The sequence below is a fragment of the Barbus barbus genome (genome assembly GCF_936440315.1).
Source record: "Barbus barbus genome assembly, chromosome: 15".
In the NCBI taxonomy this organism is placed as follows: domain Eukaryota; kingdom Metazoa; phylum Chordata; class Actinopteri; order Cypriniformes; family Cyprinidae; genus Barbus; species Barbus barbus.
Genome location: NC_136743.1, coordinates 15,246,261 through 15,318,349, shown reverse-complemented (window position 1 = coordinate 15,318,349; position 72,089 = coordinate 15,246,261). Strand labels below are relative to the sequence as shown.

Here is a 72,089-nt window from a genome sequence, read left to right as displayed (position 1 = left end):
TCTTTCAGGACTGAGCATGCATTGAATTGTCTCATGTATGGCTGCTGTTTAAACACAATAACATGCTCGAGTCTGAAGTGTAATGGAAGAGAAGGGCACGCCACTGAACTCAAAATAACAACGTTCAACGCAGAGATGTTATTTGAGTTTCAGATTACATTATATATAATGCACGGCTCTCTAGAACGCATAATCGTGATTGGTCATGACATTGAGTATATTTGTAAAATACAATCAAAAATGTACATTTGACATTGGTAATATTTTTTGACTCAAAAGTAAAAATGTCCTTGTAGGATAACAGTATTACATTTAAAATATAAGATGACCATAAAAACTGTTTCTACAGATTTTTTGTTTTGTTTTGTTTGTGGGCAATGTAGAACATAACATAACTGGTTGCAATATTAATTTAAGTAATATTATGAAATATTATAGATACAATAATTCAACTACCATTCAAATATTTGTTTATTTGTTCGTTGGTTCTTTTGAATGCAATGAATACTTTTATTCAGCAAGGATGCATTAAATTAATCAAAAGTGATAGAAAAGTTAACAAAAAAACGTCTTAAGTTACGTATGTAACCCCAGTTCCTCGAAGGAACGAGATGCTGCATCAGGAGACGCTTTGGGGAACGCCTACAGCATAACCGGCTCTGAATACCAATGAAATCTGTCCAACGGATGGGAGGGACGTCACGGGCGAGGTGACGTAATGACCAGCTGGTATAAAAGCACGTGCGGTGAAACCGGCGTCAGCTTCTAGAATGAAGCAAGCGCTGGCAGGGATGCCGGAAGTGTGGCCTTGTGACGCAGCGTCTCGTTCCTTCGAGGAACTGGGGTTACATACGTAACCTAAGACGTTCCTCTTCAGGAACACGAGCTGCGTCAGGAGACGCTTCGGGGAACGAGATACCCACGGCACCAGACTTCCAAATCCCTGCTCTGTGTGTATCCATACGGAGCACAGCTAGGGCAAGAGAACGGAAGAACCTGGAGTGGCTTGCATGTCCAGGCCATAAAATCTGACAAAGGTCAGAGGTGTGGACCAACCCGCAGCGTTGCAGATATCCTGCATAGGGACACCTGCGAGAAAGGCCTTGGAGGCCGCCACACTCCTAGTGGAATGAGCCCTGACTCCCAAGGGTGAGGGGAGATCAGAGGACTCATAGGCCAACTGAATGGTATCCACAGTCCACCAACTGAGGGTCTGCTTGGATGCAGGAAAAAGTCTCAGGTTACGTATGTAACCATGGTTCCCTGAAGGGAACGAGACGCTGCGTCAAAATGCATTTGGGAACGCCTTCAGCGTGACCAGGCTCTGAATATGATGTGTAATCAGTCAAACAAGGGCGAGGCGTCACGGGCGGGGTGACATCACGACCAGGAAGTATAAAAGCACGTGCGGCGGAGCCGGCGTCAGCTTCAAGTCATGAAGCAAGCGCTGGCAGGGATGCCGGAAGTGTGGCTACGCCACGCAGCGTCTCGTTCCCTTCAGGGAACCATGGTTACATACGTAACCTGGGACGTTCCCTTCCAGGAACTTCAAGCTGCGTCGAAACGCATATGGGAACGAGATACCAACGCCGCCAGACTGACAAGTCCCTGCCTGGTGTCAGGATGAAAGGACAGAGGAGCCGGGAGTGGCTCGGATGTCGAGGTCATAGAACCTAACGAAAGTCAGGGGCGTGGACCACCCAGCTGCGTTGCAGATGTCCTGCATGGAACACCTGCCCAGAAGGCCTTGGAGGCCGCCACACCTCGGGTTGAGTGCACTCTGACTCCCACCGGCGGGGGGAGCTCAGAGGCCTCGTATGCCAAAGCCATGGCACCCACAATCCACCTACTAAGAGAGGGCTTCGTAGCAGGAAGACCCCTCCTAGGCGGACCATAGCACACGGGTAGATGGTCCGACTTTCTCCACAGGGAGGACCTGTGGATGTATGCGCACTGGACACATACGGTTGTGCTTCTCCTGGTTTGGCTCCCCGAAGGGAGGAGGACAGAAGGCCTGCAGTACGACCGGCTGTGGAACGACCGATGGGAACTTCGGAACATACCCGACGTGGGGGTAGAGGAATACTTCCGCCGAACCGGGCGCAAAGTGAATAGAGGCCTGAATGTCACCCACCCTCCTCAGAGAGGTGATAGCCAATAAGAAAACGGTCTTGATAGTGAGGAGTCTTTCAGTTATCTCCTGAATGGGCTCGAAAGGTGCAATGCACAGAGCCTCCAGAACCACAGCCAGGTCCCATGTAGGGACGCGAGATCGTACCGGAGGCCTCAGCCTCAGCGCACCGCGGAGGAAACGTGTAACTAGGGGGTGTCTACCCACTGACTGGCCACCAATAAGGGCGTGGTATGACGAAATAGCTGCCACGTAGACCTTAACAGTGGAATGGGTTACCCCTGCGGAGAAACGGGCCTGCAGGAACTCCAGTACTGCACCAACGGGGCAGTTGACTGGGTCGAGCATGGCGGCCCCCGCACCAAGAAGTGAAGAGCCTCCACTTCAAGGCGTACAGTTTCCTCGTTGAGGGAGCTCTGGATTGGAGGTTGGTCTCGAGGCGGACGAGAACTGAACTCTGGATTCTGTAGCCTCTTTCTACAGTGCGCAGGACCCATCGAGACACATTTGGCAGTAGTTCCACGCTGCGAAGTAGTCTACTAAGAGAACCAGTCTCTCGAGACTGGCCTCTGGTGTAATCAGAGCGGCTAGTTTGGTGCCCTGAAGCGGCGCACAGGCAGGGAGCGACCGAACCAGCTGCTCTAGAGACCCCCGAAGGGGTGGCGAGCATCTCAGCTCCGCTACGATACCGGGCGGAAGAGACTGCGTCCTGAAGCACCGTAGGTGGCAGGGTTGGCAGAACGATCTCCTGAGGGCGCTGGGGGCGACGACCGCTGTGTGATGCAGCGATCGTCGCTCTACCCCAGCGGGGGCTACCCTCATAAGCCCTGGTCCACCACCAGGTCGGGGAAAAACGGCAGGCTCCGATGTGGAGGTGAGGTCTGAAACCGCAGGAAACGCTCATCCAGTTTGCCTTTCCGCGGTTCCACCGAACACTCGGCCGGCCAGTCGAGTCTCAACTTGGCAACAGCACGAGTGATCACCTCCACAAGCTCCTCATACTGGGGTGAAAGAGGGGGTGCGACGTGTTCGGCGCTTCCCATGTCAACCTCCTCAGAGGAAGACAAGAGAAGCACCGCGGCCGCTGCCCGAGGGGAAGTAACCGCCAGGCGTGCTTCCGGACTCGGGGAGCGGTCGCGGGATCCAGCAGGTGAGGATGGATATAGAGACTCGCTCGTCTCCGATCCCTCTGCCAGATCCCGTTGCAAACCCCACGAGCGCCGTCTCCGCTCCGACTCAACGACAGCGGGACCCGCGCCGCGCGGAACGCCAATGAAAGAACCCTCTCCTGAAAAGAGAGCCTTTCGGGAGCGAAGCACAAGCAGAGGAAAACCCTCACAGTGCGGACAGTCAGCCCCTTTGAGGGTTGGCTCCGCGTGCCTCGCTCCCAAGCAAAGCACACACAAGCTGTGTGCATCCTCCACACACAAATAACGTTTGCATGGAGGCACACACAGCCTGTATTGCGCCTCACTCCTCCCAAACCTTGTTTTACAAAGTCTCTTAGACATTTGCAAAACGGACAGACAACAGTAAATAGGACTTACAAGACACAGAGCGCTTAGCTGAATGACAGAAAGCTGACGCCGGTTTTACCGCACATGCTTTTATACCAGCTGGTCATTACGTCACCTCGCCCGTGACGTTCCTCCCATCCGTTGGACAGATTTCATTGGTATTCAGAGCCGGTTACGCTGTAGGCGTTCCCCAAAGCGTCTCCTGACGCAGCTCGAGTTCCTGAAGAGGAACCCCATTTCCACAAATATATTAAGCAGCACAACTAACATTGATCATGTGAGACTGAAGACTGGAGAACTAGCTGCTGAAAATTCAGCTTTATCACAGAATCAAATAAATTAAATTTTAAAATCTATAAAATTGAAAATGTATTTTAAATTATAATAATATTTAAGAATATTGCTTATTAATATTTTTTGTTTGTTTTTTATCATATTGTTGATCAAATAAATGCAGCATTGGTGAGAATTGTGAATAATTTTCTGGTAGAAAATTACTAGACCATTTTTTAATCATAAAAAACTACACAATCCAATGTGTAATGTGAAAAATTGGTAAAATTACTGTAATAATAATAATAACATGGAAAATTAAGCTTAACACAGTACATTGAGCTGTATTTTTACTTTACTTTTATTTTCTTTTTTTTATTTTCTTTATAAAAAAGATATAAAAAATATTTATCCTCATATCTTTCTTTCTTTAAAGTCAGCTGCTGATTATTTCAAAATAAACCCCTTCAGAATGACACAAGAGCCCACAAATTTGCATCAGGGTCATGGCCACTCCTTCAAACTTTATTTTGAAATGATGGCCAGCTGGCTATACATTACCACTTGCATATTAATGTATACATATATTTTCAAGATCATCTTAATTTTTCTCTGTCTGCAACTGAAACTCAAATCTGAAAGCAGCTGTATCTGTCCTAAACACATAGTGTCATTTTCCTATCCCACTATAAAAAATAACATTAATTCATCCATAGCTTCCTGTTGGGATTAACAGTTAAATATGTAAGTCCACTAGATCAGACTGAGCAAGATAAAGTTTAGAGCATAGCAGTAGACCACCCCTTCACTTTGATCAAGAGTATTACCCTTGGAAAACAAGCAAGCTGTACAGAAATAAAGTCCTCCTTCGATCCCTGTCAGTGCAGCTGACATTAGAATCCATCACTGTCCGCAAAATGAGTGTCTGCATCAACACTATCCAAGGTTTAAGCTCAAAATAAACAGGATATTTCAGTATTTTGAGATAATACGCAGGCCGAAGCCACATTTCCTTTTAAACTCTGAATATGCTGCCACTTTGATGATTCTAAATATTTTATTTAAAAGGGATATTTCACCCACAAATGAACAATCTCTCATCATGTTGTTACAAACTTGTGATTTTCTGTTTTGAAACAGAGATGCTCAGGATGTTGTTGACATTGCTCTTTACTATACAATTAAAGTGAATAGTTATCAGAGACAGTCAAGCTTCAAAAAAGTAACAAAAGACCCATAAAATTAGCCCGTATGACTCATGTCCAATATATTCCCTGAATCTCAAAGCATATGGAATATTTTTTTATATAAAAATGTCCTACATTTCTAAATTACCTAAAATGTCCAGATTTTGGCTTTGTTTTCCTATTATTTTCATACTTACTGAAGGCAATGACTGAGAAGTAGTTTGACTAATAGTGTAGAGAACAGTCAAAGCAATGAAAATATGTGTGCATGTAATGTATGAGGACTGTAGAGAACACGTCAATAAGAAAATAAAAGCCAAAACCTGCAAGGACATGTCTGAAAAAAATGACCTATGGTTACCCTAGTGGGTGCTATTTTTTCTTTTTATATCAAGCTCCAAAAATGACAAAAGCGCCATAAAAATAGTTCATTGTAATAAATAACAGCATCCGCACCTGACTGAGCTTTTATGTTTCACAGGAAAAAGAGAAATCATACAGGTTGAGAACAATTTAATTATCAAATTATTACATTTTTAGGTGAAATACCAGCAAAATTCCAGCTGGCAAAATAACTAACAAAAGATGTGGAGATGTTAATGCTAGACAGATCTACAATTAAAAAAAGTAGTGGGTACTGAATGAAGTTAGCTGCTATATAGTTGTTGTAGTACAATTCTTTGTGCTTTCACAGCATTAAAATATGTGAAGTGGTGTCTTTTAGTAAGGCATTGTGCAATGAGACTATCTCACATTTCTGTGTTTAGCGTCTTTGGTTCTGCCTTGTGTAACTCCAAATACAACATGTTTCTTTAAAACCATGAATGTCAGGATGCTTTTACCGAAGATGCAGGATATCAGTGGTCCTGAAGATTAAAAGCGTTCTTCCCCCCCGAGACCAATTTGATGAACAAAAGACATCAACATTTAAATATAATTTAGGAACAGCTTGTTTCTGTACTTGTAGTAGTCACTGTGTTTTGGTTTAATAGACCTGCTGGTGTGTGCGTGAGTGTACTGCGTCATACCACAGAGAATGTTTATTAGCGCAGTAACCGCTCGCAACATTGCGAAGGGCATTCCCTGAGTTCATTTCCAAAGGAGGATGGCTAATAAAGGATAAAGTAGCTTATGTAGGATAAGACTTGTCACGGCTGCTAACAGAACACACAGCATCAAATACAATCTCCCTTTGTGTTGAATGTGAATGTAAACGGCAACCAGTAATACTTCAGCAGAGGCTGAGTCACTTTCCTCCAAGCACAGGTCCAAACTCTGATGTATTTGTCTCTCTGGAAGGGATTTCAGTGCTCACTGGTTCTGAATTATCTCATCAACTGTTGGAATTAATGAATGGATTTCTTGAATGAATGGCTTAGGTTTAGGAATACTGTACCTTACAGTTCTGTTGTACTAGCTTGACTATATATTACATTACTAGTTCCTAACAGTGAAAATGCTTTTTAGAGTCATGCCCTTTTGTTAGTAATTCACTGGTATATTAGGACTCAACACTTCTGCTTCCTATATCTTTAAATTTAAAATTTCAAAAAAAATATGTACCTGTCTTTTATGTTCGTTTTTTGAATGGACTTCGATTCTGACCTTGTAACTCAAATGGCCATCAGAGTGACAGTGTCCAGATTAATGCTTCCTCTTTAGTGATCTCGTCTCTCAGAGCCATTGCCCTGGCCATGAAAATAAATTACAAGTTGCCGCATCCATCCATCATGTTTAACTAATGCCAAAGTGTAGAATTTCAATGTGACACTTATCCCCAAATTCAAAAGATATGAGATGTGCGGTCGCCCATCTCATTATAAAACCTCAGGAGAACAGCGGCCATAAACACATGACGGCATTTTCTTTCAACATTGACATTCAATCAATGTCTGAGGGTGTACTTAGGGAAAAAAAAGACGATTAAAAATAAACACAAGCATGAGCTGCCAAGCAAATTAAAAAGATGAGCTGTCAACTACGTCATTCATTCACACATTATTTAATTTATTTTATGTATAATAACGTTATAACGATTATGTGATAAAGATATTTAATATATATATATATATATATATATATATATACTGTGTGTGTGTGTGTATACATACATTGTGTGTGCATATGCATAGTGTGTGTACATATATATATATATATATATATATATATATATATATATATATATATATACACATATATATTAAAGATCACTCCAGACATGTCGATGATGTGGGGGTGCAATTTTAGGTTTAGACTGAACATTTTCTGAATAAGTGAAGAAAAATCAAAAAGTTTTATAATTATACATTCTCTCCCCAGCTGTCTTAATTAGTGAATACAGCAGCTATTCTGTTATTTAACTATTCATTTTACATGCATTAAAAATGTAAAATGGGCTACATCCTTTTCTCCCTGTAACAACAAACACATCACCTTTGCCAGCTACCTGAATTATAGCTTATATATTTATATCCTCCTGAAATGTATCCGTGATTTTTCTCCATATGCCAAATGCTTGATGATGCTATTCAGTTTCTCTCAAAGAGGCAAATGAAACAGGATTTTCCCTTGCTTAACTGCAGACAGATTCTCATTCTTATCTTCTGGGTATGGAACGGTGTTCATTTATTGGAGTCGAGCCAAAATGACAGTAAATGTGGTGAGAAAGAATCCAAGTAACAGAATGAGGCATTACAAGGTAGAAGATAATCTGCCAGGGCACATACATGGCCGGGGCTGAAATGAAAGCTCCATATCAGGTTAAAAATGTTTATTTGTTTGTGAACATGCCATGATAAAAATCGTGTCTTTTCCCGCTCATATATTCACACTGATGTGCTACACACTGATGTGCTACACACTGATGCACATATACAAGATGGGCATCAGCAGGAAATGAAAGGCTATCATGTTCTCCACTGCTAGGCTTTTCTCCATTTCACTGAGGTGTAACACACACTGTTGTGATTGTCTCAGCAGAGCTTGTGTTTTGTCACAGCAGTATAGAAGCCCGCCAGTATGTCGTAGCACCGCATGCACCCCTGAATGTCAATAAGCTAGTGGCCTCTGACTAGCCCACTGTCTAACGGACCATTACCCGCTGTGATGAATTCTGTGTCTATGTCAACACTTTGACCCCGCGCACTTGCTGTTGCTTTTCACACTGTGTGGACTTTATCACGGTTAGCGAGGATAAGAGTATAGCTATCATGTCTAGAATTCTCAAATGAGAGCATATTTACAGTTTAGCAATAGCCTATTACACAAGCTGTAAGTGTCTTTGTTCTGAATATCTTCAGTGCTTAGCATGGAATATAATGCCAGCAACAATTCAATAGAATTTAATGAGTAACTTGAGTTTAATGAGAAACTTACAGTTTTGCTCTGTCAAGCAAAATGGTTCCAAACAAAGCCGAAGCAGAACTGCTGTGTTTCTCTGAGCAACGCAGTAGTGCCATTTTGTTCTTGAACGAATCAGTGTTTTTAAAGGAATTGGTTGGAAGAATGATTCAATGACTTGCTTATTTTGTTCCTGAGTGAACTTTGTTTTTAAGAATCAGTTGGGTAATGTAATGACTCACTCTCTCACACAGACAACTTGTAGCTTTGCTGAATAAATCAGTGTTTTTGAAGGAATCAGTTGGAAGAAAGCTTCAGTGTTTTGTTTCCTGAATGAATCAGTATTTTTAACAAATCGGTTGATTCAATTACACAATTGTTTATTTAGTTCCTGAATGAATCAATGTTTTTAAGAATTGGTTGAGTAAATAACTTAATTTAAAAACACAGTCACTTGTTGCCACCTACTGACATAATATAACTTGTGTAACAATATAACAGTTGAGATTTTGTTTTCTCACATTTCACATTTTTCACATTGAAAAACAATGCTACCACGAAGGTTCCACTTGTTCACAAAAACATTTACTAATACTGTATTTAAAAAATCAAAAGCTTTAGGTTATCTGTTAATATTATTCAATGGACAAGGTTAATTAACACGGACAGCTGTAATTTCATTAACATGAGCAAAGATTAATAAATACTACAGCAAATGTATTGCTCACTATTTGTTTATGCATTTAACTAATGTTTACTAATAGGACCTAAGTGTTAACCAAAATTTCCACCCATAATTCAAGAACTGTAATCACTATAGCAATTACAATTTTCTTATAAGAAAAGTCCTGCCAATTATTTTGTACTGGATGAAAACAAGTTTAATTTTTTGATTTGCTTCAGGGATAAATGCTCTCTGACACTGTGTAACATATATGCCAGATTAAGAGATTGGATAATAGGCCCCTGTCAAATCTGCTCATTTTAAATCATTGCTGTGGCTGGAGGGTCTGGTTTAACTTCGCTCTGAAAGTATTGGGATGTCAGATCCCTTTATATTAAGCCTAAAACATACATTTGGCTGCATGATCAGAGTATTTATCATCACAGGCCACGGACTGCTGACATTGTCAGTTATGATGTAATTCCAAACACATGCATTATATTTGTTAGGAAGTATTTGGTAGAATCCTAAATGTTCAGATTTGATTGTGCAGTGAAGGCCTGTGATTAGTCACACGTGAGTTTTCTTGTGTGCAGAACCATTACCAATACAGTAAATTGTTTAGTGTCTGTGGGGGATAGCTTAGATCAGGGGTGTCAAACTTAGTTCCTGGAGGGCCGGAGCCCTCCAGAGTTAAGATGCAACCCTAATTAAACACACCTGATCCAGCTAATTAAGTCATTCAGGCTTATTTGAAAACTAGATGGTTTGGGTGTTGGAGCAGGGTTGAAACAAAACTCTGCAGGGCTGAGGCCCTCCAGGAATTGAGTTTGAAACCCCTGGCTTAGATTATGCACTGAAAGGTCTAACCTCAGAGACTAATGAAGTGATTTATGGGCTGTTGGTGGCACTCTCACACACTAGCTCTTTAATGGGAAATATATATTAATTAGAGGCCAGACAACTCTGGTGAAAATTCATTCACAATAGACAGAGATTGAACTTGAATCTGATCACTACAAAGATGAGGCTGTGCAAAATGGAAGTGATGTCCATTTACAGAATTCTTTCTGTGGTTCTCATTCAAGATTTGAAACTTTTGGTTATCAGCCTGAAAACTCAATACATTAGGTGCAGAAAGACAGAATGATAATAATAACCAGTGTATTTATTATTATTATTATTATTATGTATTGACAAAGAGACAAAAAAAAAATCACATCAAGTAAACTATTCATCCATAAAGTATGAATGAACTGACTAAGTGCTTAATCTGCTATGGAGCTAATGGGTTCTCACTTCTGTCTTGACAGCATGGGTCATTAACCAGGTACCAGTTAATGGATTTAATGTATGTAACACATACTTTGACAAGTCCATCCATTTGTTTGCTTTTTTATGCTTTTTCTCTTTTTATTTGTTATAAATTGCATAGATGAAAGTTTTGTTGACATTACCAAATAAGGGCAAAAGTGTCCGCTTTGAGTAAATGTCAGAGGTAGGAAGGAGTCAAATGCTGTTACAGCTTTCAAACAGAGTTCATTCCCACTTGAGAACTCAAAAATAAATTGTCTTCAGTGCTCTTTAAATCAGCTCCTAGAATAGTATCAGGTCACTGGACTTACCAATAATGCATTTACCTTTACTGTCATTATCACTCTGACACAGTTATTACTCATAGTTGGTCACCCCAATATAATGCATCCTGTTGTGTGTCTGGATGTTTGAATAGATAAAAAGGAACAAAGGATGTAATTGAAATCTTGATGGTCTTTTTCATTAAGTCTAATCTCAGGATGAATGAATAAACCCAGTCTAGAGACCAAAGATAATTTTCTCAAGAATAATGAAAAAAGAGGCAGTCCATCAGTCTTGAAAATGAGGAGCCACCCGAACCTTCATGACAAAATTAATATATACCTTTGTTAGCAGTAAGTTGTTTTCATGTTGTATGTCATATTCATTGAAAAGCAACTCTTTTTCTCTCTCTCTCGCTCTGGTTGTTGGCATTGAAACTGGAATAATCTTATCCGTTTTTAGAGAAGGACAGTAGGGCAGTGTGCAATGTGGTCTTTTGTTTTGCCCCGAGCAGCTCTGGTTGGGTTATACAGGCTTAAAGTGATATGAAAGCATGTGAGGACGGGCCTCAGAACAAATCCTCCACCCCAACCCAATTAAATATGCATCTGAATGGAGCCCTGAATGGAGAGAAGGCATTTTAGATATTGGATTGAGATGTTTATATCATATTATGTAAGCAGAAGCGTAAAATCAGAGCCTTTCTCATTGGAATGTAGCCTGCGTTTGGTGCCATTTGCACAGTGAATTCAGATGCTATTTTATGAAGATCATAATCCTGGCATCTTTGCTCTCAAATCCAGTCAACAGGTATCTCAGTTGTGAAGATTCAGTCCTTTACTTTTTCACTAGGCCTATTTTTCTAAACCATAGGGTTCACTGCAAGTTTAAGTTTATTTTTTGGTTCAAGGATACTTTCAGCCTAAAATGTTGTCTTTTTGAAAAATATACTGTATTGGTCTTTTCTTTCTTACCCCAAAAAGAATTTCAGGAAAAATATATTCTACAGAAATTATTTAAATGAGATTTATTAATATATAGTTAATTAGATTAATTCATGCCAATTAAAATGTGATTTCTTTGCCTTTTACTAAACTGCGTAATTTAAAACGTATGAATTGTGTTTAATTAGTTTTAAAACTTCACATTTACTTAGATTTTTTGCTGTCTGCATTATTTAGCTAAAGTTTACTCAAATGGGAATTCAGCTTTGTTGTACAATTGAAATTTGTAAATATTAAATATTTTTTTATGAATTACATCTCAACATTTGGTTTCTGTGAATATCAATTTGTATTCACTTCAATCCAGTTCGTGTTAATTTGTATATGACTTTTCACAATACATATTTTCTCAAATCAGCTTTAGAGGAGATGCATGTTTCTACATTGCAATTAAAAATTATTTTTCAGAAGTGATTGTTAAAGTAATGTCCATATGGGAGAAATACAAATCATCAGTTAGTTAATAACATGTACTCAAGCATAAATAATTGAACACGATTAAGGCAAAGATTACATGGTGTGATCATAATGATAGCAATGTAAGGAATTTACTATATATTCTTTACATTATTGCAGAAATAAATAAATATATGAAAAAAGGAAAGGAATCTATTTCAAATCTTTGAGTGAATGTGGTCATTTATCACCAAAATTGACACTCACTCATGCTTAAACTCCACCTAAGAATTTGACATAAGATTCATCCAAGTGAATAATCATTTTTTTCCCACAATTTGCTGAGCAATGATCTGGTCTATTCAATATCCAAGTTCTCGTTTGCTGTCTTATGCATGTCTTCACAAACACCATCAGTAATGTTTCTAATAGCTAGTCAGCTGTTGAACTGTCAAATTGATATGCTTTGTTTCATTATTACTTCATAACACTTACGAAAGTCAATAGACTTAGTCTAACAGTGTTGTGTTTCCTAAGCAACAAGCCATTAAATTTCAGCACTTTTTTTTTTCAAAATTATGTTGAAAATCTGTGTTCATCATAGTATAAACTTGACACCTGGTCATTAATTGTTTTATCATTCTGATACAGCTTTAGCTATGTCATGCTTAGCTGGTGATATAATAGTTCTGTTTTAGCACAAAAAAAAAGTATTTGACAACCAGACTGCAAAGCTGCTCATATAAAGGATTATATTATATTATATTATATTATATTATATTATATTATATATAATTTGTGGACTTATATATATTATATTGTATAATTTAAAATTGGAATCAAAATATGTGAATATTTTCAGGACAGCACTCAACATCATAATCTTAGTGCAGTATCATTTTACATAAGTCATTCTCAAGCCCACCTGCAAGGACACCAGCGGTGCCGAGAAAGGGGTGGAGGGAATGTAAATAAATAAATGGAGTCGAAAAGATAAATCATCAACCTGAGCTGAGGCTGAAAGGAAAGGGGGAGACCCGGAGGTAAATGATGGATGGCCTCCGAGAGCAAGCTGAGAGTTTGATGACTCGAAGTTGCGGTACATAAAGCTCCTTCTTTTCCCTCAAGGCCTTTGTTTTATCACATGTTCATTTTACCTTTCCACGGAGCTACCGCCCTGTTGCTGATGCCCACTGTTATGTTACGATCTGACAGGGTAGCCTTCCTTCTGGTAAAAAAGAAAAAAAAAAAGAAAAATGGCCTTCAGTCTTGAGGGCCTCTGCATACACAGGCTTCACATCCTTCTTGCTTCCCCCACGCTCCCTCTATATTATTAATTAGGTTTCCTTCTGGAGCTACATTATTGCCTTAAACCAAACACTGCCTGCACTGCTCACCGAACATGTGTGCTTCTCCTGGCTGCAGATGGAGGGGGAGAGAGAAAGAGACTAAAAGATAAAGTGAGCGAGGTAGAGTCAGATATGTAAAGCGAGAGAAAGAAAGCGAGCGAGCGAACGAACGGATAGGAAATGTGAGAGGGAAAAAAGCAGAGCTGACTTTCTCTGTGTCTGTAGGGATATGACAGTGTGTGTAGCTGGCCAATCAGAGCGCGTCTCCTGAGCTGCAGCAGGCTGACAGATTTGGGAGCTCTAGCGGTTCTGTTCTGGACTGGATTGAGCTGCTGCACACACTCTCTGTGTGACTTAAAAAATGTGGAGGAACGTTGGGAGCGTTCCATTGTATTCCAAAGCCTTGTCATCTTTTAAGGAAAGACTGAGAAGGTAAGAGGCACTCTGTGTGTTTTGTTTTGTTTGCTCTTTACTCATCTGCTGATTGAAGCTTGAGTGCTGCCTCTGTTTGTCTGGCTTGTGGTGAGGTGGCATTCAGAGAAAGTCTGAGAGTTGGTCTAGTGTACATGTGGGATGAGGGAAGGAAGCCAGTGTCTGTCCATTGATCTGTGCCTCATTCATTACTCCAGCACTTTATTGTGGCCGCATGCAAATCTTCAAAGGTCTGTCTCACTTTTCCAATGAACAAACAGCACAGCAAGTACAGCTGTTGAAAGCCCTTGTGGCTGATTGTTTAGTGCTTCTTGATTGCCTTGAGAAAAATGGACTGCAAGCTTTCTTTCTTCTTCTTTTAACTTATATTATTTACAAATATTTTAGTTTTTTTTTTTAGTTTTTTTTTTTTAATTCAGATGACAAAGAAGAAATGGTTACAGGGGACTTAAACTCCACATTGTTATTTATAAAATAATATATACACTATATGTATGTATATGTATGTATGTATCCTTCATCGTTCTTAGGAAAGCATTCAAGCATTCAGAGTATATTGAGAATGCCTAACAATCAGAGACTGAGGGCTGTCTGGCAATGATTAAGTGATTAGATCAGCCTGTATTTAATGCATGGGGGAAGTAGTGTTGTGCTTGAGCTAATGCCGCCATGCAGTGGACATGCCAAGGTGACAAACGCACATCAATGGATCCCTGGAGTCCCTCCCCCGATATTACTAATCCTGTAGCAGGCAATCAGTTTTAGCATCACCTTCTCCTCATGCCACTGGATTTAGTGCAAACGGCAGGGAGAGCTTTGAGGTTACAAAACCACTTCAGTTCTATAAAAATGACTGCAATTTAGTGCTGTGAAGTGAATAAGATATCAGAAGTAGAGGGAAAAAATATTAAATTGAATAAAGTGGGCTGAATCAACTGCACTGGGGAAATTTTATTGTTTCGTGTCTCGAATGTTTCTCTGATGCATGACTTTAACATTGAAGGAATGTTCTGGGTTTAGTCAATTTAAGATCAATCGACAGCACTTGTGGTATAATTTTCAGTTGTACCAAAAAACTATTTTGACGTGTGCCTTGCTTTCTACAAGATTCAAGATTCAAGATTTTTTTATTCGTCACATACACAATTATACAGACAGTGCAATTATATAGTATGCAAATATTAAGAAAAATAAAAGTAGAAAAAATAAAATAAAATAAAAGATAAAAAATATATAAATATAAATGTGCAGGTCAGTATGTAGTTGACTTAAATAGTAATATAAGAGGAATATGCAAAAGAATGTGCAAAAAGTTGTACAGGGTATTTAAATAGCAGCAATATGAGGTAGAAAAAATTATGAATAGCTTATTGATATAGTCATATTTACCTGGAGGTAGAGTTTAGGAGCCTGATGGCCTGGGGGAAGAAGCTCCTCCTAAGTCTCTCAGTTTTTGCCATCAGGCTACGGAAGCACTTACCAGATGGAAGTGAATAGACGGTTACCAGGGTGATTTGAGTCCTTGATGATTTTGACAGCTCTATTTTTGCAGCGTTTGAGGTAGATGTCCTGCATACAGGGGAGAGCAGACCCTGAGATGCGCTCAGCTAAGCGCACAACTCTCTGTACTTTGCAGTCCTGATTGGATCTTAAATAAAAGACAAAAAATCTGTTACTGTGGGCACTTATTAGGGGGTGAATGGAGCCAATTTTGGAAATGTGAAACTTATAATTTCATAAAAGTGGCCAAAACAAGTGTATCATTAAGCTGTAAATTTGTTATCATCATTTTTATTGTCATTTTAGCGCTTTAGGCAATATGTTGCCATAGCAGTAAAACTGTGAATTTGGATATAACTTTGCACAGAAAAACGTTAGTAAGTGAACATCACTCTAATATAATGTATAATGTTGACAAACATAGAGTATTTTAGTATTTACCTATTGACTTCCATTGTAAGTTCCTCACTGTGATCCGAATTTGTGCTTTTTTAGCATAAAGGAGCTCATTTTTGTGGTAAGTGCTGTCGATTGAGTTTAACTTGCAATGAACACTGCAATATTCCTTAAACCTTATCTCACAATACAGAATGACCCCTAGATTAAATTTACATTAATATTCCATCACTAATAAACTTTTTGCACGTATAAAAAAAATAATTCAAGCAATGAGTGGGGTAGAGAGCCGACAGGAACAAACAATCGAAAAATGTGATTGTGAAAAGACGCCTCTCAGCCACTGTTCCATCCGAGCCCCAATCTATTCCAATTAGCATCCTAATTAGCTGCACTGGATTCTAATCAGTATTACAAATTTGTTTTGAAGACCTCGAGAAACCTGCATGGATCAGTCGAGACCCTTTTGCTCTTGAAGTGCAGAACAAGGGCACGTGAGTTATCGCTGCCTCCTGGCCTGCTGTGGTTTCAGGTATCGCTGGAACTGTGTTTTGTTTACATGTGTAACACCCTTTTCTCTTGCTCAAGATGCTTATTCTTTAATCTTAAACACCAGATGGATACTGTTTGTGTGAATCTGTGCTCAATTCACTTAACTAATGAGTTGATTTTTTCTTTATTCTGCATAAAATTGACGCTACTGCACAAAGCCACACAAAAAAATTAAATACAATTGTTTTTAAAAGGCTTAAACTTGGAAACTGATCATTATATAAAACTGGTCACATTTGGAAAATTGGTCTGGACATCTAATATCGTGGACAGATGCATTTTTGGATGGCAAATTGTGAAGATACAATTTCAGCGTTTGAAAACTTTGAAAACTGTCTGTTTTAACACAAACCATTGGAACAGCATGAAAGAAAAGGAGCTGTCGCCCAGCATTAGTCAAAATGCACTCAAAAAGCAATTTATTTTCAAGGCAACACAATAAGCTTGAAAGAGCGAGTAAAGGCTTTGCCCTCCCTCCTCCTCTTGAAAAATCTTCAGCAAGACTCAGTAAATAAATTGCGTTTCTGATTGAGCAGATGGACATTATTCTGAATGAGAAGCTAGCATATTAATTTACTCTTGAAACTAGACTCAGGCTTCTGCTTTTATTCAGCATGAAAAAAAGTATTTTTGCTATTTTTCTTTCATATTTAGCCACTAAAAAGCTATCACATATATGTTTTTGTTTCCTTTTAAAATATGTATGTTTTTCAAATGCACAATAGGCTAACATAGTTATTTTTTTATGGAATACAAAATACATAAAAAAAATGATTTACATAATTAGAAATTAATTTGTGTAAATAGCATACATGATGAAACTGGGACTCGTACACTGAGTTTTACTTCTTCATTTTTAGACACTAGTGTCCAATATAATATTTACCCTCCAGCTTCCTCTATTCAAGATACAAGGTGTCAAGCATGCTGAGGTTCCTTGTCAAAAAAGAAAATCTCAAAATGCAATCTACTCCTTTGTGATGAACTCACTGTCCAGTGGCCTGAGGCCAATAGTCTGGTAATTCTTATCAGACTGGTGTTCAGAGCTGCATCAAGCCTGGTGAGTTCAGTCAGGCAGGTTCATGTTAGTTACATTTCATCACACAGATGAATCTAGATTCACAGATGTGAGATGTTGTATTTAGAGATGTTTATTTTGAGTCATGTGCTTATAATCATTTATATGTCAAAATGCAAACCCTGAACTGTTCTTAATGTGAGCAACTTTGATGGGGTATTTTTATTTTATTTTATTTTAATGGTTACAGCTCCAGTTCTCAAATTTGACAGTCTTTAAGTGGGATTTTTCCAAGTACTCTTTTTGAAAGTTACATTGTTACACCAGTAGGTGGCAAGTGACTGTGTTTGACTTACTTGTCATTGATTTTGAATCGTTCACTCAATCAATTTGTTAAAAAAAAAAAAAAAAAAAAAAAAAAACTCATGATTCCCTCATAAGTGAACAAGTCTTTATGAGTGATTTAAAAATTATTCAACTGATTTGTTCAAAAACACTGATTTATTCAGGAACAAAAGATGAGTGAGTCTTTGAAATGACTTAATTGACTCATTCAAAAACTATCTTTATGTGAGTGATTCTAAACCAATTTGTTCAGAAACATTGATTCAGTAATGAAATAAGTGAGTCTTTTTTGGCCTCAAAATATGATAAATGAACAACTGCCTGTCTTTATGAATGAGTCATTAAAGCATTCTCTAGCCGATTTGTTCAAAACCATTAATTCATTCGGGAATGAAATAAGAGTCTTTGAATCATTTACTTAGTCGATTCATTGAAGAATGAAACATTGAAACATACAGAATGTAATGTTTCTTTTACTTGGTTTATGAAAGATTATAATGGTGGCACTTATGTGAGATACATAGTCTCACAAAGTAGCCTGGTCATTGAATTTGGGACACTAATGCTGCCTTCAAGTGCTATCGGAATGATCGTGAATACGAGTTTACTATTCGGAAATTGTATGTGAATGGCCTCTCAAGACATATTTACAACTGGGAAATTTGGAAGTAATTTTGATACCAGAGTTTCCGAGTTGGGTGGGTCATAAACTTTAAACATGGTGGAGGGTACAACCATTGCTGATGTCAATGCTGTTCTCACAACAACTACATCCCTTTGTCTTGTCACTAAAGTAGTGTATTTATAGGCTAGATATTGATGATTATTCAAAGCATATTGTATGTTTTATAAGCAGTGAAATAAGCTTGTAGTTGACCGAAATTCCAGAATTGTCAGCAAACTGAATGTATAGCGCGATGAATGTTTAAATGATTGTCAACCAATGGGATGCTAACACTATAGAATGTGTTTTTTTTTTTCATCTTTATGCGCACTCATTCTGTTTTTTTTTTTATTTCATCTTTCATGTCATATCATAAAATCATTCCAGTCACAAGATCAGTTGAACTGTCATATGCTATTGTTAGCTGAAAGAATAACTTCTCATTTAAATTCTCAATTATTATTCTTCACCCAGTCTCAAAATTAAGTTAATTAATTTCCATAAAGTAATATTCATAAATAGCTCAAGAGTAGGCCATTTGTTGCCAGCAAGACAAAGAAAGCAATTGAAAAATACTTTTGTGTGCAATGCATGAATAAGACAGACAATGAAAAATTTTTTGAAATATTTTGCTCTTAGAAATAAGTATTCAACATGTCATGGCAATTGTGAAATTGTTTTCTGATATGCACCACAGGTTCCACAGTAACACGTCATTATAAAATAAATTTAACCAGACTCTTGTTCTGGTTTGTATAATAATACAGTTAGCTAAACAGTAAGGTTTGCAGCAATTGCTTTTGAATGTTTTGCCTTGTAAATGAATGCATAGACTCCCTCTTCAGATTTGAAGAACCAACAGCTAACTGTTAAACCTAACTGTTTTAGGCCACGACTGCTGGGGGCAGTCGTGGCCTAATGGTTAGAGAGTCGGATTCGTGTCACTTCACTTCACTTTATTTGACTCTCTCTTAGTAAAGCTAGAACAATATTAGAGAAGAGATTAGTTAGAAAACCTTTTCTATTGTGTTAGTGGTTTAAAATGATCCCGCCATTTATTATATCAGTGGCTCTTTCATTAAGATTATATAACACGCACTTTTAATGAAATGCATTCAGACTCATATCGCAGTGTCTTAGATTAATTTGGATTCTATTTTGGCTACTGAATTATCAACCTATGTGCACTAATGAATACACATAACAAATGCAGCTCTTGAAATGCTGAATATTGCCTTCAGACACACTCTATGCAAAATTTATATAAAAAAAAATCCCAAACAAACAAAAAACAGCGTGAGGTTCTTGAGAGATTAAAGTTGCATTCACATGCCACTCATGCAATCTTCTCTTACAAACAAAAGTGAGTCTTTCAGATATCTCACTGTCTGTTTGTGTTGCACCATGAAATATTTATTCTGGTCATATAATGTTAGACCCGTGGGACATGGCTTCAGCATTACTGTGACTATTTCAAACACATCTTGGAAATTAAATGTTCAGATGTAGCTAAGGTGACAGGAAATGCCCACCCTGCAGCATTTTGTTTATTTGTTCTCTGCTTTTTTTAGAATTCCGACATCACAATTTCCATTACTTTTGAGGAAGACTAACCCTAAAGCATTAGGTATTTAACTTGTCCATGTCAGTAACCCTCACGCCATCGAGGAATGAAGAGTATGAGGGAGTTTCTAGTCAACAAGTGACAAATCTGAATTGACAGGGAGGCAGAGTCGTCGAGAGCTATCAGCTTCTTTTCTGAAGTAACCAGGGACATGCATTGATCCCCGGAATGCCGTTCAGCCAATTGAATAGACTCGCCATGCTGGAGCTCTCATTACACGTCCCTTGCACCAGCAGACATGATCCCTGCTATTATACTGGAACAGCTGTTCCATCAAAAATGTATTAAATGTTTCGCCGAACGGCAAACAGCAAGATCGCGATGGGCTTTTAGGCCAATTTTCATATCTTAGATCATCACGGGCAACAGCTAATCCCAATTTTTCAGTGGAATTAAAATGTAATCGCTGGCTGCATTTCATTTTGCCCCCATGAAAGTACAGTTTGTCCTCTTTCCTTCACACAGATGTTTCGTGGATATCTGCCATCGCCTCCAGTGAGTCTCCAGTGGACACCGGCTCCCCAACGAATCAACACGTCTCGCTCTCGGCCCACAATGTGAGTGTCGCCCGACGGGTCCCAGCGACAACAGGATTTTAAACCATGGCCGTCAGCCAAGCCCTGCGAACTGATCCGATCGGCATCTAGAGCCGCCCACCGCAAGAGAGAGACCTCTGGGTGAGCGAGAGCGGCAGTTCAAACGTTGCGACTCTTTAACATGAGAGCAGCCAGCAGCCCTGCCTGTCTGTCCCCTCTGCTGCTGTGCCTATGTGTGCTCCAGAGGAGCTATGGGACCCCTTCGCCGCCCAGCCCCACGTTCACCCACAACCAGACCAAACTGCCCGACGGCAACAAGGACTCACATAACCGGCCCAAGCGAGGCTGGATCTGGAATCAGTTTTTCGTTTTGGAAGAGCACATTGGGCCGGATGCCCAGTATGTGGGGAAGGTAAGAGCCCTTTTTTGTTTCAATCTGTGTGCAGGTGTGGTAATCAGGTGATTATCTGAAACAAACTGAGCTGTTGTGTTTTGTATGGTTTGTTGAGCGAATGGTTTCTCCAAATCTCTGATGTCAGTGTGTTCTTGTAATCATATTTTCTTGGAAGCAAGTAAATAGTGCAGGTGATGAATAAGAAACAATGTCCATGTTTCTCCGAACAGCATGTTTTTGTCAGAAAATTGATTTGACTTGCAAATTAAAGGCTGACCCGTTAAATCCATCCTGCTAATAAGAGTGTAATTATTTTGACGGTCCACTACAGACAAACATAAGGATCCAGAGGCCCTTTTTTGTGCCTTTGTTTATTTAATTGTCTTCGTACAAAAGGTAACACATTCTTATGATGATCATGGAGTACCTTATATTTTGGGACTCTGGAAAAATTTCAGAGATCCCTCTGTGGCTTATAAACGTCAACAGCAGTACAATCAATTATTTTGCCCATTCGGTTGTGTGAAGACTGGCCAGATCTGTCGGCTCAGATGAAACCACAGTGTTTCATGGGTTGGAATAATACAGGGTGACACTGACAGCTTTTGACATTGGCTCAGTGAGGTGAAGGTTAACGTGAAGATAGCAGAGTTTATGAAGAAATGGCTGAGCAGCCATCAATTGCCTACACCTACATCCCTCAGGAACTGAGCCAAGTGTGTATGTCATGTTTCCTCAGCACCATTGGACAGGTTTGCTTCAGATCTGCCCACTTGAAGTGTAAATACATGTTTGTTCATGTGTGCTAGGCAAGAAAAATGATTCCAGTTGTATAACAGTTCCATTTGTCATTATTTTAGTACTTTTTAGAAATAAAAATAAAATTTTATTTCCCAATTGAAATGTCAATAACAGGTACATTTACAACTGTTGAATTTACATTATTTTAGTCATAACATTAATACAGTTCAGTAATTGGCCTTAGCTATGTACAAAAATATTAAAGAAACAAAATGTGGTAATGTATTTCAGAGAGTAATAATACTTATTTTCATTCAAAATACTACTGGCAAAATATGAAATATCTTTCTTTAGCTGAAAGTTAAAATTAGGCAAGGATACAATTTAGGCCTATTCGTTCATAAGAGTCATTCATTCAATAATCCAATTAATCCAATCAGGCTGTATGATTCTGATTCACTCAAAAAAAAAAAAAAAACAGTTCCTAAGAGTCATTTGTTTGGGAGTCTGATCACACTGGTTACACTGTATGATTTTGATTCACTGAGAAGAACTGATTCATGGGAGTCTTTTTTTATAGTCAGACTCCTGGTTGCATTATTTGGTTTTGATTCACTGACAAAACAGATTCAACTCGAGAGTCATTTGTTCTGTATTTGGCCTACACTGGTCTAGCTGTCTAATTTTGATCCACTGAGAAAAGCTGGCTCATTGGGGATTATTATTTAGGGAGTTTGATTGCACCAGTTATGCTGTGAATGATTTTTGTTCACGAAAAAGAACTGGCTCATAAAAGTCATTATTAGGAGAACTGGACTACATCAGACATGCTGCATGGTTTTGATTCACTTAGAAGTACCGATTCATTAGAGTCATTTGTTCTGTAATTGGACTACACTGGTTGTGCTGTATGATTTTGATTCACTGACAAGAACAGATTCAACTCGAGAGTCATTTGTTTTGTACAATGGTATAGTTGTAGCCTATGATTTTGATACACTGAGAAAAGCTAGTTCATTGGACTTATTCTTTTGGGAGTTTGACTGCACCAATTGGGCTGTATGTTTTTTATTCACTAAAAAGAAGTTGGCTCATAAAAGTCAGTCTTTTGGGAATTGGACTACATCAGTCGTGTTGTATGGTTTTGATTCCCTTAGAAGTACCGATTCATTAGAGCCATTTTTTGGTCTACACTGGTTGTGCTGTATGATTTTGATTCACTGACAAGAACAAACTTATAGAAGTTATTAGTTCATGAGTCTGAATATAATGGTCCTGCTGTATCATTTTGACTAATAGGAGTCATTCTTTCTTTAACTAGAATACTGGTTGCATTATGGTTTTGATTCACTACAATATCCAACAGAGGTTGTTGTCATGTACTTGGACTATGCTGGTCAAGCTGTATCACTTTGATTCACAGAGAAGAGCTGGCTTATAAGAGGTATTTTTTTTCAGTCATTCTTTCTGTAATTGGACTACTGGTTGAGCTGTATGGTTTTGATTCACGGAGAAGAACTGATTCATTAGAATCATTTGTTCTGTAATTGCAGTACACTGGTTGTGCTGTATTGGTTTTGATTCACTGTCAAGAACAGACTCATAAGTGTTAGTCTTTGAGGAGTCGGACCACCCCAGCTGCACTGCATGATTTTGATTCACTGAAATTAACTGACTCATAGGAGTCCGTCTTTCTGTTAATGGGCTAATAGGATCATTGAATCGCTGAGAAGACCCGATTAATTTGTTCTGTAATTGGACTACACTGATCAATCTGCATTGATTTTGATTTTGAGAAGAACTGGACAATTTTGATTATCTGTGGAAAAACTGACTCATACAAGTCATTAAATCATGAATTGGATTAGACTAGTCACACTATATGTACTCTTTTTAAACTTAGTCTTTAAAAGTCAGTGGATTCAATTTAATGGAGCTCTTGTTGGAACAGAGCAGACCTGGTTAGATCCTGTCTGGGAGACTTTTGACTAACATCGAAAAGAAAGGAAACTCAGTGTGACAACATTCTTACTTGTATTGAACTGCAAAACATGAAGCCAAACAGTGCCCTTGTTCTGCTCACATGGGTGCCACTTAATTTTGTGCTGCTGTGGTGTGACCTGTCTGTAAAATATTTGAATCAGCTGAATATTTTCTCTCAGGCCTTCTTAAACTGCAGTGACAGAAATGGGTTGAAGCTCTCAGTAGCCTCCCACACTCCTCTCCACTGTTTTTTTTTTTTCTTCTTCTTCTCACACCTTCTCCTGCCTGGTCCCTCCAGACCACCATCTTTTCTTCTCTCCACTTCAGTGGTCAGACAAAAAGAGGTGTTGGGGCCAGACAGACCTGTTCTACTAAAATCCTGCCTGTCCTCAAATAGCTAGTGATAGGAACATAAACTATGTGACTTTATAAAAGCAGATGATAAATTTTAGTGGGACCAAGTTTTGTGGGTTAGAAATGGAGCATACAGAGAGGATATTTAGTTAGAAAGAAATTATCCTGAAATGTGTTGGCTGAAAAACAATTCAACACCTGCAGAGCTTTGGAAACTAGCAATATTTTTGCTGTTTGGTCATCATGTTTTAGAATAATTCATGGTAAAATACAAAATGCACATGACTAATGTATGAGTTTTAAGGTTCCCTAATGATTTAATTCATAATGTTTTTACTAGGTCAATAAATGTTTGCCTCATTTTCAAGGTGTTAAATTTATTTATTCATTCTAATTAAAAAAAAAATAAGTTGGCATGGTTTTTATTGTAATTACTGTTTTTGTCTTTTCACAATTCAATCAGTATTTCATCACATTGCATTTAATAATTTTTGACAATTTTTCCTACTAAAGTGGCATATGATTGTAGTCTATGAAAATAACCATGCAGTTGATGGTTACATGCAAAGTGACATCTGTCTAACTGTAGCAGACCAAATTTTCAATCAAGGGTGCTCAACAAGGGGGTTAAATATAAAATATGTTTTTAAATGTTTTCAAAACAATTGTTAACTAAAGCTGACTAACCAAGTACCGGAAGGCATTTTTCACCACTGAACTCTTCAGCAAAACACTGTATCATGATTTGCAAAATAAAATAAAAATAAAAACATTTCCAAATGAAATTAAACTCTTATATATTAAATTATTTCCCCCCTTTTGGCAAGTAGCATTATGCTCATTGTATGATTCTTGACGGAGAATTGATACATCAGTGGTATCCATTGGTTACACAATCTACACAATAGCAGACGAAGGTTCTGGCTGAGCGAGAGACACAACAGTCTCATGAGGTTCAATTCAGCTGCTCTTTAATTTATTCACGCTTCTCTTTTATATCAAATTAATAACGTGAAAATGTTGCCAGCGCGTACTTGAGCGCTTCTTCAGTTTGGAGAAAAAAAAAAAAAAAAACGGAAAATATTTGTTTAGTGTATTTTTGCCTAGCAGATGCAATTTGTTCTTCGTACTGTAGATTATTGCTATGGTAAATATTCTACCTTTTCATGTGGAAAAGCACACACACACAAACACTTCCAGAAAGAGATGCATTCGCACACAAACAGCTTAAAGCTTTGAAATTTGTAATCGAGAGCTAGCAAGTTGCTGGCACGTTGGAAGGTCTCTTTCTCTTTTTATCTCTTTACCAGCAGACTGGTAGCACACATTAGTGTGAGCGTGTGATAACTAGAGAGGGTCTACAGTAACGTAAACTTTGGAGTAGAGGAAGACAGATAGAGATCAGTTTGCTGCAGTTCTATTGGAGTCTGTCCGGCTGATGAATATCTGTCACTGCAGCTTTTAAGATTGAGGATTACATTAAACCGCTCACCTCCTTCTCACTAATGGCAAATTACCAAACTCAGTGCCGCCCATGCACGCTTCCTTATTCTGACATGAAGGGCTCTTGGTGCAGTGTAAAATTGACCTTTCCATCAGCACGCCGGCTTTAATTTGCGGTTAGCGGCGAAGGCTGAGCCCTGATTTAATCAGTCCTTTCCTTCTTGTAACGTGGGCAGTTTATCAAGCCCCTGCACAAGGCAACCTGTGCTCTCAGGTCTGCGGCAGCAGTAACCGCAAACCCTGCATTATGGTCATGTCTGCAGAGAGAAATGTTTTCCGTATATGTTCTTTTAGTGCATTCTTGATGCAGACATTCTTATGAATATTAAAAAGACTGTCAGAATGAGGTCGGTCGAAGCAAGACGCCTCTAATGAGGGGCTTGTTTTGACAATATAGGGCATTGTTTCTTCAAAGTCTCATTTATATGTTCACACATTAACATAAAGGGGTCAACGGATGCAAAATTTATTTTACAAGATGTTTGAACATAAACATGTGTTGGAAATGTGTGTACACATCTATCCTATAATGATACAAATCCACCCAGTGTTTTTTTTTTTAAATCCCTATTTTAAAATCCCCTTTCTCAAATCAGACTGTTCTGAGATTCCTGTCAGAATGACGTAGCTCTGTATAGGCCGCTCACACGGTACATATAACCGAGTGAAACAGTTTCTCAAACGGGAAAAGGGAGGGGAGTTTATTTTGGTTAAAGATTATGAGGGCACATTAATTTTATGAAAATAATGATGCGCATGGATTAATCACTTATTTAGATACAGTGGTGTGAAAAAGTGTTGGCTCCCTTCCTGATTTATTTATTTTTTTGCATGTTTGTCACACTTTAATGTTTCAGATCATCAAACTAATTTAAATATTAAGCAAAAATAACACAAGTAAACACAACATGCATTTTTTTAATGAAGTTTTTTATTATGAAGGGAAAACAAAATCCAAACCCACATGGCCCTGTGTGAAAAAGTGCTTGCCCCTAAACCTAATAACTGGTTGGGCCACCCTTAGCAGCAACAACTGCAATCAAGCGTTTGCGATAACTTGCAATGAGTCTGTTACAGCGCTGTGGAGGAATTTTGGCACACTCATCTTGGCAGAATTGTTGTAATTCAGCCACATTGGAGGGTTTTCGAGCATGAACCGCCTTTTTAAGGTCATGCCACAGAATCTAAATAGGATTCAGGTCAGGACTTTGACTAGACCACTCCAAAGTCTTCATTTTGTTTTTCTTCAGCCATTCAGAGGTGGATTTGCTGGTGTGTTTTGGATCATTGTCCTGCTGAAGAACCCAAGTTCGCTTCAGCTTGAGGTCACGAACAGATGGCCGGACATTGTCCTTCAGGATTTTTTGGTAGACAGCTGAAATCATGGTTCCATTTATCACAGCAAGTCTTCCAGGTCCTGAAGCAGCAAAACAGCCCCAGACCATCACATTACCACCACCATATTTTACTGCTGGTATGATGTTCTTTTTCTGAAATGCTGTGTTACTTTTATGCCAGATGTAATGGGACCTTCCAAAAAGTTCAACTTTTGTCTCATCAGTCCACAGAGTATTTTCCCAAAAGTCTTGGGGATCATCAAGATGTGTTCTGGCAAACCGGTTGTTCAGCAAAGCGAGTCATTGAGCCATTAAGCACAAACAGGACCGTGACCATCACCTTTGCGCTATCAATTAAGCAATGCCACATATCTCAGCGGCCACGGGTGCAGACCTTGGGCTGGCATGGGAATAGCAACACATGGATTTTTGAACAGATATCACAACGATGAGCATTATAAATGAGACTTCTTATTTCAGGTCATACATTAGAGTCCACAAGGCGAGGAAAGGCTGCAAAATTTAAAAAAAAAAAACAATATTAATAATATTATTAACAATAATTATTAAAACATTAACATAATTTAAACATTACTATTATTATTATTATTATTATTATGTTACAGATGCTTTAGAAACAGTTTGGATTAACGAGAGGAAACACGTTTTCACACAGGGTCATGTAGGTTTGGATTTTGTTTTCCCCCACGTTCCCCCCCCCCCCGAAGCCTAATCACTTGCCAGATATTTTATATGCAACAGTTGTATATTCCAAGTAGAGTAATACGGTACTGTGAATAAAATGGACAGTTTAGCAATGAGCTGGACATATGATATATCTCTGTGGACAAGCAGTAAAGTGATCATGTATCTGCATAAGGGGGAGTTGGGGATGGAGGAGGGTAAGCACATGTCTGTGTTTATACATATATATATATGTATAAACACTGCAATATTCTATAAATCAATAAGAATTGTCAGTTTTGATTTCCTGGTGGCTTTAAAGCACTGAAATGTTCATGCTGCAAGATTCAGTAGTGTTACCTCCAAGCATGCATACATTAAAAGGCTTCTGTCCCATAATAGGTGCTCTAATGGATCTTAATGCATCACTTTTGCACCATAATAAAACGTCTTAGAGCTCTGAGTGACGCATACGATTGTGGGTGTGAGTATGTATGTTTGACAAGGTGTGCAAACACTCAGTGGTCACCATAATAATTTATTAGGAGAATGTATTCCGAGCAGGATCAGACTGCTTAGAATGCAAGATGTGCAACACACCCAGTTTGTTTCAAATGGTTAGTGAGTTTCCATTGTGATCAAGTGTTTGCTTTCATTCATAATCCTATTAATCGCATTTGATGCATTTGTATTTTCTAGGCTGGCTGCTTTCAGATTTGAGTCTATATCTGTCTGGCGGGTTTCTCAAAGCCTTTTTTCATCTCATTTGAGTGGTAATGTTGTGCAGGGGAACAGCATCACACCTTCTGCTGGACGAGTCAATGCATTCTATCTCCCACTCATCTTCCTTCTCTTCTTTCTTGTTGTTTTATGTGACTTTTTTCACTCAGGATGTTGAATCTTAAAATCATTTTTAATGCCAGTGAGCATTCTAAACATGTTTGTTGAATTTTTAACACAATGTCCTATTTTAAACATTTCATTTCATATCCTTCTTATGAATTTCTACATCTTCACCTTTAAAGTTAAGGTTACATTTTTATTTATTTTTTTATAATGTTTTTTTAACTATTTGTTTTCCTTTATAATAATAACTGTATTTAAATAATATATATATATATATATATATATATATATATATATATATATATATATATATATATATATATATATATATATATATATATATATATATATATACAATGTCCTTTATTTATTTATTTAAATTCATGAATTTATTTACTTATGTGTTAGCCCATTTTACTTTATTTAGGCAAAATATTTCCAAGTTACACAGGTTATTTATCTAGAATATGCATGCTAAATTGATGCTAAACAGCGATTTGACAAGTGATTTGCTTGACTAACAAATAGCCTGCTTGGCCTAAGTCACATCAGCAGAAAGAAAGATTACAATTTTCGATTTTAGATCGCAAAAGCAAACTTTCTTTTTTTCCCCCTAGGAGTAACATGAACAAATCATTAACAATAAGACTAGGGGCCTGTACCATGAAGCCGGATTAGGTGGCTAGCCAGCTATGTTTCAGCTTAGTTTCCGCCAACCCTGGGTTTTAGGTACTATGAAAGTAGCTCGGCTTTAATCGGTGTTCGTTGCCATGGTATCTTACGCTGCACGGCTAACCTGCTCCGGGGCAGGTTATGTTCTGGTTTGGAGATCTCAATCTGAAATTTGACCAATCAGCTTCAAGCAAAGTGACACATCTCTGACGCAATAAAGCCACTCCTCCAGTTTCTCTTACTCCAAATTAAAGGACGCTACATAAAACATTTTTAAAGATAAAATCATGTGATTTTTAGACATGATTATTTTTTATTATTTATATAATTAGTATACCCTTAATCCATTACACAAGACAGTTTAATTTAATAGTAATTATTAAGCTTTTATTTTAAATTAATATAAACATAGATAATATGCAATATAAATACGTTTTAGAATCAATAGCTGTAAATATGACTACATATGAGTTTAAATTTTTAAGTGTTGTTATATCTATAAATATTATAAACTTTACAAATTTTACTTGCACTTATATGGTAAGATAAGTTTTCCTCTTTAATGGATCGATTGTTTCATTTTGCTGTGTAAATGTGTTTAAATTCTTCATATTGTTCAATCTTTTAATCTTTGGTAGTGAATTCGCACTGACTCTCTCACGAGAAGTGAATCCCAGTTTCAAGGCATGTGATTGGCTGCTCATTACTGATGTCACACTTTCATGTGCACGAGCTCCATTAACTCAGGATCAAGCCTGAGTTGACAGAGAAAGTTGATGATCAGCTTCATGGTACCAACAAAGCCGGATTGAACTGGTTTGGTTTTGTCAACTCAAAACTAATCCTGTAACCCTGAGTTTGTTTAGCCACCATCATGGTACAGGCCCTAGGACTAGGCAAATAGTAAATAGAGCCAGTTTAGTTGTGAAAGTTGTGTGTTTTATGTGTGAATAATTATGATCAATGAACAACATTAGGGCATTTCCTAAAAAATATTTACTTCATTTATCCTCGGTTTAAGGAGTTCTTTAGTGATAGATAAATGCATGATTAAAATATTCTATCCATCTCTTAGGGAAACCTGATGTATTGAATGGTGCTTCCATAAATATCTGAGGCAAGTTCAAAACAAGGGTCACTCTTTTTTGAAGTACAATGTAGGAGGATTCTTCAATCTTTCATACTGCTGGATGCAGTAGGTGAACATGAGGATACACAGCAGGATGAAAGAGGCGGATATGAGCATCCTTAAACAGTGGCGCTGGTTTGGGTTTGGGTCTCTGGCTTAACTGTGTGGATTAGAGCATAGTTTTGGTATGGTTTATACTGTATGTGTCCTGCTGCATTGCAGCTGTGACCAGGCTTATATTCAAAGTTTTGTGGGTAATGCAATGGCCCCAGAAATAGTGTTGTTTCAGGCCCGCCTGCCATAAGATATCTGTGAAGGTGAATGTCCCTCTTAGCCAGGGGGAAAAGGTTTGGAAGGTGAACGTCATTCTGACTAATTGCTCACTGTGGTGGGATTACACAGGCTGCCAAGAATTATGGGAACACAATGGGGAAAAAAGAAAGCTGCTTGAATAGCAACCCAGCAACATGCCAAGTAATGTTTTATTTTAAATCTAATTTTTTTTTTACACCAAGGGCATTTGCATTACATTTGCTCTGCAAATTCCTGCTGCTCTGATTTCTTTTCTTTTTGATTCAGACTCATTGCCATTTTTTTCAACGCCACATTAGGGATGATTAGCAACTGAAATGGCAGCATTTATTGTTGGATAAGTGGGCTGAAAATAGCGGTGTTTCTCAGTTTCAGGTGATGGTCACATCCAGCTTCCTGTACATCCCTAGTTGAAGTTTTCTGCTGTTTTCTATGCATATTGTTCTGTAGTTTGTGTCGCTGTAATTGCATGAGCATGGCATATGTGTTGCTAATGAAGTATGTGTCACAGATGGTTTCATTGATTTTACACTGAAAGCTGACATGAACAGAAGCTATCCTTCATGATGCATCTCTGTAAACATGTGGGTCAATTACATACAAGAGTGTCCATGCTAAAGAAAAGGAAAAATCATCTTTGAACATATTCTTAGATTTTGAAAATGTTTTGGTTTCAAATGTCTCTTGGTTTTTAATGTCTCTAAAATGGCGTGTGATTTAACCAACAAGTAAAAAGTAATCATATATGTGACCCTGGACCATAAAACCAGTCATAAGGGTCAATTTTTTGAAATTGAGATTTATACATCATCTGATAGCTAATATAAATAATGAAATAAATAAGCTTTCAATTGATGTATGGTTTGTTAGGATAGGACAATATTTGGCTGAAATATAACTATCTGAAAATCTGAGGGTGCAAAAAAATTTAAATATTGAGAAAATTTTTGCAATGCATAATATTAAACAAAAATTAAGTTTTGATATATTTACAGTAGGAAATTTACAAAATATCTTCATGGAACATGACTGTTATTTAATATCCTAATGAGTTTTAGCATAAACGAAAAATCAATAATTTTGACCTATACAATATATTGTTGGTTATTGCTACTAATATACCTGTGACTGGTTTTGTAGTCCAGGGTCACATATTTCCATTACATTTTGAACACATGTACAGGTGCTGGTCATAAAATTAGAATATCATGAAAAAGTTGATTTATTTCAGTAATACCATTCAAAAAGTGAAACTTGTATATTAATTAATTCATTACACACAGACTGATATATTTCAAATGTTTATTTCCTTTAATTTTGATGATTATAACTGACAACTAATGAAAGTCCCAAATTCAGTATCTCAGAAAATTAGAATATCAATTAAGACCAATGCAAAAAAAAAAAAAAAAAAAAAAGTTTTAGAAATGTTGGCCAACTGAAAAGTATGAACATGAAAAAGTATGAGCATGTACAACACTCAATATTTAGTTGGGGCTCCTTTGGCCTGGATTACTGCAGCAATACGGCGTGGCATGGAGTCGATCAGTCTGTGGCACTGCTCAGGTGTTATGAGAGCCCATGTTGCTCTGATAGTGGCCTTCAGCTCTTCTGAATTGTTGGGTCTGGCATATTGCATCTTCCTCTTCACAATACCCCATAGGTTTTCTATGGGGTTAAGGTCAGGCGAGTTTGCTGGCCAATCAAGAACAGGGAGACCATGGTCCTTAAACCAGGTACTGGTAGCTTTGGCAGTGTGTGCAGGTGCCAAGTCCTGTTGGAAAATGAAATCTGCATCTCCATAAAGATGGTCAGCAGCAGGAAGCATGAAGTGCTCTAAAACTTTCTGGTAGACGGCTGCGTTGAAAATAATAAAATAATCTTCTGACGCGGTCTCTTGTTCAAGAGTGGCTTGACACAAGGAATGCGACAGCTGAAACCCATGTCTTGCATTCGTCTATGTGTGGTGGTTCTTGAAGCACTGACTCCAGCTGCAGTTCACTCTTTGTGAATCTCCTCCACATTTTTGAATGGATTTTGTTTCACATTCCTCTCCAGGGTGCGGTTATCCCTATTGCTTGTACACTTTTTTCTACCACATCTTGTCCTTCCCTTCGCCTCTCTATTAATGTGCTTGGACACAGCTCTGTGAACAGCCAGCCTCTTTAGCAATGACCTTTTGCGTCTTGCCCTCCTTGTTCAAGGTGTCAATGGTCATCTTTTGGACAACTGTCAAGTCAGCAGTCTTCCCCATGATTGTGTAGCCTACAGAACTAGACTGAGAGACCATTTAAAGGCTTTTGCAGGTGTTTTGAGTTAATTAGCTGATTAGAGTGTGGCACCAGGTGTCTTAAATATTGAACATTTTCACAATATTCTAATTTTCTGAGATACTGAATTTGGGACTTTCATTAGTTGTCAGTTATAATCATCAAAATTTAAGGAAATAAACATTTGAAATATATCAGTCTGTGTGTAATGAATGAATCTAATATACAAGTTTCACTTTTTCATGATATTCTAATTTTATGACCAGCACCTGTATAGTGTACACAATCATTATAAAAAAAAAATGAATGAATGAATGAAAAATAAAAAAAAATGTTTCAGATTGCAAAAGCAAGCTTTCTTTCTTAACAATATGCACCCATTTACAATACGACCAGGACTTCACAGTAAAGAGTGCATTTAGTTGTGAAGGTCTTGTAGCATCTTTACAGCCATCTTGGTTTATGTGTGAATAATTTTGGGGGAGTGTTCCACATGACATTTTACAATCTAGTATAACCTTGCTTTGTCATAAAACAGGTGCAGGGGTACTCATGATCGTTTTTTTCCTGCCCGTTTGCACCACATGATTTTAATGGTGTGAAAATTGTATAATATTGTCCCTGTGTTTGGGATTATTGGCATGTGAAGATAGAATAAGAAGTCAGACATATGGAAAAGTCAACAAACCAAGGGTTGTAACTTATTTTGCTAGTGTGTAAATAAATAATTAAATAAGTAAAATGAGGTCTTTGAAGGATCAGCATAATAGCTGTAGACTGCATATTTCCTTATGCAAATTCTAAATACTTGTTTGGATATTTATATTCGGCATCATAGAAAATTCTTACCTTGAAGGAATAAAAGCAATATTCTGTTACAGAATCTCTTATTGCATAACTAATATGAATGTGAAGGGATTAAGCCATGTTTATTAGGAGGTATCCTTTCACCCCTGTGATGCATGTGTATTTCACATGAAACTCAATTTGGTTCTGCTGGGAGCCACAGGCTTTAGCCTCATAATGTCAGTGTAATGTATAATTTCCCTGTCTACCATGCTCTTTTTTTACCCATGAAATTTGTCATGAAAGAGTCATATTTATATTACAATGTAGAAAAAAGGAGTAACATCACAGGTATGCATTTAGACTTATTTTAGGGTGTTTTCACACCTGGCGCGTTGTTTCGGAACCTGGCGCGTTTGCCCCCTTAGCTCGGATCGTTTGGGCATATGTGAACACGGCAATCGCGCTCGGATCCGCGCCAAAACAATTGGTCCGAGACTGCCTGAACGAGGTGGTCTCGGCTCGATCGAAAACTAACTCTGGAGCGGTTCGGTTGTAGTGAGAAAGCAATCCGATCCAACGGACCAATGAACCAGGCTATATCACACTGTATAATGGGTAATTACGTAAGTTCCGTGAAAAGCAGTGGGTGAGCCCGTCTTCGCCATTCAAAATCATTTTATAATGCAGTCTAATGCTCTTCGTATAGGTGCATTTTAACAATGTTTTGCCGAAGCTTGTTTCTCCTGCTCAAATTTATAAATTGATAAATATATTGACAGCTACCAAAAAACAACAATAAGCCCTCAAAGCTGTTGTCGTTCCATCCTGACGTGTGTGTGTGTGTGTGTGTGTGTGAGAGAGAGTTTGTCTGCGTCCCAATGTGCATACTATCCATCCTAAATTCTATGTGATTATAGTAATTTTCAATACTATTTAGGGCAGATAGGGTGGATAGTATGCACATTGGGACGCAGGCTTTGGGCGTTTCTCAATATGCGTACTTGTCTGTACTTGTGTTCTTGTGGACTTGTGAAACGTCATCAGTCGCTGCCCAAGAACTGTTCCAATTCAAAGTTCACATCTAGCCAAGTCCAGTTCAAATCCCCGGATGTGTTCTTGATCCGCCCCTTTTACCGAGGATGCATCGAGAGGTGACTTGTGCGGACTTGATACGGGCCATAACCCAGAATTCAGTTCGTCCTCCTGTCCTCGAGAGTTCGTTCTTCTGAGTCGAACTTGGCAAGTCCAAACTCGAAAGGACGGAAGTCCAGACTCTGCGAACTTGGTATTGAGAAACGGCCTACGTTTGCCTCTCTTTCCAAATTAATCATTAATTGTCATTCCAGCTCCGTGGAACTCTGACCAATGAGAGGACAGTTTATTCACACGTGACTTGTATTAACAATTTTGGTCCTTTAGAAACTTTGCCGTGTGAAAGCAAACTGCACCAAGAATAATAAGCAACATTGTAATCATTTTAATCCCTGTTTCGGAACAAAGCAATTGATCTACAGGTGTGAAAACACCCTAGTCTGTGGAAATTGTGGGTGAACGTCATTTTCTCTAAAAAGTATTTCCTCAGAGCAAAAATGTAATGTAAAACAAAATGTAATTTGAGCTCTATTTAAAGAGCATGCTACTTACAAATCAAGAGCATTCTTTGACAGGAGCTGGGTCATGCCACAGTAATTATCGTCATAGATTTGTCATTAAAAAAAAAGATGTTAAAGCTAGAACTGTACAAAATGTCATTTATCCCCCATAAAGGTTATGACAGGAGTGTTTTCATGTCTTTGTCTTCTGACTTTGATCATTTATTTCTAGATATAGGTCTATGTCATTTAATTTCTTGTTTTCTTATAGTTAGATGAATTACAAATGCAAAGCCTGACATTTAAAACTATGCTATGAAGTTGCTGTATTTATAAATAGGGACCAAATGTCTGAGAGCACTAGGGAAAATGTTTCAATTTTGCAATTGTATCCTTTTTATTGGAAATGTTATTATCATCATAATTTTGAAAAAGTGAAAAAGCGAACATGAACTTCTCCCGAAGCTGATGACCCTCAGCATTTTTTGAGAATTCAAAGAGCATCTTGTGCTTCAGTGGAAGCAAGAACGTCTGTCTTTTTGTACAAAGTCACATGTTCAGTGCCACTAAATTGAGAATTGAATTGAGAATGCATTTTAAATTTAAGTTCCTAAATATGAAATTAATTTGAATTTAGTTATCGGAGATAATATAGAATTGCAGTTCAAATCTGAAAGTACAATTCTAATGAATGGAAATGAAAAGAGTGCATATAACTCGAAGTTGTAAGCAAAGTTAAATTTGAACAGTTTTCAAAATGGATGGATGGATGAATGAAATGTAAAATCTATATTTAGTTTATATATTTAATCACATTTTAAATCTAATTATGTTTTGTTGATCGGGATGGAAGAACACTTAATTTCACTGAATGCGTTATCTGTGTTGAATTTCTTATAATCTGCAATTCAGTGAATTATTCTTCTTTTAATTCCAATTAAATTAAAATTCTATCTAATCAGTTAAAAGGGACAATTGTTTTTCAATTCTGAATTTTGCACAACTCTACTTAGATTGTCAATGTGGTCTCAAGAGTTTGGATCCCAGTGTGTGTCTCTTTCTAAAATACTTAGCAAATAATTAGCATTTCTGCATAACACGATGTGTCAGAATAAATAATTCTATGGTTTAACTCCATAGAACATTTGCATTTGGTTTAAGGCAAAAGAGCAGTGCTGCAAAAATAAAACTATCTTTTCTTTGTCACTTTCAGTTACACTCAAACTCAGACAAAGGCGATGGCTCCGTCCAATATCTACTCTCCGGAGAAGGTGCCGGTACCATATTCACAATCAACGAGTTAACGGGCGATATTCATGCAAAGAAAAGCCTGGACAGAGAAAAGAAGAGCCATTATGTCCTCCATGCTCGGGCTGTAGACCGCTTCACCAACAAAGCTGTGGAGCCCGAGTCGGAATTCATCATCAAGGTCCAGGATGTGAATGACAACGCCCCCACATTCCCAGATGGCCCCTTTTCAGGCTCCGTGCCTGAGATGGCAGACATCGGTGAGCCAACAGTCAGGACCTCCAGGCTCTGGGGGGGGGGTGTCTGGGGCTGTGCTCGGGGAACAGAGGAACCTTTTGTCAGTAGTGCATAGGTTTTATTAGCTGGCTCATCAGTTTCAGACTGCAGAGTCCCATTGCAGATCTGAGCCTTTCTGGCCTGACTCGAGCTCATCTCAAGCTGCTGGTTGGTTGTGGTGGATTTATAGAGGGATTTATTAAAGCTATTGTTTCTTATATAGAGCCTCTCAAGAGTATGCTATGTATCGTCTGTTGTAGGAAAAGTGATTTCAGGAGTAATGTCAAAATCGAACCAGTATCTCACATAAAATCCTCACACATGGGGTGCAAATATTTTGAAGTGTTTCCAAACAAATGTAGCATTCGATAAACAAAAACCAGCTGTGTTTACCTCTTTTTACACCCGTAACTCAATTTGAAATGTCAATGTTTTATAGATCCGTGCTATCCACACTAATACATGAGTAATCCACATTCAGAGCTTGCAGTCTGCATAAATGGCAGTGCACATCAACCCTGCAGTAAATGGACTGTCAGGAAAGTGCTAATTGTCCGCAGAGTTCTTCCTTCCTATCCGAATCAATTGGCTGGACTCAAGCCAAAGAGCTGTGAAATTATCATTCCTCACAACCTGTCGGCACAATGTTCCCCTCTGGGCACAGCTAGGGTAAGGGCAGGGTTTATTTCTCACTTCTGGCCTTGAATCGCTCTCTTTCACCACTTTTATTTGCTCTCATGCTCTCAATGAGACTTTTAAAAACATTTAGAGTCTTTAAAACTAGTTGACTCTTTAAAAATTTAACAAACAGAACACAATTATCTGTATATGTATTTGTACCTGTTGACAAAATGATCTGTACAGTATTCTGATGTGTTATAGTTTACATATAGCAAATATGGGTGGTTTAATTTATAAACTAGTCAACATTTGAGTGGATCAAAACCTTTCATAAAAGTTGTCCTAAAACCTAAAGCCAAAATGTGTTCTTGTCACAACTTTCATTAACTTTTTGATCCACTTCAAATGTTGATTACTGTATTATAATAAAAGCAATATTAATAATGTTAATTATTTATTTTTATATACTCTGCTCAAATGTTTTGGTAAGTAAGAAATTGTAATGTTTTTTATGTTTTATATATATATATATATATTAAGCTCCAAATCATTATTCAAATTCTTAATTTTTAACAGTTGTGTTGCTTGATATTTTTGTGGAGACTGTGATAAATTTTTCAAAAATAAAAAAAATATGTAGGATCTAGAATATACATTTTATTAAATATATCAGATAAATAATAAATAAAAGTAGATGATTAAGCTTCAAACCACACTGTGCACATTTTCAATCATACATTTTTCACTTTAATTATATTCACTTCACAGGCATGCCATTGCATTATAATTTTATATATATTCATTAGAAATATTGCTTTGTTTTATGTAAAATAATTAGATTTTTTTTTTTTGCCCATCGTTCATTGGAATTTATTATCCTCAAGTCATTATTTGTACCCTTCCGAGTAAGACATTCTGCTTCGTGTACAGAACAAACACCAGCAGTGAGCTGGTGAGCTCTCTGACTCCACTTTATCAAGCTGTGATGAATTAGTCACTAGCAATACAGATAGAGCCTCATAAGCTGCTTGAGGGCCTCTGGCCTTTCAAGAGAGGCTATTCTAGAGCCTAGTGCCTTCAATCTATTGTGTTTGTGTTCTTTCTTAAACTGCGAATGTGTCTCAGGCTAGGGCAGCGTTATCGCCACCATCCAAGCCCCACACACTTCGTAATAGCATTAGATGCTTTAAGGCTTAGAAGAGAGAGGCTCATGACAGGTAAATTCAACCTGGTACAGGTCAAGGAGGCATGAGATGAATCACTTGAATTAGCAAGCGGCATAAGAGTACTGCCTCTGTCAGAGCATGCTTGTGGCATGCATTAATGAAGATGAATGCAAATCTGAGCATGTGAATAATTTTAACAGTTTAACTTGGACATATTTTTTATGTCCACACAGGAACGTCGGTATTCCAGATCACTGCCACAGATGCCGACGATCCCACCTACGGAAACAGTGCCAAGATCGTCTACAGCATTCTCCAAGGGCAGCCTTTCTTTACCGTCGACCCCAAAACTGGTACGCAAAGACCTCGCTTTCTACAAATAACCTGTTTTATGGACATTTTGAGATGCCTTCGACTGTAGAACTTGTATATTTTCTGATTGTTCCTGTGAGCTTGTGCGAAGTCACCAGCGGGTGAGTCATTCCACAATAATAGGCTGTAGGAAACACAGATAAATTTTCTGCGCTATCCTATGTGGAGAATAATTGATGGGTTCTCACGTAGTTGAGGGCCTTTCATACATGTTGTTTCCACCTTTGAAGGGATGTTGTTTTCCCACCGAAACTGAGGGGAAAAACTTCTCCTGACCAGTACCAAAATGCATCTTTTGTTGCAGGGCCTTCAGTAAAGCATTAAAGGAATATGTATGCTCTTTCAAACGGAGCTCAGAGTCAGGAATCTACATTGAAATTCCAATAAATCATGCGGGAAATGTGGGAAATATCATTCTCAATTGTATCTCAGAAATAAATCAATAAACCTACATTGAAGGCAATGAATATGGATGGTTTTCTTTGGAGACTTGGTACATGGTACACTCAATTACTCGCACAAAGCCCGGGTGGATAAACAAATAATTTTCATAATATTATCAACACATGATTGAAACGTTGAGAGCGCGGCACCGTACGACCCGGACTACACTGTTCTGTGGAGGCTTGAAAACGCCCGAATCGTGGCCTACTTGTTGTGATGTACCGCTCGCCTACAGTGTATATCCTAATTTAATGTCTCCCTTCCTCCCTCATTTTTTCATTCTGTGCTTAGTAGCCATTTGGTTCAATTTCCACAGTGGTGGTGTTTGTTTATGTCAAGTTGAATGTGCCTGGAGGGTGTTTGTCCCAGTTTGAAAGCGCCAACCTGCAGAGTGTTTATTCCATGAAAGAGCCTATTTGGTGCAGGATAAATTTGCTTGGCTTATATGTGTTTGAGTGTGCCAGGGTGGTGTGTGTAGATGCACAAACGTCTTCATCAGCAGTGTGCAAGGTAAAATGGTGAGTAGCCTCTGTTCCAGCTGTTAGTGTGTGCGTGGTTTTTCGGCAAACGCCCTGTCAGCAACAGCATGAGCTGCTGACCCAAGAGACTCAGCTTAGTACCAATAGGTACTTCCATCCCTCAAATATCTGCCACGAAACTGCGCCAATTTACACAGAATTGCTTCATGGGTGCTCCTCTGTGCATTTATTTATTATGTGTAATTGCTCATTCAGTCTCCCTCCCGCTGGGACCTGTGGGATTTTTGCTGTCCTCCACTGAAGCAGCAGATCTCTGCTGGCGGTTTGTCTTTTATTGGTGTCTTTGGTGCTAAAACTATGAGATTGGATGGACTGTAATCCCTCTGTGGTCACTCTTTCAACTCTTTTCTCATCTCTAATTCCCTGAAGGTTTTGATGGGATTAAGTGGCCATATGATAATGTTCACATCAGGGGTTATTATCATAGGGCGCCGGTTTAACATTGCAATCTTACATATCAGTGTTGCTTGCTCATTTTGGCAGGAAGTGCCTATACCCTTAGCACTGAGTGTAGTGTGTGTGCGTGTTTGAATCACTCTCAAATAATCCAATACTCCAGGTCTAGAGAGCCTCTGTTGCTCTTGGAGGGAGATAAAGCATTGACGGAGGCTTGTCTATTCTGCTCTGAGCATCACAGCTATAAAACTTTTCACATTTTGAGTTTATCCGTAGATATACAGTAGGTGGTACTGGGAATTCTACTCTTGAAAGTGTAGTTTACCAAGCTACAAGGTGAAAATTTAATCGGATAGTTCACCCCCAAAATTTTAATTATGCCATTAATTACTCACCTTCAGAATCAGAATCAGAATCAGAATGAGCTTTATTGCCAGGTATGTTTGCACATAAGAGGAATTTGTTTTAGTGACAGTACCGCCACAGTGCGACAGAATGACAGCAACAGGACAGAACACAGATAATATAAAATTTAAATTAAAAATAAAATAAATAATGTACAAATATACAAAAATGGACCTTGTGCCAAATAGCACAAACACAATATACAAAATAGACAATTCGATATGTACAGGTATGTTAGGTGCAAATTTGAAATGTAATAAGTATGTGTGCAAAATAAAAATAAAAAGTATGATAGTGTTGTGTGTTTCATGTTTATTGTTAAGAGTTCAAGTGTTCATGAGATGGATTGCCTGAGGGAAGAAACTGTTCCTGTGTCTGGTCGTTCTGGTGCTCAGAGCTCTGTAGCGTCGACCAGATGGCAACAGTTCAAAGAGGGAGTGTGCTGGGTGTGAGGGGTCCAGAGTGATTTTACCACTCTGCTCACTCTGGATAAGTACAGTTCTTGGAGACTGGGGAGGGTTGTACCAATGATTCGCTCAGCAGTCCGGACTATCCTCTGTAGTCTTCTGAGGTCAGATTTGGTAGCTGAGCTGAACCAGACAGTTATTGAAGTGCAGAGGATGGATTCAATGATGGCAGAGTAGAACTGTTTCAGCAGCTCCTGTGGCAGGTTGAACTTCCTCAGCTGGCGAAGGAAGTCCAACCTCTGCTGGGCCTCTTTCACAATAGAGTCAGTGTGAATGTCCCACTTCAAGTCCTGACAAATTGTGGTGCCCAGGAACCTGAATGACTCCACTGCAGTCACAGTGCTGTTCATGATGGTGAGTGGAGGGAGAGCAGGGGGGTTTCTCCTGAAGTCCACAATCATCTCCACAATTTTGAGCGTGTTGAGCTCCAGGTTGTTAAGACTGCACCAGACAGCCAGGTCCTTAACCTTCTGTCTGTAAGCAGACTTGTCACCGTCTTGAATGAGGCCGATCAGTGTGATGTCGTCTGCAAACTTCAGGAGCTTGACAGAGGGGTCTTTAGATGTGCAGTCATTCGTGTAGAGGGAGAAGAGCAGTGGGGAGAGAACGTAGCCCTGAGGAGCTCCAGTTCTGATGGTGCGGGTGCTGGATGTGTATTTTGCCAGCCTCACTAGCTGCTGCCTGTCTGTCAGGAAGCTGTTGATCCACTGGGCACGGAAAGCTGAGTTAGTTTGGGCAGGAGGAGGTCTGGATTGATAGTGTTAAAGCTGAGCTGAAGTCCACAAACAGGATCCTCACATAAATCCCTGGTCTGTTCAGGTATTGCAATGTGTAATGCAGTCCCATGTTGACTGCATCATCCACAGACCTGTTTGCTCTGGAGGCAAACTGCAGGGGGTCCAGTGATGTCCTTCAAATAAGCCAAACCCAGTTTTTCAAATGACTTCATGACCACAGATGTTAGAGCCACAGGTCTGTAGTCATTAAGTCCTGTAATCTTGGGTTTCTTTGGGATGGGGATTATAGTGGAGGGTTTGAAACATGAGGGGACTTCACAAAACTCCAGTGATCTGTTGAAGATCTGTGTGAAGATGGGGGCCAGCTGGTCAGCACAGGATTTTAGGCAAGCTGGTGTCACACCGTCTGGGCCTGGTGCCTTCCTTCTCTTGTTCTTTTTGAAGACCTGGTGCACGTCATGTTCTCTTATCTGCAGTTCAGGTGTGAGTGAGAGGGGGGTTGCAGGAGGTGTGAATGGTGTTTTTTCAAACCTACAATAGAACTCATTAAGATCGTCTGTCAGTTGTTGATTCTCCACAGTACTGGGGGATGGTGTCTTGTAATTGGTGATGTCTTTCAGACTTTTCCACACTGAAGCCGTGTCACTGGAAGATAATTGGATCCTTAACTTATCGGAATAATTCCTCTTTGCCACTCTGATCTCCTTTTCCAGTGTATATTTGACCTGTTTATACAAGACTCTGTCCCCATTCCTGTAAGCATCTTCTTTGGCCTGACGGAGCTGAGTTCCTTAGTTTTTATAAGTTAGATGAGTCCTGGTAGGAATGCACATATCCTCACAGAAACTGATATATGATGTTACAGTCTCTGTGAGCTCGTCCAGATCATCAGCAGCTGCAAAAATCCCGCTCTGTCTCATTAGTCCATCTCTTTACAGTCCTTAATACAGGTTTAACAGATTTAAGTTTCTGCCTGTAGGTTGGAATAAGATGAACCAAACAGTGATCAGAGAGTCCTAAAGCTGCCCGTGGGACAGAGTGATATGCGTCCTTTATCGCTGTGTAACAGTGATCCAATATAGTGCTGTCTCTGGTGGGACATGTAACATGCTGTCTGTATTTTGGCAGTTCGCAGGAGAGATTTTCTTTATTAAAGTCCCCGAGAATGATTAAAACAGAGTACGGGTGTTGTTGTTCTTTGTCTGTGATCAGATCAGCGAGTTTCTGTAAAGCTGTGCTCACGTGTGCTTGCGGAGGAATGTAGACACTCACGAGAATGAACGAGCAGAACTCCCGTGGCGAATAGAAAGGTTTACAGTTGATGAAAAGCATTTCTAGATCTGAACAGCACATCTTCTTTAACACAGTTACATCTGTACACCACCTCTCATTGATGTAGAAGCATGTCCCGCTGCCGTGCGATTTCCGCGTTGATTGCGCATCACGATCTGCTCTGATCAGCGTGAAATTAGGCAGATGTAAGGCGCTGTCTGGAATGGTGTCGTTCAGCCAGGTTTCCGTGAAACACAGAGTAGCAGAGTTTTAAAAGTCCTTGTTAAACCGGGAAAGCAGAAGGAATTTGTCCGTTTTGTTGGGTAGAGAGCGGGGATTAGCCATATGGACGGCATTCGAAATCCACCCTATCTGAGATTCACGAGCTCGCCGGCTGTTTCATGCTGTTTCAAACCTGTAATATCTATGTTCATCTTTGGAAATTAAGATATTTTTTATATTTGTGATATATTTGCCCAGAAAAGTATAAAGGACATTGGTAAAATCATCAGTGGTTCAACTGTAATGTTATGAAGCTACAAGAATAATTTTTGTGCAAAAAAGAAAGAAAAATGTCAACTTTATTCATACATTTCTTATAATTATATTTATACCCTTATATAAATCTGTTCCAATCATTTGCTCTGGAGATAGGGAAAAGGATGAGGATGAAGGAAATGCTGCAAAGAAGAACATCTTGAGTCTGCCATGTGAACTTGCACATGATATCCAATGGTAAAGTTTACTATGAAATGAGTACCAGCTGACAAAATACTGTACAACCAGGCCCCAGTGCACCAACATGGGCAAAAAAGGGCTGTTTACTTTATATGAGACTGAAAGAACATTCTAGTAGAGCATGCTTGATAATTATACGTTCACTTAATTGTGAAGCCTTTATGTGCAATACAGCATTGTGCTACTGAAAAATGTAGTCAAGTTAGTAGTGTTGCTACTATTAGTTAGTTATTTTCTGCCCCACATTTTTTCATTTTTGTTAGTTTGATTGAAGCATCAGCAAAAGAATACCAGCATCAATACTATTACAGATACTGGAGCACTTTTACATTTATTTAATTTATTATTATTATTATTATTTCCAGTGCTATTTTTAGTGTTCAAATGTATTTATTTATTTTCAGGGTAAAATTATTAGAGGTTGTTCTTTTTATTCTAGTCTAATCTGATTAGTAGAATGTGATATTTGTAGTATAATGTGGTTTAATATAGCATAGTGGAAATTATCTGTTTTTCTTCCTACAATTACAAACACCCAAGCTACTGTTTTCACTCATCCACCTCTATGTAAAGTACAATAACTTGCATCATTGTGTCTAATCCTTTTAGCTGAGAATTACCTCTACCGCACCTTTGTGTAGTAGTTAGTTCGCCCCATTTACCGATGGGTGATGCTTAACCTGCGTGATGTTTTGCACTTTCACTATAAGGTTGACTGTCTGTTGTTCCATAGGAAATCAAACTCTTAGTACAAAGAACAGGCCTTACCAAGTTCTGCATCAGTGTCTGGTCCTGTTTGCTTTATTTACTTTCTGTCTCTGCTTTGTGGCTACTAGCTGAATACTAAGAGCATGTTTAACACGAACATTTTGCTTTTTTTTCCGTTGTGTTGTCTGCTGAAATCCACTGTCCTGGCAGGTGGTATCTGCTCTGAATAGGCTGGGTGCAATCTCTATGACATTCTCTGGGGCTGAACACTGGCGTGTGTTTATTTGTTCTGGCGGATTGAGGTATCTGTTTGCATATTTTTTTCTCACTCCCACTGGTCTTGTCCATTTAAAAAGAGAACATTGCATGTTCGAATATTTAAACTGTCTGTCACTCACTTTCACACATAACATAAAATTGAAATGCTCTGCTAGTCATTCCCTCATAGGTCCTCACTGCTTCTTGCCAGCATTTTGGACTTCTTGTAGGTGCTGTTTGTGCATTTATATTAAGACATTCAGACAGAAATATATATACTGCCCATATATATGTATATACTGTATATATATATATATATTTTTTTTTTTTTCTAGTTATATGTCAGATAAAAACATGGAATGTGTGAAGAGTTCAGATGCAAAAGCCAATAAGTGCCGTCTGAAATGTTCTTCTAAAATGAGCATTTTTATCAGGCGCCTATATTTTTGTTCAGTTGTTTCACTTTAATTGCATAGAAAAGGACCTATACATTGCCATTAGAGTAAAATTACCGAACCTATACACAGGAACCTGATAAAAATATTAATTTTAGATTAAACTTTCAGATGGCACTTAGAAGGTTTTGCATCTGAAACTGTTCATGTAAAGTTACAGAGATGCTAGTCATTTACTGTTTTCTGCTCATCTTCCATCCTTCCTATATAATATTACATTTCTGTATACATTTTTAGGTCTTCTTGGGTTTTCACCAGACAAAAAAAACAAAAAAAAAACACTATATGAAATGAACCTCAGTTATATATCAGCAGATCATCAGGTTACATCATTTTAAAACATCAATAACATAATGTGATATGTCCCACGTTAATAGCTTGGCTTGAAAATGTACACTTTTCTTTGATTTCTGGATGATGGACAACCTTGAGTGTGAAAACATCAAGGCATTTCATATAGTTTTTTATGAAACTGTCAAAAAGTATATATACATTCACTAACAAGTAAATAAAATGTTTCTAGTGCTGTATACTGACAGAGCTTATGCTTTTTTGAAATTATGCTATTGATTTCCAGTGTTTTTAAACAACCCATGTTGGTGCATTGGGGCCTTGGTGTATCATGTCAGTTGGTGCTCATTTCTCAGTAAACATTACCATGGGATCTCATGGTGTAAAGGGGCACAAATACAAGTTCACATGGCAAACGCAAGCTGTTATGCTTTCCAGCCTTTCCTTCATCCCTGTCTTATCCTCTATCTCCTGAGGGAACGTTGGAGCAGATGGCAGCCTTTGCTTTAGAGCTGTGGAGTATGCAGGGATGATCACCAGCATGCTTTGTGCAAGAGTGTGTGTGCACATCTGGAAAGGAAGGTTCATGCTAAGGGCTTAAACTGCATAGGAACAGTACATAAAGGTGAGAGGTCAGTATTCGCCTGCTGGTGTTTTGTCAAGCTCGAAAAGAACCTGTACCAGGTCAGAACAGGGGCAAAGTGGAGGATAAGCACTCTCTGTACGCTCACTGCCTCAATAACTAGGGGTCAAAGATCTGCAAGTGTACATGTGATATTCTGGAGCCGCACCTTTCCTTGGCTCTTATATTGCTGTAAATGCCATCAAATGGCTAGCGGTTTGATTTCAAGCGATGGTTCTCCCAAAAATTCATTATTTACTCACAATCTTATCTTTCGAAAATCCATTTAACGTTCTATCTTCTATGGAAAACAAAAGGAGATGTTAGGCTGAATTGCCAAGCTTTTCTTTTGCATACAGTGAAACTGAATGCTGACCATGGCTATCAAGCAAGATTTTCTGTGAATAATGACTTCATATGAGTCTGGACCTCACACAGAGATATACTGCAATATGGCTTTATAAGACTTAAAATATAGTGCACAAGTTCTGTGGACTGCTTTTATTAATTTTCCTTTTTCCTTTGTAGGAGCTTCACAGCTCTAGTCCTTCATTTTCCATGGACAAAAGTAAATAAAGAATTTGCTTTATGTGAATTGTACAGTAACTTTCAAGAGATGTTCAACCATTTCATGGGAATTTCCATAGGAAATGTTGACAAAAATAAATGTTTTGTCTCCTCAAAGCCAGCTTATAGTTGAATAAACTAGCATTTTGAATATGTGGTACATGCGATACCATTTGCGGTATAGTTATGACTTTGGTCACTTTATTTTAAGGTCCAATTCTTGCTAACGAACCATTAACTATGACTTTTGCTTCAATAAACTCCAATCTTGCTGCTTATTAATAATTTGTAAGGTAGTTGTCAGGTTTAGGCATTGGGCAGGATTAAGAATGTAGAATATGGTCACGAAGAATATGTGCTTTAAAAATGCATGCTAATAAGCAACTAGTTAATAGTGAGAATTGGTCCCTATACTAAGTGTTATCATGACTTTTTCTAATTATATTTTTAAGTCTCTTATGCTCACCAAGGCTAACTTTTGTAACATTATAAATGTCTTTACTGTCACTTTTGTTTAATTATGGCAATATTTATGTTTATCAGGCTTTTGCAGTTCCACTAGGGCTGTAGTCAAGTCCACCTTTGTCGAGTCCAAGACAAGTCCAAGACCAGGACTATCGAGTCCGAGTCAAGACCGAGTCTAAAAAGATTCGAGTCCAAGTCCAAATGAGACAGTCAAAACAGAGAAAGAAAATTAGAATCTTCTTCAAAACCACATACTTGATCATGTATGTGATACGAGAGACAGCATATATTATATTCTAAGATAATAATTTTGCATTATTATTTGTAATTATCTAAAACCATGTGTAGCAACACTGTAGGATCAAATTAGGCTATTTTATTTACTTTAGGTTTAGCAATTTCACTAAAGTCACATAAGCTGAAGTGCAAAGTAACATTTTCAGCATTTTTATTATAGTGTAACAGTCACATTCTGGGCTGCCAATGGAAAATATTACAAATAACAAGCAACATAAGTGTAAAAAAAATCAGCATGTTCCCATTATTGAACTTGTTACTTGTTCTAAAGCAGGGTGTCCAAACTCAGACATAGAAGGCCGGTGTCCTGCAGAGTTTCGCATCTTGTCAACACAAAAGCAGATTCTGTGTGAATGGCACCTAGAGAACATCACACGTGAGCGGTTAAGCATGTGCACCGACATGCGGTTGGATCGTTATTTCATCTTTACTGTTATTGACAAAGTGTCTAATTCTAGCGATTGGTATATTTCTATGCAAAATCGCTATTCCTCGATTTATAAAAAATTAAAATTGTGGCAAAACATTAAATTCAAATTAATCAATAAAATCTGAGAAATCACCCAGCCATAGCCACAGTGTTTGCTTATTTTTTACTTTATTTAAATTTTTGTGCAGTTTATTTATTTTATTTTACATCAAGGTGTATTTTGTGCCTCCAGGCTTTATTCGTTTTGCTCTTATTCGTTCTGTTTCTTATTCATTGGTTCCACAGCCAATGAATAAAAGTCCCATGTTTATTGCAGAAAATTTGTTGTTGTAAGTTATAGATAAGCAATTGATCGGAAATGAAAGTGAAAATAAAATGCGCACGGGCATTTATAAGCTATTTAAAAGTGAAGGAAAGTGAGAGGGAAAACTCCAACGAACTTTGTAAAACCAAACTGTATTGTGCAACTCGCCGACATTGTATCTGTGGCAAAAATAAAAATGATATATGTCTCCGCGCAGCACGCACACTCGGAGCCAGGCATATGATGCAACTGTGCATTTACCAGGCGACCAATGGCAATGCCCATTCAAGATGGAGTTAAACCAATTACATTACTCATTTTCCGAACAAGCGAGCCAGATTAATGGTTCTGTTTTGAAAGAGAAAAAAAACATATATAGCTGGACTCTGTCGAGACCAACTAGAACATTTGGCGAGTCCAATGATCAAGTCCGAGACAAGTCTGAGTCCAAATACCAACGAGTCCAAGACAAGTCCGAGATGATAGAAAAACGTCTCAAGTCCGGACTCGAGTACTACAGCCATAAGTTCCACAACCTTTTATTTTCACTTAATTTGGAGGGTTCAAGACCTATCTAATCTTTGTCTGCTATGGGAATGTGGGGGGTTTTAATATTTGTTCTTGAACACAATAATTTGCAGAAAATGGCAATACCATTTTGGACGTCCAATAATGGGATATGGGTTATGTAGGTCAGCGGGAGCTATATTTATTATTTCTGCCCTCTGGGTCACAGGTGTCATCAGGACAGCTTTGCCGAACATGGACAGAGAAACTAGAGAGATGTACTCCGTCATCATCCAAGCCAAAGACATGGCCGGCTCTGTCGGGGGTCTGTCCGGATCCACGACAGTCAACATCTCACTGACCGACGTCAACGACAATCCACCACGATTCCCTCAAAGTACGAGTCCCTGCTTCTCTCGGTCTCTTTCATCATGGAAAAAAGTCTGGATTTTTGGCACGCCCCTTCTACAGAAACCATCTAATCCTTAAATCCCTTTGAATGTACTGTGAATTTATCCCGAATGGCTGAATTCGTTTAAGCTTTATTTTGTGAAAGTAAACAACTTTTATTGAGCTTGCGCAGGTTTATCCCAAATAAATCCCTGCAAATTAGCTGAGCGCAAGCAACACTTTTTAATATTTGCATCAAAAGATTTTGAATGTTTAATAAAATCGCATCTGTTCTGTTTGTTTATCCTCCACTTCAGAGAACTATCAGCTGTACGTGCCAGAATCTGCTCAGGTAGGGAAAGCAGTTGGTAAAATCAAAGCGAACGATGAAGACCTTGGCATCAATGCTGAGATGACATACAGAATTTCCAATGAAGAAGGAGCTGCCATGTTTTCCATCTCTACAGACAATGATAAGAGAGAAGGAATCATCTCCCTCAGAAAGGTCTGAACTAGACGTTCCCACAAAACCAATAGGTTCAATAGCTATGTAAACTAATGTCTGCTCGTTCAGCCAAGCCCTGTCATTTCCCAGACTAAAATGTATTTTCTCCTTCTCCTTTGATCTTTTTACTGATGTCCTTTCTAGCCTCTGGACTACGAGAAGAAGAAGGCTTACTCTTTGAACATAGAAGGTGTCAACACCCATCTGAATCCTCGTTTTTCTTACCTGGGTCCTTTCAAAGACACCACCACGCTCAAACTTATCATTGGAGATGTTGACGAAGCTCCTGTGTTTACTATGGACTACTATATCATGGATGTGTATGAAAATGCTCCGGCTGGGACAGAGGTTGGCATGGTAACTGCTCAAGACCCGGACAGCACAAGAAGCAAAGTCAGGTGAGTTTCCAAAGAGAATTATACTGGTATATGCGGTTTTGAGGTATATTTTACAGTGTCTATATATCAGTGCAAATGTCTCTGCCAGTAGTCCACCAGGGTTGTGCCCTATTCAGCATTGAATTGAGATTCTTTTAAATTCTAATTAAATTCCTGAATTTGATTGGCAGCAGCAAAGAGGATGCAGAATTGCAATTCAAATTGGAGTTTAAGTAAGTACATATTCTCCCATAGCAAACTGTGGTAATGGCAAAATCATTTTAGTCTTATTACTAATAGCTTAATAATAAGTTCCAGAAGTAAAAGTAAAGGGAAAACATATTGGTTTTATTTGATGTTTAGTCTTCTTATAATTTCCATACACTGCATTTCACCTGAAGTTGTGGTGGTAACTGAGGCCAAATGCAGAAGCAGTCGAACATAGAGTCTATTTATATAAATGTCATTTTTTCCTCCAACAAAGTTTGGCGAGAGAATGCTGGATTGAAAAAGCCTTATCTGAAAGTTTTGAATAAAAAGTTTTAAAAGCCTTGATGTTTGAAGGTTTATATCATATATATAAAATCTAAGAGTTTTATTCTGCAGCTAGTTAAACACATTCATACATATTTTTAATTGTTTAGGTTAAAGGTCCCATATTGTACACCTTTCTGGAGTTTTATTTTAGGTTTTGATGTCCTTAAGAATATATATTCGCAGTATAAGTACCAAAAACCATTTCAATATATTTTTACAGCTCCTTTCTCATGAGCTCTAATAAAAGCATGTCGATTTGGCCTGTCTAATTAATATTTATGAGCCTATCTTCTGATTGGCCTGTTGTTTTCTGATTGACGCACCGCTACGCCAACCACAGGTAACTAGGGTCATGTAGGACCGATGTCACAATTACATCACCACGCTAAACTTTAAGCAAAACAAAGGGAAAATTGCCAACAAAAAAAGGGAAAATTGCCCTGGAGGTGGCCCATTCAAACCAAAGCAGATTCGGCTACATAAGGAGCTAATATCATCTTGTTGTGATGATAGGTGCCAGAATCGACGTAATAAAACTTCAAATTAGAAATTTGATCACATACCTGCTGCCACTGCCAGACAAAAACCGACTACAGCTGTGGTTAAACACGATAAAACGAGTGGACTGGACAGAAACGATCGTCATAAATGTTCGCGTTTGCAGCGCACACTTTTCTTATCAGAAAAGGTTCAATAAAGTATTGTCTTTTGTTGTTATGGGCGCGTCTGAAGATTTCTTGCATCTCACTATGTCGTGTATGAAATAATGTCTGTGTGCATGTGTATAAAACAACAAACTGACGATTTATATATAATCATTTGTAATCGTATACATTGTTGTGATTAATTGTGGCTGGAATAATATTGTAGCAGTAAAAATAGTTGAAATATACATCTTCATGACTAGATAGACACGGTGAGTTTGTCTTTACTATACATGTTAGCTGTGATCCACCTCATAGTAACAGTCCTGTCAGATCATTCTTTGAGTGAAGAGTGTAACGTTACAGGTCGGCCAATCTGGTTTCGTCCGTTAAAGCAAAGAGACTTTTGTTAAAGTGAACCTTTTCAACATGTTTCCGTGTTGTTGCTCACGGACGCCATGCTGTCTAGGGGTTTGGCAAAAGGACGGTGGGCGGTGCTCGGGATGGTGACTGAAGGCGGTGACTGAGTTGTTCGGGCGTCACATTTTTACGGAAGTCACAGCGGCTCATGAAAAAACACAGCAACTTTATACAGGCTTTGTGCATTTTACGGTGGACTGACTGTTTTGAAATTTATATGGTCGTTACATAGCCCCTAGATCTAGATATAATGAAAAAAGCCAGGAAATTTCAGTTTTGACAATATGGGACCTTTAAGCATCTTAACAAAATGTCTTGAAGTAAGGTCTAAACAGTAGTGATTTGTAAGTTGTAGGTGACAGGCGATTAATTACTGAATAATCAAATGTATGAAATATATTCATAAGGCTTCAGAATCTGCTTTTATAATCATTTGTTAACAGGAAAAAAAATAAATTCTAGCTCAAGGACACACGTACAGTATTTCAGCATTCAGCTTTAATGTCTATTAAAGCATAATGTATACTCTTCATATGTGCTTCTGGAATATCTGTGATCATATTTAGAATATTATCTTTGAGTAGTACTTGTCTACATTGCAATTTTAGGTATTCCATCGATCAAACTGCAGAAGGTGATGCACTTTTCACCATCGATGTTGACAGTGGACTCATTACAACCACCAGGAGACTAGACCGAGAGGAGGTAGCCTGGCACAACATCACAGTGATGGCTTCAGAGATTGGTATGTACGACTCTGAGGCCTGAATTCTGTCTGTATTCATTGATTTGTTTTATGATGGTTTCTGAGGAAAACACAGGGAACCATTTTACCAATGAAATCTTTATATTGAATCAAACATTCTTCTTGAACTATGGACTGGGAACACCTTGTCCAGAAGGAATAATTGGCCCTGAAGTCTAAATCATCGATACTGACCAAAACAAATGTTTCCTTGAAGAAGGAGTGTTGCATTGTTGGATTGATGCTGAGGCTGCTGTTGGCATGCTGATGTGGCTTTGAAGGTGGACCGGGTCAATCCATTTTTCTTCTCTTTCTCCTATTTGTTTTTTCTTTCTCTCTCTCTTCTTTTTTTTTTCTTTTTTACAGATGCTTATCTAAGCAATTATCTTTCCTCTACACTTTTCTTCACAGTGGTGTTCAACTAATGGGCATTTGATGGATATATGCATATGCATTTGATGGATGAATTTTCATTTTAGAACTACAAATATAAATATATAAAAATGGACCAGATATTGTTTTTCTCAAAATGATTAAAACGTAATTTCCATATCATACATTCACCTATGATGTATGTATGTCGCCTAATGTTGGACATTACTATTGGATGAATAAACTAGTGAGAATATTAAATGTTCACACTGTTAAAGAAGTGCCCAAAAATTGGCATTTAAATTGTGAGTAAAGGATTTAAGGATATCTCTGTCTTGTACATAAAACACAGTATTCTACAGCAAATATTTCTGATTCACACCTTATGCCAATGTGTCCTGATATGCCATGATTTCAATCATGTGAAATCCCTCATACATTGATCATTCATTGTTTTTTTGCTAGTTATTTAAATGGAAAACATCCATGATTGAATATTTGTCATATTTGTTTCCAGACAATCCAAATCTGGTGAGCTATGTACCAGTCACAGTCCAGGTCTTGGATGTCAATGACAATGCCCCCTATATTGCCACAGACAGCGCTCTGGTTGTGTGTGAAGGCTCCAAGGCAGGCCAGGTTAGTTATCTCCTCTCAGTCCTTTTCTCAGTGTGTCCCTATCATTCTGTTTTGACTTGTCAGCTCCAATTTGAACCCCTGAAACTGTTTTTCCTATCTTCACTCCTCCTTTTCTCCTGTCCTTTTCTCCAACCCTATTTCTGCACCATTTCTGTTTTCTCAAACCATCTTTTTTTTCAAGGTTTAATTCCCTCTTTCTTTTCACACATATGTATGAACACACACACTCCCACGTACACTAACGCCATGGACACATGCATAAATGAGAAACACATACGCTGCCTTTATGATATGTCTGACACCATCAAGGATGGATTTATCTGTGGCTCGACAGATTTTGGAGGCTCTTAAATCTATAAATAATTCAGCGTATACCAATGTATTCACCAGCAGATAGCAGTCCGCATCAAGCGCACTAGGAATGGCTCACAGGAAATGTTAATCGTTGCACATTGAAATCTAGGTTCATGTGTAGCAATGCACAGCAGTGCTGCGGCATAGCCTTTATAGCTTTACCCTTGAATGAGATTACGATTTAAGCAGTTAGACATGCACAATTCACACACAGTGGGCGACAATGCATTTTTTAGATTAAATATCAAGGGTCCTCTTTGAACATTTGTGTCCGCTGTGTTGGTGGTTAACCATAAAGTGTACTTAAAGAGATAGGTTACAATTGCGTCATCATTTACTCACCCCAACGTTGTTCCAAACCAATAAAAGTTTGGTTATTCTTCGAAACACAAATGTAGATATTTCTAATGAAACTTGAGAGGTTTTTGTCCCTCCATAGAAAGTCCAGGAAACCAAAACTTAGAAGATCCAAATAAAGGTGTCATAAAATTAGTCCATAAGAATCAACCGGTTTAATCCGTTTGAGTCTTGTGAAGAGATACGATTTGAATCATGATTTATATTGCACTATGTATTATGAATAGATTTAATGTTGACAATTATTCACATAAATATTCATTACGGTTTACCATATGTGATGCACTTTATAGTTGTGTGTCGATCATTGCTTAGATGTACATAAAAGCCTAAATTGATTAATCATATAAAGCGATTGTACTGTATCTCTTCACATGACTTGGACTTGTTCATATGGATTTGTTTTAGGAAGTATTAATGACCCTTTTGGATCTTCTAATTTTGGTTACCTTGATTTTCAATGGAGGAATAAAAGGGATAAACACCTCTTAGATATTTTAAGAATATCTTAACTTGTGTTTCGAAGATTAACCAAAGTGTTATGGGTTTTGGAACAACATGAGGAGGAATAAATGATGGCAGAATTTGCATCTGTTTAAATAAAGGTATGGTAAATTATTCAACCTGAATGAAAGTGTGTGTTTAATGTACATAGTTGTGTTTTCATTCCGGACCTCTGCTTAATTAAAGGCTGCTTTTAAAGCACCACAGAGCTTCTTTTTTTTTTCATGCTTCTTTCAAGCCCAGAAAATGATTTACTGTATAAGGAAGAGGTCCATTCATAAGCAAATTGTCTCTAGTTTATTATGAATTATGGTCTGTTGGGCTCAAACCGGTCCATCTAACATCTAAATAAAATCCTCTCCCCAATTACTGAAATTCGTGATTGTAACTTTGTAAGATAATCAGGGCTTGCTGTCATGCTGTGGCCCTTGATTAAGTGTTTCCACAGAGATAAGGCAAAACCACATTTCTTGTACTGGTATCAACTCACAGGAAGCTTTTTTCTTTTGATCTGCTCTGCACACATTCACAACAGTACGCAGCATGAAACAATGCAATGTAATTTGGGAAGAAATCTGTTATGCAGTGACACGGGCCATTTTCAAACTTGGCTCTATTACTTGCTCCAGAGTTCTGTTCTACTCCCTTCTCCATTTATTGGTATGTCTTATTGTACTTTTGGGTGGAAAGTGCATTATGTTTGCACCCTCAACATTACAAAATGATTTGTCATTGTCTTAAAAGCTTCAATAAGAATGTGATGAAAACAAACCAATAAGTATGTTTTGCATTATATGCCATGACTTTACAGCAAAAGTGTGCTGAATTTATAGAATTTATGTTTAAGGACGGTGGGATTGTTTTAAAATATTTTTTTAAACTTGTCTTGAAAGTGCCAAGGCTGCATTTACCTGATCAAAAATACAGTAAAACATATATATATATATATATATATATATATATTTGTATTTTGTGTGTGTGTGTGTGTGTGTGTGTGTGTGTGTGTGTATATACATTGTGTGTGTATATACATACATATATATATATATATATATACTATATGTATACACACTCACTGGCCACTTTATTAGGTACACCTGTTCAATTGCTTGGTAACACAAATTGCATTTAGGCATCTAGATGTGGTGAGGACGACTTGCTGAAGTTCAAACCGAGCATCAGAATGGGGAAGAAAGGGGATTTAAGTGATTTTGAACGTGGAATGGTTGTCGGTGCCAGACGGGCTGGTCTGAGTATTTCAAGAACTGCTGATGTACTGGGATTTTCGTGCACAACCATCTCTAGGGTTTACAGAGAATGGTCCGAAAAAGAGAAAATATCCAGTGAGCGGCAGTTGAGTGGACGAAAATGCCTTGTTTTTGTCAGAGGTCAGAGGAGAATGGGCAGACTGGTTAGAGATGATAGAAAAGCAACAGTAACTCAAATAACCACTTCTTGCAACCAAGGTATGCAGAATACCATCTCTGAATGCACAACACGTCGAACCCTGAAGCAGATAGGCTACAGCAGCAGAAGACCACACCGGGTGCCGCTCGTGTCAGTTAAGAACAGGAAACGGTGGCTACAATTTGCATAGGCTCACCAAATTTGGACAATAGAAGATTGGAAAAACGTTGCCTGGTCTGATGAGTCTTGATTTCTGCTGCGATATTCAGATGGTAGGGTCAGAATTTGGCGTAAAGAACATGAAAGCATGGATCCATCCTGCCTTGTCTCAACGGTTCAGGCTGGTGGTGGTGGTTTAATGGTGTGGGGGATATTTTCTTGGCACACTTTGGGCCCCTTAGTACCAATTGAGCATCGTTTAAATGCCACAACCTACTTGAGTATTGTTGCTGACCATTGATGTCCATCCCTTTATGACCACATTGTACCCATCTTCTGATGGCTACTTCCAGCAGGATAATGCACCATGTCTCAAATCATCTCAGACTGGTTTCTTGAACATGACAATGAGTTCACTTCACTCAAATGGCCTCCACAGTCACCAGATCTCAATCCAATAGAGCACCTTTGGGATGTGGTGGAACGGGAGAGTTGCATCATGGATGTGCAGCTGACAAATCTGCATTAACTGTGTGATGCTATCATGTCAATATGGACCAAAATCTCTGAGGAATGTTTCCAACACCTTGTTGAATCTATGCCACGAAGAATTAGTTCTGAAGGCAAAAGGGGGTCCAACCTGGTACTAGCAAGATGTACCTAATAAAGTGGCCAGTGAGTGTATATTTATATATATATATATATATATATATATATATATATATATATATATATATATATATATTAATGTTTTACTGTATTTTTGATCAGGTAAATGCAGCCTTGGTGACCATAAGACACTTTCAAGACAGGTTCAAAATTTGTTTTAAAACAATCCCACTCTCAGTTAGCTAATTTGCATTATCCTTGAATGAAAGTTTGAATGACAGCTTGCTAAGGCTAATCATATGTCATAATATTGATTTTTGTACCAATTCTCAACATGAACCATTCCAAAACACCAACCAAACGATCCAAACTCATCAAACCGACTCAGAGCCACACCTCCTCTGGTGTGAAAGTGCCCCAGAGATAGAAACCCCTGGCCCAACATGGGTGGTACAGTGCAGACAGGTGAAGAGCGTCAATAATTGATACAGACTCTGCATGAGGAGATTCACACTTGCAGCTGATGTGCTAGCAGGAGCCAATTAGGTTAACAAGCTGACAAAACATCATGAGTCTGAGCAATGCTTCAAACTAGCGATCTGTTCAATGACTGTGATCCAGACACCCAACTGGCCGAGGGGCTTTGGGTCAGCAGTCTGAAGTTAATGTCTTTCAAAAGTGGAGAGGAATAAGAAGCCCAGGTGGTCCAATTACATTTCTGGGTTATAGGGAGTGACAAAACCCATCTCCCAGAGAAGCAAATGCATCTGATTTAGATATTTTTAGTGCCATTTTTTATTCAACCTTAATTCTGGAGAAAGAGAGCACTAAGCTTCAGCTTGTTTTCTCTTGTTTTCGGTGTAGGTCATTCAGACCATCAGGGCCACAGACAAGGACAACTTTGCCAATGGTCGGTTCACTTTTGCTCTACCAGAAGACCTTCCAGCGAATCCAAACTTCACTCTGAAGGACAATGAAGGTAAAAAAAAAAACACAGACATTAACAAAACCACACTTCCGCGGGATTTGTTTTGGCTTGGTAAAACATCTAATTAGAAATAGTTTGACATGTTAAGCCCATATTTTAGGAGTTAGTTACAAAAACAAATTCCATATTCAGTACTTTAGTTGTACACAGTCAAATAAGATCTGACTGATCTAAAGGGGCTCTCCGATGGCATCTCAGTAATGGAATCTTTCTAATGTTTTCCAACTGATTTCCTGATGTTTGATCAGGGCAACCCCTCAGCGCCTCTCCACAAACATATTTAGTACCACATGTTGTCACACAGATCACCCTCATTTCCAGCCTTCCCCTCCTCTTCTTGTTCTTTTTTTTTAATATCGTTGCAAGGCCAACCAAGCTGTTTCCTCGGAAACTAGGTCTGTGTTTATGTTAGCTCAAAGCTCCCTGGTGGAGATGGCTGGGCTGTAATGATTTCCTTCTAATGCCGGACTGCTGCTTCTGTGAATCAGGGCTGCAGGTGGACCAGTCAGAGTTTAACAGGGCAATCAGGGAGATAAGAGGCAGACGCTAAAAGCCCAGAGTTCAGAAGAGTTTTATTTGAGTTTGTATCCTAGCCAAAGTCCCCTCGGACTGCCTCATCCTTAAATAACATACCAACAGATGGACCATTACGGACCATTTTATACATTGGGGGTTGGAGCGCTCTGTTGCACTTGCTGTGATTGGGTGGGTGTGTAGGGCTGTCATCCTTGATCACGTAGATGTTTCTCTCCTGGCGCCGCAGTCATTATGCCAGTGTCCACACGACCAGAGCAACTGCCAGGTTGAGGCAGAAAAAATATGATGGACATTCCTTACGGAGGTGCACTTATTTCCCCCCTGGGACATGGCAGTGAGTTAAAATGAATAATAATCATCTAGACTGTTATGTTCTTCTACATAGTTCATATTCTAAATCTAGGAAGCGTATTTAATGAAGCTTGCCATTGAATGGGTGAGGGAGCACGTAGTGAGCCCCATCCGCAAAGATAGCCTACGTCAAGTTTGATTTCTTGCCACGGTTTTGGCAAGAGTGTTTGTGTTTGTGTCATCTGAGATGTGGGACACATTACATCGAGAGGGTCCCTCCTGGGCCAATTCACCGCAAGTCTCTCTCAGGCCATTTATCTCCCACCATTTATCAAACACTCACATTAAGTTATAACAGCTAGAGTGATCAGGACTCATGCCAGAACTGCAGTATTGGCAGCATTTGTTGTTGTTTTTGCTGCTATTTCCTATTTATTTATTGTATATTTATTGCACAACACATCTCACAGTGAAGATTAGTAATTATCTGCAGTACATGCATGGTTCGCTCTCATGTTTTTTCACAGGGAAAGTGTTTACGAATCACTGCTACTTAAATCAAAGCGCAACTGTGAATTTCCCATCCATGTGTAATTACAGACTACGTTTTCTGCGTTGTTTGTGAAGATTCGCTAATGATCATTCCACTCTCTTCCATTTCATGTTCATGTTTTTTAATAGTGTTTGGACAGATTAAATGGAGTCTACCTGCAGGCCATTTTATAAAACCCCCACAGCATGAAATAAAAAACAAATGCGCTAAACCTTGGGGTCACTACATGAAGGGCTGATTTATGCGTAAATATTTCAGAGATGCTAATTTGGCTAGTGTTAACCTTAACCCTGAGTTAGGAAATGTTCCTTCCTGTAGCATCTAATATGCATGCACAATAGTTGCTGGTTCTGCATGCATTAGACCCTTGGAGAGAAACAGCCCTGCCTCTTTTGCACTGCTGTAGACTTGGGTATATGGACAGTACGGGCCCAGAGAAGAGCGAATAATATCAAATAGTTCTAGAAATCACAGTTAAGGAATATAGTGTACATTTATGTCTTTTCATTCATAAAATTAAAGTGTATTATTTCCCTTTATAAATGAAATCATCAATTACACTTGTCATTAGTTACTTTTCTTTCTCCCTAGCAGTTAAATAACTGTTTAGTCCTTCATTTTTGTGTTCAGTCTGTCTATAACTTTACTATATAACTTAAATAAAGTTTACTGTTATTTTTTTTTATTTTAAATTAGACATGCATGTTTTTTTCAGTACCATATAGCAATAATGTTTATCAGCCAATATTAGAGGTTATTTTTTTAGTTATCCATATCAGGTGTATGTATATTAATTATGCATGCTCATTTGCTCTATTTTTACATTTTCATTACCTTTGTCATCTTCTAACACATAAAGTTAATCTTTTAAAAAGAATTCTCATATTGGTCATTTATTGATTATTTACTGTTTTGCAGTTTACTGATTTGCAGTTATAGCCTATTAATTAACTTAAGGTTGATCGTAGACAGGAGGTGGGATAAACATTTATTTTTACACTGTATCAGATAAAAAATATTATTCTTTATTTGATACAGTGTAAAATAAAAGCATTTTTTGTTGTTGTTGGCGCCTGTAAAAAAATCAGAATATTGTTTGGATACTGTTATGCCGTATACAAAAGGTTGTGGAAAAATACATATGTAAAGTAAATACTCTTGTCTAAACCTTGATGAGTTGTTGCAGGCAATTTGCCCAGAGGTGCATTTGTATAGCATGACTGATATTAAAATTCCCCTACTGATGTTAAACCCAAACCCACACTCTTGCTCTCCTGGGAGCTGGTATTCAGAGGGAGACGAAATTCATCTTGCAACCCAAACCCCTTCAAACCCTCCCAGGCTGCAGAGTCAGAAGACACTAGCTCAACACACATCTGCAATGTGAAGCAGCAGCATGACCGTGCATACGCTGAGATGCTTACAACCTGCCTGTCTGTGGGGGTGTCTGTATGTGAGAAAGGAAGGCAGCGACAGCTAGAAGAAGGTGAAAAAATTTGCACAAGCCTCTCAAAAATGAGAAAAGTTGGAGCACTGTAGGGAGTTAATAAAGCATGACGCTTTTGTCACTGTGTGGGGTTTACAGGCTGTCAGCACACCAGCACTCCAACACTCCTGTTGGGGAGCAGTAAAGCAAACTGTTGTTTTTTATTGTTGTTGTTTTTTTGTTTTTTAAATCAGACATAAATAAAGATGGGCCAATGTGGATCAGAAAACATAAATGTTTTTTTATTTTTATTTTTATTCCAGCTTAAAAGTGTATTTATAAAATGCATAGTCTATAAATTCTGATTGGATTAACCAAATTTGAAGCTATTGTAAAATTACATGATTTATTCAAAAGTTTGTGGTCAGTAACATTTTTTAAATGTCACTTATGATCACCAAGGCTGCATTTATTTGATTAAAAATACAGTAGTATTGTGAAATATGATTGCAATTTAATATAACTATGTTCTATTTTAATATATTTTAAATATTTTGTTCCTCTTTTGAAAGTCCCTTTGGATAACAGCGTCTGCTGAAGGCATAAATTGCACCCTTGGAATAATATCATTATAATCTGTATTCTGAGCTGTTTTGAGATATTGAGCTTCAAAGTTTTTGCATTCCACATACTTTGTTGATAGAACCTTTTTTTTGTTTTTTTGTTTATAAAAAAAGCCCCAGAATGTACACAACTTAAATTTGACAAAATAAAATTATGTATCATGAATAAAGAATTAATAAAAAAAAAATGTTGCTAATCCACAAACTTTTGACTGATATATATATATATATATATATATATATATATATATATACCAAAAATTGTGCACATTGGAATGTCTTTTATCATAGTGCTGTGGCTGCCATTTTATTGCTGTTGTCATTTCAACAGTGAATTATCCAAAACCATATCAGGCAGCCTGAAAATGAAGTAACAGAATGCAATATTCAAATAGCTGTTCTTCATTCTCAGAGGCAACTGGCGAGAATGGGGAGCGAATTGTTTTGTTGGCTTCTGTTGCACAACGTCGTCATGCATGCAGCCAGCGAGAATAAACCTCTGCTCTCTCTGACAGATAGCAGCGCGAGCGTGTTGGCGCGCAGGCAAGGCTTCAGCCAGGCAGAACCGGAGCTGTACCAGCTGCCCGTGGTTGTGTGGGATGGAGGAGAGCCCGTACTCAGCAGCACCAGCACGCTTACACTCAGGGTGTGTCCGTGCCAACGCGGGGCCAGGACGCAAGTGTGCAGGGCTCAAGCCTTCCTGTCCTCAGCCGGTCTCAGCACCGGAGCCCTCATTGCCATCCTGCTGTGCGTGCTCATCCTCTTGGGTAAGACTGAAAACCCAACAGCCAAGAGAAGAACTTGATGCTTTCCTTCGTGAATTTGCCATCAGGGAAAGAGCAGAAGAATATGAAGTGGTCCAAAGTTATTTGAATTTTTTTTTTAATTATTCTTTCTTGCTTGCTTGCTTGCTTTTTTTTATTTCTTTCCTTCCTTTCTTTCAATTTAAATTTGAGTGAGTCTTCAATATTTTTATTTTAAAAAATATTTTTTGCAGTATTTTTGTATTTGTTTTCTTTATTTTATTCTCATTGTTTCTTGACAGACAGCCAGACAGACAGATAGATAGATAGATAGATAGATAGATAGATAGACAGACAGACAGACAGACAGACAGACAGACAGACAGACAGACAGACAGACAGACAGACAGACAGACAGAGATAGATTGATCGATCGATCGAAACAGATAGATAGATAGATAGATAGATAGATAGATAGATAGATAGATAGATAGATAGATAGATAGAGATAGATAGATAGATAGATAGATAGATAGATAGATAGATAGATAGATAGATAGATAGATAGATAGATAGATAGATAGATAGATAGATAGATAGATAGATAGATAGATAGATACTGTAGACAGACAGACATTGTTGTGGATCATTTATCATAAAGATCTAAGAATTTGTGAGATGATGTATATCCAAGATGTTCTATGCTGCTTTCTTTTACTTGGCATCCTGAGAAACACTGCTTGAAATTCACTGGTTGTAGATGATAAGTTTCACCCTGCAGAATGTGTGAAAACCCCTCTCTCACTCCGGTCCACTGACAAGGCCAAATATAGACACTACTCAGGAATGCTGCACAACTGTGTGGGCTGAAACCAGGAACAACGATCGTAACGTGCACATACCTGAACAGACAGGAAGTGTTGTTAATAACACATTTAAATATAAGTCAAAACAGACTTTTTGCTTGCTAGGATTTAGAGGCTCTTCCCAATTTACAGCATAATACCCAAACACAATGCTGTGGCTCCATTCCAAAATCTAGTGAGGTGCCTATCTACCCTGCTGACAAAAAAAGCATATTATTCAAGCCTGAGCTGGTTTGCAAGTCTCATTTGGTTTCCCTGACTGGTCAAGCTTATCTGTTGGCTGGCTGTAGAGGGAATGTGTGCAGTTAAACCAGCTTGGGCATCTTAAACCAGCTAAGACAAACAGACCAGGGCTGAGTTTCTTGATAATGACGCTAAAGCGTTTTCTATGAGTCATTTTACAAACGTTCGTCATTGTTTAACATAATCGCACGTAGCCCTTCTTTAAGTGCTACTGAGGAGTCGCTATCCGTTTGACAAGTGCTGAAATGTCAATTTATAGAATGGCTAATAATTGTAGTACACGCTCCTTTATTGAAATGTTATCCTAATGCTGCGTTCCAGACAGCTCGGATATGATATGATATATGATATGATATGATATGATATGATATGATATGATATGATATGATATGATATGATGTGATATTCAAGATTTTATTTGTCACATACACAATTATACAGAGTATAACCAGCAGTGAAATGTAAGTCAGGTCCACTCCAAGGACAGTGCAATTATATAGAATACAAAAAACACAGAATGTACATAAATATTAAGAAAAAGAAAAGTAATAAAATAAAATAAAATATAAAAAATATAAATATAAATGTGCAGGTCAGTATGTTTGTTGACTTAAATAGCAATATAGAAGGAATGTGCAAAAAGTAGTACAGGGTATTTACATAGCAGCAATACGAGGTAGAAAAAAATTATGAATAACTTATTGATGTAGTGATATTTACATGGAGTCGTGAGATGTTATGACACAGAGTTAGAGTTTAGGAGCCTGATGGCCTGGGGGAAGAAGCTCCTCCTAAGTCCCTCAGTTTTTGCCATCAGGCTATGATATGATATGATATGATATGATATGATATGATATGATATGATATGATATGATACGATATGATAGTTATAACTATAATATTAATCTACTATATATAATAATATATATATATATTATAGTAGCCTATATAATATCTGTAGAGACTTTATTTCCGGGTCCAATACATGGCTGGTTTTCATGCATGTCAGTAAGTGATCTTTTATTAATTTTTTTGCTCAGTCATTTAATTTAGATATGTATTTCTTTTTTTGTTTGTTTGTTTGTTTTCTGCCCTTTTTAATTATTTCATTTATAAATTCATAAAAAAACCAGTAATAAAGTGTACAATAAAATACAATCAAAAGCTTTAATTATAATCACATTGCACTTGAATAAAGTTAAAGGTGTAATCTGCCTATTGTCCTGCAGGTGCCCTCATAATTCTGTCTTCTTACGATGCATGTAGGGATTTATGATTACTCCAGAGCACTCGTAGATCTACTAAGATTTTCAAGCGCTACTTAAGTTACGATGGTTTTGGGATAGGGTCCGTAAATGAAAATTCGTGCAATCGTTTTACGATCAACTTAAGCTTACGATGCTTTTGGGAAACGCAGCCCAGCTTAGTTTGGGTGAAGTGGGTGTTTTCAACATTTAACAACTGAAGACTGTGTAGACAGCAACATAGTTACCCTTTTAGGCAACAATTTAAGGTGGCGTGCATCCATGTTATATCCATCTAAGGAGATAACATGATGAACAGCTCAGTGAAAAATTCACCCAGTCAATAATATCATTAATACTGTTATATTTGATCTAGTATGTGTAGTCAATTTTACCTAATGTTTATGTGTGCTATATAATTCTAAATGTATTAAAATATTTTGTTAGCAACATGCTATAATATACAGTGGGGGGAAAAAAATTATTTGATCCCCTGCTGATTTTGCACGTTTGCCCACTGACAAAGAAATGATCAGTCTATAATTTTGATGGTAGGTTTATTTTAACAGTGAGAGACAGAATAACAACAACAGAAAAACGCATTTTAAAAAAAAGTTATAAATTGATTTGCATTTTAATGAGTGAAATAAGTATTTGACCCCTTCGCAAAACATGACTTAGTATTTAGTGGCAAAACCCTTGTTGGCAATCACAGAGGTCAGACATTTCTTGTAGTTGGCCACCAGGTTTGCACAAATTTCAGGAGGGATTTTGTCCCACTCTTCTTTGCAGATCCTCTCCAAGTCGTTAAGGTTGCGAGGCTGACGTTTGGCAACTCGAACCTTCAGCTTCCTCCACAGATTAAGATTGAGGGGAAGTCGTGGCCTAATGGTTAGAGAGTCAGACTTGTAATCCAAAGGTTGCAGGTTTGAGACTCGGGCCGGCAGGGATTGTAGGTGGGGGGAGTATCAATACCACGACTGAGGTGCCCTTGAGCAAGGCACCGAACCCCCAACTGCTCCCTGGGCGCCGCAGCATAAATGGCTGCCCACTGCTCCGGGTGTATGCTCACTGCTGTGTGAGTTAGAGTTAGAGTTAGAGACAGAGTTAGAGTTTAGGAGCCTGATGGCCTGGGGGAAGAAGCTCCTCCTAAATCCCTCAGTTTTTGCCATCAGGCTATGATATGATATGATATGATATGATATGATATGATATGATATGATATGATATGATATGATATGATATGATATGATATGCTGTGTGTGTGCACGTTGGATGGGTTAAATGCAGAGCACGAATTCCGAGTATGGGTCACCATACTTGGCAGTATGTCACTTCACTTCACTTCACTTCACTTCAGATTATCTATGGGATTAATGTGCTTCTTCTTGAGCCACTCCTTTGTTGCCTTGGCTGTGTGTTTTGGGTCATTGTCATGCTGCCTTGAGATCATTGACAAGATCCTCCCGTGTAGTTCTGGGCTGATTCCTCACCGTTCTCATGAAACTCCACGAGGTGAGATCTTGCATGGAGCCCCAGGCCGAGGGAGATTGACAGTTATTTTGTGTTTCTTCCATTTGCTAATAATCGCACCATCTGTTGTCACCTTCTCACCAAGCTGCTTGGCGATGGTCTTATAGCCCATTCCAGCCTTGTGTAGGTCTACAATCTTGACCCTGACATCCTTGGACAGTTCGTTGGTCTTGGTCTTGGTGGAGAGTTTGGAATCTGATTGATTGATTGCTTCTGTGGACAGGTTTGCTTTTATACAGGTAACAAACTGAGATTAGGAGCAGTCCCTTTAAGAGAGTGATCCTAATCTCAGCTCTTTACCTGTATAAAAGACACCTGGGATCCAGAAATCTTGCTGATTGATAGGGGATCAAATACTTATTTGACTCATTAAAATGAAAATCAATTTATAACTTTTTTTAAATGCATTTTTTTTTCTGGATTTGTTGTTGTTATTCTGTCTCTCACTGTTCAAATAAACCTACCATTAAAATTATAAACTGATAATTTCTTTGTCAGTGGACAAACGTACAAAATCAGCAGAGGATCAAATTATTTTTTCCCCACTGTATGTAGAGTTGAGTATGCCTTGTCCTTCACATGAGATGAACTACTTGTGGCACATCGATTTAAGCATTCAGAATAAGACACTATTATATTGATTATTAATATTTTAAATTAGTTAATATTTCTAAATTTTAGAAAAAAATTGTGTGTGTGTTGTTGTTTTGACATTTTTATAATTTTTTAATGTCTAGTTTATTCATTTTTTTTTATTCCAGTTTTAGTTGTTTTAGCTCATCATGTTAAACTAAATGGCAACTAACAACCAGCTGAAATAAAATAAGTTTAATTGTTTTATATTTTATTTCATTTCATTTAACATTTATTTGTTTTTATGGTTTTAGTTTTAGTTATCTATAATTACCCTGCTTATGAGGGTCCATTTTTGTTAGTGCTACCCAGTGTTATTTTAGTATCACTGATATACTATTATAGCTTTTGTTAATTTTTTTTTTAATATTTAATTTTATTTTTAAATATTTATATGTTGTTTTCTATAAATTAGTATTTATTAATTTTAGTTTATTTCATTTGAGTTATTTTTGTACTTAAACTAAACAAAAATGATAAATGTATTTCATTTTATTTCTGTTTATTTTGTTTCAAATAATGATTTATTACTATTATTATTGTTGTTATTGTTATTATTTTTATTAATATGTTTTAGTTGATTAATGATTGCTATTGCTGCCTTAAAAGGTAGCTGTTTGGAACAGGGCTAACCTGTTTGAATGAAGAGGCTCTTGGCTATTTATGGCAAAACACCATTGATTTCACATCAACACATGAGTGATTAAGTGATTTTTTGTCCGGACAAAGCTTTTCCCCATATGAAAATGTCAGCAAGCAGATGATTGCACTCCTCATTTTGTACGCCCATGCGATATGTCGCTAACTCCCGATAGTAGTGAAGCTAATTCACATCACCATTTACACGGATGAACAAACTAAGCTTGTGTCTCCTCTCTTGTAGCCATCGTGGTTCTGTTTGTCACTCTGCGTACTAAGAAGAGCAAAAAGGAGCCTCTGATCATCTCGACGGAGGATATCAGAGAGAACGTAGTCACGTATGATGATGAGGGAGGAGGGGAGGAAGACACAGAGGCCTTTGACATAGCAGCGTTGAGGAACCCCGCAGCAGCCGAGGAGATGAGGATGAGGAAGGACCTGCAGTCGGAGGTGTGGAGAGCAATGGGCACAGAGGCTCTCAGCCCGGCTTTGACCTTACCGGACGAGGACATCCATGAGGTGATTAAGCTCAAGGTGGTCGAGGCCGACCAGGACACGAGTGGCCCTCCGTACGATTCTCTTCAGACTTACGCTTACGAGGGCCGCGGCTCCCTGTCCGGCTCCATCAGCTCTCTGGACCTGCCAGAGCCCCAGACGGAGCTGGACCTCAGTGAGGTAGACAACTGGGGCCCTGAGGTGCAAATACTGAGCAGGGCGTTTCAAGAGAACGGCCAGCAGCACGTCCCATAATGGCTGCGCATGTTCTGTAAACCAGAAGTTGTGTGTTGTTTCCCTGATGTCTGGTCAAATGGGACGGCAGTGAAGACGGAAGATTTATTTATAAAAAAAAAAATTTGTCATCCAGTTTTACTGTGGGATTATTTGACTGTTGTTTTTCACTGGCCTCTACAAGTGAAAGTTGATTTTTGAAGAAAAAGTTTAAAATTGAGAAAAAAATTAGAACTCATAAAGGAAGCTATTTTCCCTGGTGTATATTTTCTATTGCTTAATAAAAATTAATGATTCCAGATAAATAAAGCATGCCTCTATTGTATCTTCGTCCATTTCCAACAGCTACAAAAACGTCCGATTCAATATCCCGGCTGGTTTAGGATGACATCTTTCATACTAAACAGATCTGTTCCCTTCTCGAAACTTGATTTCTGTTTTCACAGCCTGTAGTGTTTAAGTTTCACCTAATATTTATACCAGATCGACATTGAACATAGAGTGTGCAACTTTTAGTATAAATCACCTCTGTCAAAAGCAAGAAAATAACTTATTATAATTCTCATGAGCAGAGAGTGTTTTAATTGGATAACAACGGCATTCTGTGAAAGATAATTGGATTCAAATGCTTGAGTGGGCACCTTTTATTACTTTCCTAGGACTTATAAATCAACTGTGAAAAGTCTGTGTTGCAATCCAGTCCTGATCAATTCCCACGAGCCTCACAACATGCAGATAAAGAGCCCATGGACTGCTTTAATAGCCACCGTAATGATGATGATGACTTCAGAGCGTCAACACGACGGCGGCTTTTACTGATCTTAATGCGCTCGGCTGTCACAAGTAGTGTTGGATTGTTTAGGAGGACGACTTTTTGAATACTGAGGGAGCTTCAAAAGTGGGATCGTTTCCTCTGACAACAGCATTAGCTAATTAGTAAGCCTAGTCCGGAAACATACCTACTGACAGATACATCAATGATTTTAAAGAGACAGTTTGTTAAAATGATGACAGGAGGAAATCTGTGTTTTTGACAGGCTATGCCACCAGTTGGCTAATCGCACAAACTGTCTCTTTTCTCGATTCCTCAGTTTTCTCCTAATGGGTTAATTGTACTTAAATTATTGGAGTAAACTTATTTATGCCAAATTAATTCTCTGAAAGCTCAAGCCATCAAGCTACTAGTCTTAAATACTGATCTTAACCGTTTAAGTGAACAAGTCGCAACTAGATTTAAAGCTTAGATTTTTGTGACTTTGGAGCCCATTACAGTTAAGTGAGCGAAATTCGCTATCATAAATATGTCACTGTAATTATCACAGTGGATATCTGTACACATGCATTTGTTTCCTCCATAAAATTAGCCCTTTTCACACAATTTTGTACCCGTTCTCCAACCTTACATACTCCCAGAACAGACATTTTGGGCCTTTTTAGATGTCAGTGTATCATCAGAATGATTTAAAAGCTGATATTTCAAGGTTATATACATAAGTAAATGAATAAAACTCGCATACACTTTCTTTAACTCCGATTTGTGATTAAAAAGATCATTAAGTAAAACTGAAATGTTTATGCATTTATTTCTTTTTATTTTATTTGTATTTTTTTATTTATTTATTTTTTTTAAATAATGTATGTGTATGGGAAGAAATCAACAGGGCCCAAGTTCAACAGAGGGGAACTTATCATCCTAACAGCGAATTCTCTCAAAATGTTGTTTCTTACAGACTTACAGACTTACTCGATTGTAATGAAACAACACCAACATAATTAAAAAACTACTAAATGTCCACATAATCTGCTTTGTTTTGACCAATGATGCATAATTAAATTTTTCAAGCAGAAGTTCTCATGGGTATTCCCCTTGGCTCAGTTTTATACTTGATTGTTTTAAGTTATTAGAATTTAAATTCTTCATTTTATGGACTTTGAAGCCAAAGAAGTTTCAGAAACATGCATATTTGTAGTAGTATTATTGCAAAATGTGCCCTATAAAAGCTGTTCAGTTAGGTCCACCTATCTGTTTAAAGCATAGAACAGGGGTCGGCAAGTAAGTTTGGCATCGGGCCAAAAAAATATCACCACTAGATGGCGGGCCAGAACATAGTCAAAGGATAATTTAAGATATTAATTGATGTAAAATGCAACCAGAATTGCCTGTGACTGACTGTTACAGTGTACTTTGTAACTGGTAGTGAGCTGTTACTCTGTGTAAAATCCTGCGACAGCCATTAACAAAAAGCCACATTTGTGTGGCGGTGTCCGAACAGAGTATGTGAGCCGAGTGGAGCATCAACAATTTCCCCTCTGCTCTCCGAGCATTTAATAATCACTCCGCTCTCGCTCCTCTCCGAGCTCACTAGCTGGGTTTCCATCACCCTGTTTTAATGCGCATTTTGAAGTATCGCATGAGAAACGAGTGATGGAAACGGCAAATTTCAAATACAAATCCCTTAATTCGCAAAAAAGTTTTTTCGCTTGAGGTGGTTTTTGACTTGTGCCAAAAAGGGTTAATGCGAATAAAGGGAGATGGAAACGCATTTTGCAAATAACTTCCTTCAAGCGCATCAAAAAAAGTAATGTGACTTTGTGCTATGAGACGGGATAACATGACTAGCATCGGACTGATCTCGTTCCACAGCATCTGAAATGTTGTTATGGTCGTTCTGAAATGCCTGAGCAAAGTCTGTCATCAAAGTATTTCTGTATAATTGTCTTACACGACTGTCTTCCCAAACAGCAGCATTCACCTCCGAAAGCAATGACAGCATTTAATGTGTTTCGTCTGCTCGCTCTGAGGCGCAGTTAATTGTTCATATATGAAAATTATTATATTCATTAGCTTACCCTAGTTTTCTATAGGCTACTTAGTGCCAGTGCCAGGCGATTTTGTTCTCTTTGACTCGTTGGATGGAAACGGTGCTCCTTTGCAAATATTTTATGCGATATTCCAATTTTGCACATGTTAAATTTGCAACTTTGGATGTAAACCCGGCTACTGATATCAGAAACACCGCTCTGCATCTAAAGTATTTCAGTATGTTTGAAATATCACAGTTCTATGCCCGTTTCCGCCACTGAATAAAAAATTTAAAAGGTTATTGTGACTTTTTTATCTCACAATTCGGAGAATTCTGAGATTTTTCACAGAATTGTGAGATATTATCCTTGATCCTTTATCTCAAGGAGATATATCCTTGAGATAAAAATATTTTTTAAAAATCCGCTCCTCGCTCCATTCAAAATCACACCGCTCCACTCTGCTCACGTACTCTGACTGTGAGTTACTGTTGCTGTCATGACAGATCTATTTCAGAACCAGCCGCTATAAAATAATCTGGCTGCGGGCGCGGTCCAGATATTATTGCTGGCGGGTTACTTTTGGCCTGCGGGCCGCCTGTTGCCGACCACTGGCATAGAGTATGCATTTGAACTGATTACATTCAATTGTCTTTCAACATTGTAATTGGTCTTTAAAAGTCAGACAATTACACAGTGTTTAGCTCAAACTTTAATATATTGTAAGAATGATGCCAGTGCCTGTATCTTTAATATTACATGACCATGTGATTATTGGTCTTCTGACCATTGTATTGTAAGTGTGGCGTTCGGGCTCAGAAACAGGGACACCAAATAAATAAACCAACTACGCCACCCTGGGGGCTTATTACCAGGGAATCGCCCTAAGCAAATTAGGAGCACACAAGGCTCACAGGCTCATATTGGTTGGAGTCAGGCATGAGACATGGGTGAAGAATACAAACAATAAAATCACTTTATTGATTAAAATGATACCAACAAGAAAAGTCATCAGAAAAAGGATGTTCAAAATTGGACAATCCTGGCAACGGAAATTGGGAACGGCAGCCGTATTACTCCACCTAAGGGGCCTCCCTATTCTCCTAAAAGAAAAGAAACAAAGAAAACCACAAACACACGTGCACTCACACTGCACTCCGTCAAACACCTCCAAGTGGCACAGCAATCACTCCAAAATACCACCACCAAGATGAGGAGGGCTGCCGCCCTTAGTTTCCTTGCCGCCCAGGCCTACAATAAAGAACACACATCAGACTCATACACTACAAAAATAAAAACAACAAAAAGAGGAAACAAGAAATACACAAAAACAATTATTTGACCCAAATGCACAATGTTCATCTCAAACCAATATGATACGCGCTCTCATCCCAGAAAGATACATTCCAGATGATCGTCACCTCACAACATTGTTGAATAGTACACATTCACCACTTAAATCCAGGGTACTCTTATGAGAACAATTGGATAACCGGGTATTCTAGACAGCATCAAGAAAATACA

General features: G+C 38.2%; 1 protein-coding gene across 1 annotated transcript; it reads left to right on the top strand.

Annotated features, from left to right (window-relative positions):
• The first annotated feature begins 13,707 nt into the window (after positions 1-13,707).
• On the top strand, positions 13,708-68,065 carry LOC306881451 (cadherin-18-like). Its single transcript, XM_079435559.1, has 12 exons — positions 13,708-13,870; positions 20,435-20,917; positions 36,325-36,619; positions 38,656-38,775; positions 48,926-49,093; positions 49,404-49,591; positions 49,736-49,989; positions 52,178-52,314; positions 53,204-53,325; positions 57,580-57,694; positions 61,649-61,900; positions 67,279-68,065. The coding sequence occupies exons 2-12, from the start codon at positions 20,687-20,689 to the stop codon at positions 67,782-67,784; spliced, it is 2,388 nt and encodes a 795-aa protein (XP_079291685.1). The 5' UTR covers positions 13,708-13,870; positions 20,435-20,686; the 3' UTR covers positions 67,785-68,065.
• The last annotated feature ends 4,024 nt before the right edge of the window (positions 68,066-72,089 follow it).

What these genes read in the sequence shown, in the direction of transcription:
- LOC306881451 (XM_079435559.1), top strand. Translation starts at nt 20,687, where the DNA reads ATGAGAGCAGCCAGCAGCCCTGCCTGTCTGTCCCCTCTGCTGCTGTGC. An exon ending in AAGGCTCCAAGGCAGGCCAG is followed by an intron (nt 53,326 to 57,579) that starts GTTAGTTATCTC and finishes TTTTCGGTGTAG; the next exon opens with GTCATTCAGACCATCAGGGC. An exon ending in CACTCTGAAGGACAATGAAG is followed by an intron (nt 57,695 to 61,648) that starts GTAAAAAAAAAA and finishes TCTCTCTGACAG; the next exon opens with ATAGCAGCGCGAGCGTGTTG.